Source organism: Erpetoichthys calabaricus, chromosome 4 (genome assembly GCF_900747795.2).
Source record: "Erpetoichthys calabaricus chromosome 4, fErpCal1.3, whole genome shotgun sequence".
NCBI classification, from domain to species: domain Eukaryota; kingdom Metazoa; phylum Chordata; class Cladistia; order Polypteriformes; family Polypteridae; genus Erpetoichthys; species Erpetoichthys calabaricus.
Window position 1 is genome coordinate 35,729,152 of NC_041397.2, and position 53,970 is coordinate 35,783,121.

A 53,970-nucleotide genomic window follows, 5' to 3' on the forward strand; every position below is an offset into this window, starting at 1 on the left:
CATCTGAAGTGGTGAGTGAAGTGACACTGCTCTAGATTCAAGTCAAGAACTTTGCAAGTGGAGGAAGGCGCATGCTAACTTTCCAATATGGCCATCTGTTTGAGCCATGTCCTTTGTAACCTCATGAGGGTAAGCTTGATTTCTCCTGCTCACTCTAGTACAATAAGCTCTTTTCTAAAGAGTTTAGATGCTGATGTTAGATCTTTCTTAAAAGTATTGCATCTTTTTTGCCTAGTTTGTATTCAGTCCATGGCACAGTGCTTGGCTTAGAAAAGCTAGTTAGGTAAACTCCAGTTACTTTAAAGTGATAGTGTGCTGTCAGGACGACTGAAAGGTACAAGGTGATTTCAACGCCCAAAAAAAGGACTAAATTCCATTCAAAGAGTTAGCTGACAGTCCTCCCGAAAGAGAGTGAAGACTTGCTATATCTGGAGTCCCACACATGAGTAGAAGGCATTCTTAGAGGCAGTGCACCGATTGTAATTCCACTCCAGGATGTGAGAGGGCGCATTTCTTTTGCAGAAAGAAGGCTCTAAGACTTGATGATCTGTGAAGGCCCATGCAAGAAACCACTCTCCTTCCAGTTGGGAATCTTAATAATGGCAATGACTACATCTGAATAAAATTCTTGTTATGGACTTGTGTCTGGAAAGATGTCATTCATTTAATTTGATTACGCAATTCATTGTGCAATAACTCCACAATACACACGGAGCACCATCTGGTGCCCCAACTCTTCATCTGTGTGTCGCCTTATCTTTTACACTTGTTTATAAGGTAAAGTGCTGCTTCTACAGAGATGGCGGCCCATGTTTGTCTGGCTATCAGATAAATCTTAGAAAGCAAGCTAACAAAACGTTAGCTGAAGGTAGAGCTGCAGAAGAGCTCAGCCACTCAAACAAGGAAGGGATGTTGGATTTCTGCACTTTTGTCAAGTTGGTTCTTTCAGAAGAGAAAGCTTTGTGTGCCGTTGACAGCTCAGTAAAAATTTGTAAAAGCTTCTGGGTGGTATGCCAGTTCTTCAAAGGGCACACTTATTTATACTGGGCCATTTTAGAGATAAAAATAGAATATCAAAACAAAGCCAACACAGATGCAAGAAGAATGTGTCAACTCTTCACAGGACCTTGGCAGGCTAGGAGTTAAATCAGTGCCTCTTAATCTTTGAGAGAGCAGCAGTTACATCTGTGGAACTGTGTCTAAAATACATGGCTGGGTGTATTTCAAAGATAGTTTTCTATATGGAACCTCATCCTGTAACATATGATAAACTAAGTTGTTATATGAAACGCCTTAGAGTTTTCTTTTTTGTCTTAAGTCAGAGGTGTCCAAACATTTTTCATTGGGGGCCACATACAGAGAAATATACTAAGGACTGGGCCACCCACTAGAGGTGAGGCAAATTGCCTCATCTCCTACATATTAAGCTAGCAAAATCAATCAAATATAGGTAAATTATGCTTCATAATTGAATATGCTTAAAGAAAAAACAGCATCACAGCTCTCCATTAATAGGTTCTCATTTATTCTATTACAAAGTGTTCTCATCACATGCAATCGAGTAACAATCAAAAGCACAAGCTTTATCTGACACTTGATGTTTTAATTCGCTGCACAACTGCATTTCTGGACAAGCGAAAGTTGTTGAATTCCTGCATTTTCTCCGGGCACATTATTCCTGCGACTTTAGTGAGGCGCTGTTTTATGAAGCCACCATCTGAGAAAGGTTTTCCGTGACAGGCAGTGAGTTACGCTACTTCATAACTGGCATTTTCTTGTGTTTTGTTAGCATGGAAAAAATACTGTTGTTGAGCTAGCAGACTAGGTGCCATTTGCTTAACTTTCTGTTCTCGCTCGGCACCAGTGTAGGATGTGTAGGTCGGATGTTTGGTTTTGTAGTGTCGACGCACATTGTACTCTTTCATCACTGCAATAGTTTCATTGCAAATCAAATAGACACACTTGCCCTTGACTTCTATGAAGAAATATTCATTTACGCACCATGCCTGAAATTTTCTGCACTCACTTGCTATTGTGCGTTTCTTTCTTAGAAATCACCTTAGTCAGTGGATGGGCCTCTCTGGCAGTGTCTTAAATTGGTTTAAGTTCTACCTGGCAGGTAGAAAATTCTTTGTTAGTTGTGGTAATTATACTTCTATGACACATGATATTCTATATGGTGTTCCACAAGGCTCTATCCTGGGTCCGCTGCTCTTTTTGATTTACATGCTTCCATTAGGTCAGATTATCTCAAGGCACAAGGTGAGCTACCACAGCTATGCTGATGACATGCAACTGTACTTATTAATAGCACCTGATGACCCCGACTCTCTTGATTCACTGACACAATGTCTTACCTGTGTTTCTGAATGGATGAGTAGTAATTTTCTCAAACTAAATAAAGAGAAAACTGAAATTTTAGTGATTGGCAATAATGGATATAATGAGGTTATTAGAAATAAACTTGATGCATTAGGATTAAAAATCAAGACGGAGGTAAAGAATTTAGAGGAAACTGTTGACTGTGACCTGAATTTTAAATTACATATTAATCAGATTACTAGGACAGCATTTTTTCACTTAAGAAATATAGCAAAAGTTAGACCTCTTATATCATTGAAAGATGCTGAGAAATTAGTTCACGCTTTTGTTTTCAGTCGACTAGATTACTGTAATGCACTCCTCTCAGGACTACCCAAAAAAGGCCATCAAACGATTGCAACGAGTGCACAATGCAACTGCTAGAATCTTAACTAGGAAAAGAAAATCTGAGCACATTTCTCCAGTTTTGATGCCTTGATCAAGACAGCAGATCCACCTTGTGTTAAACCAAGAAATACAATACAGTTAAGAACAAGTTTCGTGTGTGGGCCATATTTCATTATATTTTTAGAATTTGCTGTGGGCCAATTAAAAATGGACCACAGGCCGCTGTTGGCCCGTGGGCTGTAGTTTGGACACCCCTGTCTTAAGTGAAAAAAATAATTTCTGGTTGTTAGGATTTAACAGGACTGAACAGAATTTGTCCTGGGAATCTACGCTCTTCATGGACAAGACACTTTAAAGAGTGAGCAAACATAGCCAGTATGATGATTGTGGGCAATGTGTCAGTTAATTAAATGAGGGAGTTCTTTACCAGCAACTGTACCTAATTTTTACCAATATTCACATTTTTAGGTGTATTCGCATAAAAAGCAGTAATTGTCTGTTTGTAATTCTGTCTGTTCACATGGAACAATTCGGCTCAATCGCTGCAATCAAGTTCCAGCCTCACTGGGTCACATGTTTTGGGCCTGCACCAAATTAACATCATTCTGGACCAAAATCTTTAAATGCCTTTCAGACAGTTTGGGTGTCCCAATCCCTCCTAACCCATTAACAGCTGTGCTTGGTGTTCTTCCAGATGGGCTTAAAGTGGAGAAGGACAAACAAACTGTGATTGCCTTTACTTCACTATTGGCACATAGACTTATTTTGCTCAAATGGAAGAATCCTTACTCTCCTCTTTTAAGTCAGTGGGTAACTGATGTTATATACTATTTGAAATTAGAAAAAATCAAATTCTCACTTAGAGGATCTGTGCAGAAATTTTTCAAAACCTGGCAGGATCTAATCAATAACATTTTAGAACAAGCTTTTTAAGCACTGAGAAAGCAGATTCTCTCCCCATTTCTTTTTCTTCTCCATTTATCTTTATTCATTTATTAATTCATCTCTTTACTTATTTTTACTAGCTTTAAATTTTATTCTGCTGCTCATGCTCTCTTTCTCAGGAGTGGGGGTTGATTTGTTTTCAATCCTAATTTTGTAAAATTGATCTATTTGTATGGAATGATGTGTGATATCAATAAAATCAATACAATTAAAAAAAAGAAACAATTCAGCTCACAGTAACTGATTATTTTTTTAAGTTTGGTACCTTTATTTTTCAAAGAAACTTGTTGGGAAACTTCAAATTTTTATTAATACACCCCAAGCAGAGCATGTACAAAGTTATAAAGTATCAAAAACACTCATTTAAAAAGCATTGGTGAGGTTTTAAAATTAAATTTACTCTTTTGAAATTTACCCTTGAGACACGTTATTTCGGCATATATGTTTTCCCCGTTTACATATTCAATTGTCGCTCCTGACATCAAAACTAATCCCCAATACAATACTGAAACGCTAGCTGAGTCACTCGCTTAGAATGCAAGGCTGGATAAATGAATAGGATGTCGCGCCGGGGCTGACTATTGGGCCCAGTCTTGAAGCTAAAAGGTGCAATTGTATTAATTTCTTACTATCTTAACTATTACAGATGCACGTTACATTACCTGCAGGGATGGGCTCTTGCTATGTGGACTAACAGAACAAACCTTAATGTTCTGAGCTGTCGTGCCCCAGACAGTTTGACAGAGCGAAGGCAGAAGCGAGAACGAGAGAGGTGACGTAACGTGACGTAGACGCGAGGCATCCTCACCTGTCCAATCACATCATCGCACTGATTCTCCTGGCACCTGGCATCGATGCAAACAAGTGAAATGGGCGTGACGAGATAAGAGAGGGAGGTAATTTTTTTTAGTATTAAATTACTGAATTAACTATTTATTCTCAAGGGAGTGCAGCAGGGTTAGCGTGTAGAAGTGCCGAGTACAATGATATTTTGATTTGTGCGTCACCTCTGACCAGTTGGCGAAAATACAATACAAAAAATTAGTAGCATATATGTAGCCTAGTTATTTATTAAGCAGTAACTATAGTTGTAAAGGATAAATTGAAAGGGACATCCGGTGTTCAGAAGACAATGTCATAGTCGTAATATTTCTCTTAAATCTTATGTACCTACACTGTTTTATGCTTTGTTTTACCAGGACGCAACTTTCAAACACTTGGACAAGCTGGCAAGTCGTGAACAGGCGTTAAGTTCGTACTAAAACCTCACCTTATCCAAGTCAGACCGTCATTTTTGAGGGATCATAACCCGAATGAGGCACATTACTTGAATTGTGATCGAGTGTCAATTACGGCAACACGGCCATGTGGTGCGATTACCCGAGCATGACCCTGGCTGCAGCAGGCCAAGGGGACTCACATGTAACACCTGCCTGCGGCAGAGAGAGGGTCATTTCTGGAGGGTGAGACTTTAGTGGACAGCGTGTCTGCCTTGAGGGGTTGACACCGGGATCACGAGCTGTTTCGTTGTGTGGTGGGTGCGGCAACGCTAATTACCAGTGCATGCTCCCCAACCTGACCTGACCAGACCAGAGGGTTCAGCCATTTGCAGAATCTGGGGCTGGAGAGAGGAAGAAAAACAAAGCAGCTTCAGGAGTATCAGAAAGGCAGGAGGACAGGGTGACATCTGCAGTGAGTCCTTCTTTAATAAGTGGATCCCAAGTTCAGCCCTTCACTCTTAAAGCTAAAGGTGCCAAAGTGGGTCTTAATAGCAATGCCATAGAGGAACCATTTTTTGTTCTCTAAATAACCATCAATGTGAAGGTTCCAGAAGGATCCTTTATATATTTGGATCAGTAATAGGGTCCATAAATAACCGTGAATAGATAATAGCAGATTTATAAAATACCAGTAGGCGCCTGAGTTTTAAAGGACTCTTGTTGCATACAATCACACAGGCTAAGTTCAGGTTTCTTAGATCTGTTGTATTCTGCTTGGTAGCCTATGATACATTAAAGATTTCTTATTTTTTTCACATATTTGGAACCTTTTGTCCTGCCCCAGATGTTGTTAGCTGATGTTGTTATTTGTTTGACTGTGCACCTCATTGTCTCATTATTCATTAACACACAGTGATGTTTTGAGTACCCATGAAGGTTTTAGGCATATAGGTCACATAGTTAGAATTTAAATACTCTGCACCCCTTGAGTATCATGTAGGCACCCCCTTTATCTCTTGTTTTGGTCACATCTCATACATATCTTGAAAGTATATGAACTCCAGGGTCTGGTCAGTTGTGGTGCACAGCAATCTGGATCTCTGTCAACGCAAAGTTTTCCTCATGATCCTGCCCTGGAAACCACTCACCTTGTAAGTGTGATGACTTTATGTCTTTGATACAGCTTTGATGCTTAAAGTATACTGTCTGCTTTTCCTGCTTTGTAAATCACTGTTTCTTATTTATTGGTTTGGTTGTTCACCTGTAAATACCTGCATGTTTCTTTTGTATATATTTCAGTTTACAATGCCCAGTAAAATCCTTCAAAAGGTCACCCATGTCATTTTATGTAGATGTGCCAAGTTGTTTAAACCCTCTTCAGCTGCGCTGTATACCAGGGGAGAGCCCAGGCATGGCGCAGAGTGGGCAGAATACCTTTATAGAGCCCAAAGAATGAATTTCACATGCTAAGAACCCTTCCCAGAATGAATTTGGTTCATTGTTAGGCAATGGTTCTACCAGGAACCACACAACCCAATACAGAACCAGGGCTTCCTCAAACCCGGCTTTTTAGATGAACTCCTATGCCAAGTTTTTATCTTTTCAGGCTGTGACAACCCCGAATGGGAGCAGCCAAAATAAGAAGTTCAAGTTCAAAGTTTATTGTCATGTGCACAGTAAGGAAACACGTTTCCCTTTACAATGAAATTCTTTCTTTGCTGTTCACACCAAATGACAAAACCAACATATAAAGATAAGCATAGTTAATAAGTAGCAGATTGATAATAAATAACAGAGGCAGCATAAAGTATAAAAACAATAGAAATATAAAGTGTAATGTGCAGGTAGGTGTGTGATGGACAAGTCAAATACAGTTACAGTTTTGTGAGGTAGATAGAATGAGGTGAACCACAGTTATAAACTCCAGTCAGTTGTTTAGGAGTCTAATGGCCTTGGGAAAGAAAGAGTTCTTTAGCCTGGAAGTCCTGCATTTCATACTTCTATAACTCCTGCCTGAGGGTAGAAGTGTGAACAGTTTGTGTTGGGGGTGGGTGGGGTCCCTGAGGTGGGTGAGATCCCTGAGGATCGAGGCAGTTCTCCTGCGGACCCTGCAGTTGTAGATGCTCTGCAAAGAGGGCAGTGGGGTCCTGGTGATCTCTTCAGCAGTCTTTCCCACTCTCCACAGGCGTTTGCGGTCCATAGCAGTAGTGTTTCCGTACCACACGGTGATGCAGCTGGTCAAGATGCTTTCAACAATGCAGCTGTAAAAGTTGCTGAGGATCTTAGTCGACATACCAAAGTTCCTCAGCGTACTCAGAAAGTATAGCCGCTGTTGAGCCCTCTTGATCAGCTGTGTGGTGTGAAGTGTCCAAGTGAGGTCCTCGCTGATGGAGACACCCAGGTATTTAATGCTGCTTACCCTCTCCACTTCAAGCCCTCGGATGAACACTGGCCAATGAGGTCTCATCTCCTTCCTCATGTCCACTATCATCTCCTTCGTCTTGTCTGTGTTGAGGGTGAGGTTGTTGTCCTCACACCATGATGCTAGACTGTCCACCTCTCCTGTAGGCCGCCTCATCCCCACCAGTGATGCGTCCTATCACTGCGGTGTCGTCTGCGAACTTTAGGATGATGTTATCTTTGTGGGAGGCAACACAGTCCTGGGTGAACAGGGTGTAGAGGATGGGGCTGAGGACGCATCCCTGTGGGGTGCCTGTGTTTGTGATAATGGTGGCTGAAATCCAATTACCAATCCTGACAGACTGGGGCCTGCCAGTCAGAAAGTCTAGGAGCCAGTCACAGAAGGTGGGGTGCAGGCCAAGTGCAGACAGTTTACTGGTGAGTTTATGGGGGATAACCATTTTAAAGGCAGAATTGTAGTCAACAAAGAGCATCTTGATGTAGGAGTCCACATGGGAGAGGGAATGATGTAATATGGCCGCGATGGCATCTGAGGTGGACCTGTTGGGCCAGTAGACATACTGCAGGGGGTCCAGAAGGTATAAATCCAGAAATAAGAAACTGATTATGCTAGATTTTTACTGAATTAAGCAAGGGTTTTTGTTTTAGATGCATTAAACTTGTTTTTTTTTTGGCTTTATAATTTTTTTTAAGTGTTCAGATTATCTAAGATAGTATTTACTAATAAGGGTGCAATTGGATGACGCTGAAATAGCTGCTGTCCTTTGCCATTCATTGTTGTTGGCCTTGGAGTCTCCTGTGCTTATCATCAGCTCTCGGATACCATTGAGAGAGCAAACCCACAGAGTTAAAAAGAAAATGACAAAGTAAAGTTAAACATTTAAAGATATGGCAAAACACAGACGTTCCTTAATTGCTCAAACTGTGGAAAATATTGAATTGGAAATATATAAATATTAAAGAAAGAAATATTGTCCTCAATTGGAACCTTTTTGAGTCAGGAACCAAGCAGGAGGAAGCTCATTCATTGCGTCTTTATTTTCTCTTCTTGAAGAGTGAGCACTATGTACAACAATCTACTAAAGAGACAGTGCCCTTAGCATTGTTTGGATTGTTAGCATGTTGTCAAAGAATAAACACGGACAGTTGTTCATATAGATAACTACATTTGCATATCAATGCTGAAATACAGCATTGCCTACTCTGACTGGCTCAGTAGTTTGAACTCATTCTGATTAGTTCATTTGTCTTACACCATCTGAATATTTACTCTGATTGGTTAAAATACATGAAGTGTTTCCAGCAAACCGCGTAACCGCCACAACCCCTCCACCCCAAATAATTTTCTACCACATTCTTGGTCCTTACAATACTTTTCAATACTTCTTGAGCTCCTGTGTGCATGACATCTGTCAAGTCTTGCCTTGTACATGATAGTCATCCAACTTCTTGAACCATCACCCAGGACCTTCTTGTTCTTTGTTGACCTTATCTGGTTTCCTGATATTCTTGAACAAGTTTCTGACATGTATTAACCCTTTTATAATACTTCTGAGATAGATTCTATATTTTAAATGAAGAAAGCATACCAAAACACTTCATTCACAATAACTATATTACCCCTAAATGACTATGTGGCCCCATGATCATTTCTTTTTATTTTCTCACCACACAAGTACTGTGATTATTACATTACTGCATTTTTATTAATGAATGATAAGAGAAGGAATAAAGGACATATAATTAAACTATGAGATCAATAAAATGTAAAAATGGTTTGTTGATTGTAAAACACATTGAAACAAAAACCTACAGGACTAAACTTGAGGACCAGTGCACTGTACTACTTCTCTCTATTATATAAAAAAATCCTGGGACGAGATGAGACTTTTTCAAAGAGATAATTTCACATCCCGCGAGACAAGACTTTGTGCCAAGAGATTTAACCACACCTGGGGCCAGAAATAAAAGACAAAGAGTAGATGGCAAAGTAGAATGTCATAAAGAATTCAAAAAGGTTGGCGCAATACACATGCAGAGCAGGTTAGAGATAATGAAAGTACTAAAATTCGAAAGTCTCAAAAAAATGATAGTAAAGATCACATTAGCGCAAACAAACGGAAATTATTACTGGTGAAATAATGGAACAGCGAAAAGAGATTGAATATATGAACATAGGTGAAATGACAGAAGTATGTAGATATTGTTTGGATTTAAACTTTAAGTCGGAAACTTGTAGATCGTCTAATTCGTGTTGCTATCAGGGAAAAGTAGTGTTTCTTCCCAATGAAGAGGCGTATCCACGAGAATTAAAAGATTTGTTGTTTGGTCAAAGTGAAATCCACATACATGAGTGGCAGAGACGTGAAGTGACTGGCGTGTAGTGCAGGCTGGGGGTTTGGCGAGTGAAGCGAGCAGGGGCAAAGCCCCCTAGTTGCTTAAATGGGGAATAACATGTGCGTGTATATTTCAGGGTGCGAGAGAAGCTGGTGTCTGGACAAAAGTACAGGGTCAATTTTTGTTACCAGTCCATCCCTGATGACCTCTCATTAATACTGATGAGAAGCTCTCTTTGTCAAAGTGGGCTGTGGCATAAAATAAACCGGACTATAGTGCAACAGGAGTGATTCAGCAGTCTAACACTGATGCTCCTTGAAAGTGAAACCCTTCAATAACTGGATCTCAAAGGAATCATAAAGGACATTGCTGCAGACAACACCAGAATAAAAGGCTAAGGTAGGACCATTTATTATGCTGTTGTGTGTTGTTCATTCAGCTTTCAAAAGGTTTTGTAAATGTTATGTGTTGACTGGCCAGACAGCAGTATACTACTGTATGCACTAGCAGAAGTGAGTTTGTTGCTCATACTGTGTGGTTTGCTTGTAATTCGCATTTCCTGTTTCTTCAGTTGCTTTAGTTGCTATTATATGGTTGGTCTAAAGCCAGATTGGTCTTTCATGGCGCACATTTCTATGGCCCACAATTGATACATTGGAATATTAATAGAAATGTTGTATGCATCAAGCGCCACTCAGTGAGTTGCATTTTATGCATGCTGTGTGTCATTACCAGAAGGCAGGGTGCAGAGAGGTGGAGCGTTTGGATTAAATGGAAGGTTATGGTGTGCCCAAGGCTGGCTTCAGCCTAGTTTTCACCAAGTTAGTTAATCCAACCCTGATTGCCTGGAACTCGCCATCACAACAACTACTGTTGCCCTCATGGGCAGACTTCAACAATGATTTTAACTTGTCATTGGGTTCGCCTTCAAAAATGTTACTCTTAACAACAATTAGCCATAGAAGAACTAGGAATAGCACATCAATCAGTGCAATTTTTACACCACTTGAGATGAAATTTGATTTTTGTGAAAGCTTTTTAGCCACCATGTACCTGCAGTATTTAGGTTTAGTTTTTGTACTATTAAAAAAATATGTAATCTACTACAATTATTTACATTCTTTTGTCACTGTTATTTTTGAATATGTCTCATTGTTACATAAATATTGAATAAACAAGAATAACATCTTTGTCATCTTTGTCGTTGATAAAGCAGCCACACTAAAAGCACTGCAAAACGGGCCATCTGCCTGAAGCTAAGCATGTTCGGGCCCAGGACCATCTAGGCTTGGGTTGCTTCTGGAAGAAGTGTTGGAGAGACCAATGAGGGGCGCTTGCCCTGTGGTCTGTGTGTGAATCTCAATGCTCCAGTGCAGTGATGGGGACACAGTGCTGTAAAATGGCACCGTCCTTCGAATGAAATGAAAAACTGAGGTCCTGACTCTTTGTGGTCATAAAAGACACTTGGGTGTCCTTCATAAAGAGTAGGGTGTATCCTAACGTCCTGGCTAAATTGCTGTCCGTGGCCTAGTCATTCTGCCCTCTAATCATCCCCTGTCTCTAATTGGCTATCTGTCACTACTTAACCACCTAATAGCTAATGTGTGGTGTGGTGAATGTACTGGTGCACTAATGGTTGCTGTTGCATCATCCAGGTGGTTGCTGCATTTTGGTGGTGGTTGAAGTAGTGCCCCACTCACTATGTAAAGCACTTTGAGTAGTGAGAAAAGTGCTTTATAAATGTAAAGAATTATTATTAATTAAAAAAGCAAAAATATAAAAAGCTCCATCATTGAAAGCATTTTACTAAATGTCATTATGACATATATACAGTATTTCATAGTCACTCCATCCAGTCATCCTTTCATTTTCCTAACCTGCAACAGAGTTGACACACAGGGCAACTGGAGCCTGTCCCTGCAACCCTTGGGCACAAGGCAAGAATATCACCTGGAGAGGGCACTAGTCCATCACAAGGTGAACACACACACACACACGCACACACACACACACACACACTCACTAGGGCCTTTTCACCTAACCTGCATGTCTTTGGACTGTGGGAGAAAACTGGAACACCCGGAGGAATCCCACATATTCATGGAAAGAACATGCAAGCTACATGCAGGGACCATCTGGGACATGAACCTTGGCATCCTTACTGTGAGGCAGCAGTGCTACTGTATAGTCATGTCCTTGTCTTTTAAAAATCACAAAGGCACTGGTTTGGGTATTTGGAAAGCCAAGGAAGTCAATGGCTACATTTAAATTGTATTTAGTAATGTTTTTAGCAGTGTTTAAAAGAAAATACATTTTTCCACTGCATCATGTTGTTGACATTATTATGGGCGCTGCAATTTTCTGCATTTTGTTTGGTCTGGTTATCAAGCTGTTGCTAGGTATGGTTAACAGGAATTGTGCACCCCATGACATCATCAAGTCAAAGGTGTAACACATTGTACCCTTTCTGGTTGTCCAAGTTTGTGGAAAGTTCAAAGAAAAAAGTTTTTTTTCCCTCTATTCTGGCTGCAAATTCCCTTCCATTTTCGATTAGTAGTGTTTCTTTCATTTTCGCATATGTTACTCACTGGTTTCTAACATTTCTTTTGTTCATTTGCGTACCTTGATATCGGTTTACCATCATGGCTCCTTTCTGACTTTTGACCCCATGTGCTCATTTGAATATTTCATTTTACTGTTGTCGCCGTGTGCAGTCAGTATGCTAAGTTCTCAAACGCACTGGAGTACATTTTCTAATGTTACAATTCTGGTCAGTTTGTTCAATATTTCACCGTCTTCACTTTGAATCCACTAATGCAATCAAAAAAACTGGCCAGCACAAATGTATTCATTATCTGACTAGTTTACCTCTTTAACAAAGTTTTTATATACTTATTCACTTTACTGGGCCAGTGTTTTATATTAACAATGTAGAAATACTTTGTTGCTGTACTTGTGTATATTTTGAGAATATTTCTATAATGAGATAGGCTACACAACTGACTGAGTAAAGAATTAAATGCATTTATCAGAAACACAGGTAGGAACAACAGAGTGCCACTGATGTTAATAGCCAGTCATCAAGAACACCTCATCACAGCCTCAAGAAAAAAAACAAAAGGCCATTCCATTGAACATGAAACTAGAAGAGATCAAATCTAGGGAGTTATTTTTAAAAAATATTTGAAGAAGTTCCATGTAGTTTTTACTATATAACAAAAAAGGGGGCAATTTGTATGATCAGGGAAAGTTCTCCAAATAAATGTAATTGTAATTAGACAATGAAGATTGACTTTATGAAGGTGTCTCCAGGAATGGATAAGTTCCTTCCTAAAGTAATTGAAGCCAGTATGCCTTTCTTATTAGGATACGATCATTAAGATGTCCGCTCACACTGAATGGCCCTGTTCAAGTTGAAGTTGCTTGGCTCATACTAAAGTGATTGTCATGCAAAAAGGACATGGCCTCAATTGTTTTAGATAGATAGATAGATCTATCTATCTAAAACAATTGAGGCCATGTCCTTTTTGCATGACAATCACCTTTTTTTGATTATGCATTTTAAAACAATATTTACATTCTACTTCTAATACTCAAGTACACATTACATTTTCTTATTCGGCTAGGTGTGGCGTAGTGGTTAAGGCTTTGAACTTCAGTCTCTGAGGTTATGGGTTCAAATCCTGCTGCCTACATTGTGTGGCCTTGAGCAAGTCACTTGACCTGCCTGTGCTCCAAATGGAAAACCAAATGAAATATAACCATTCAAATAAAAATATTGAAAGTCGCCTTGGATAATGGTGTCAGGCAAAAATGTACTGTAAGTACACTTCATATCAGATACTCTCAATCTTCTACTTGAGTTTTTCTCACGGGCAGATTTTATTTTTTACTTGTAAGTTTCCACAAAGGTAATTCTGCTTGTACTCAATTATCTAACCTCCATCAGCATTGTTTCATAGTTTTGCTGTAACAGCCTTGCCTCCCTTGCTGCTTTGTAGTTTATATTTCTGACATCTTTGCTATATTTCCTTCTCTTCATATTATATTGTACCAGCCTTCCTAATATATTTTTTGGCTTCTTATAAATGGATTTCTGTTTACCTTTCACAATTGTTATTTTAAACCATTGTATTCCATTTTGTTCTTTTCATTGCCCACCACGTGTTGTCTCTACTTTCTAGTTTTCCTTTACAGATCTCTGCTCACCTCACATCGACTTTAGACTCTTTGTTTCTAATGCTTCTTCTAAGACACTTAAGATTTTGTATCAGTCTTCTTTAATAGTGTGTTGGTAAGTGTTTTTGTACACTTGGATATTATAGCTCTTTACATTTAATTTTGAACATTTTCCAGCACACTGACGTCAAAGTTATTGGTGTTGTATAAATATACCTTAATAACTCCTTCTACTTCTCCTTGTTTCATCTGCCTTTTTCAGTTACACTGACTTCATACATTTTAGTACTTTCTTATACTGCTCATCTAATGTAAATGCTATCAGTTTATCTAGAGGTGCTTTATAAACCATTTACTACACCAATCCAATTCCAGATCACAATGTACCTGAAGCCAGTCAGGAAGAATTGGGCACAAGGCAGGAACTGACCTACGACAGGGCACTTTCACACACCTAGCCATTTTAGAGTTTGCACTTCTCTAAATAAAAATGCTTTTGAGATGTCGGATGAAATGTGAAATACCTACACAGACACAGGAAGAATGTACAAGCTCCATAAATAATGATCACATATGAAGTCGCACCCAGGATCCAGGCCCTGTTAGGTAGTGTTGATGACCACTGAGCCCCCTTTTATATAATTTGCAGCTTCAGTTCTCTTCCCAAATTAAATGTTTTGCTGAAACCTTTAACCGATGACATTCATCCAAGTGAAGTAAACTCTTACACCTTCTCCTTGACTCTTAAAGCAACATCTTTGCCTTTTTGTCACATTTAGACCTGCAAAAGAAAAAAGATGAGGCTCTGTGTAAATGTGTTGTTGCTTTTATACCGAATACCGTAGCTATATTCTAAATTTTTCTTTACCTTTGCCATTTTCCTATAGTACACAGATGCTTAGTTTTAAAGGCCTCTATGAATATCTGCATATTTTATAATCTCTTGTATTTCTTCCTTGTTTTAACACAAAACTGGGTACTTGTGTACTAAACGGATGGCAGTGAAACCTCCCCACGGAGCCCAACACTAGAATGGGTAGGATGAAACCTTATGCAACCTCCCCTCTTCAATTTGGTGCTACGACGTAATAATAACTTCCAATTGAACATATGAATTTCTATAATATTCCAATATTCCAATTTCCATATATTTGTTTATCCCAATAAATAGGTTATGAATTCGTCAAAACACTTTTGTTTTCCTTTGTCATGCCGTCCGTTTAAACTGTGATGATGTCCCATTGTCCTTGACAATGTTGACCACAATTATTGTACTGTTTTTCAATGCTCTCATTTTTATCAGTCAGTTTTCTTTGTTTATTCTCCTCCTGATGTTTTTTACAGCATTTTATTTCAAGTCAGTTTTTTTTTTATGTCTGCCATACTCAAATACAGTCCTAACACAAGAACCTCCAATCTCCTGCTCCACTTTTTTACACCTTTTTCCAATAACCTACATGTGCCATTTAACATAAATCTTTTCATTATTTCTTGGAACTTTTTGCAACTCTATTTAAATTTAGCTGTTTGTTCATTACTACAATAGAAAAGTTAAAATCACATATTCAATTTCTTTCTTCTTCTTTTTTCAGCTGCTCCTGTTAGGGGTTGCCACAGCAGATCATCTTCTTCCATATCTTTTTGTCCTCTACATCTTGCTCTCCTACACCCACCACCTGCATGTCCTCTCTCACCACATCCATAAACCTTCGCTTAGGCCTTCCTCTTTTCCTCTTCCCTGGCAGCTCTATCCTTAGCATCCTTCTCCCAATATACCCAGCATCTCTCCTTTGCACAATTTAAAACATTCTTACCGTTGTTTTTTGGGGCATACTGTACATGACTAATCGCCATTTTGTATTTTAAACATTGATCCACTACACCTCTTTTACTTATCCATTTAATTTTAACTTTTCTGTTTGTAAAACAGGCAATAAATTAAAGATTCCAGTTTTCATGTGCTCCACCAAATGAGGACTGTTACTTTTTCAAACTATCCATGCATTTCTTGCCCAAAGTGAATAAATAAATATTATGCTTGTGTTCTTGAAGGCAAACAATAACTACCTTCATGTTTGGCAACAAAGAATAAATAATATTCTGTGTAGTCATTAACAATAGTACTTGCTTTAGCATCCGCCACATTCATTTACATTAGACTTTGCATGTTTAATTCACAACAGACTTTTTCTGTTCTTTCTTTTCAATTAATATTCTAAAGAAATGAAAGGGGAAATAACTTTAATTCATCAAAAACAAACAGCTAATCCCATCATATTTAGAATTTGTTCTCTTTTTTAATGCATTTTTGCAGTTTTCCCTCTTCTACTTTTTCCGTGGTTTCCTATGTATCTTTCATCTGCCTACAGAATAATACAAAAGATGTCCACCTCTCTTTCTTCTTATTAGGTACTTATTTTCTATAACCCTTTCAGCTCCTACTTTACATTTTCTTTATTCTGATTATCATGAGATCCTCTTTGTTTCCTGCATCACCTGATTCAGATGCGTAAAACATGAAGGTACTTTCTAAGATTCCCCTTATATCTTCTGATTGTATCGTTATATTTTACTTCACTGACTTCCCCTGAGACAGGTGAATTGTATTGTTTTATTTTAGCATTCAGTGCCAATGGAACATTACTGTATTGTTTTTCCTTATTGCCTTCTATTACACTTTCAATCAGTCAGTACTAACTACATAAAATTATGTCCTTGTCTCAGTTACTGGATTTTACTAATTTTGTACATAGAAATCTGTTTCTACTGTTTCATCATCTGATTCAGTTCCTGTTCTAGATACTACTGTCTCCTCTATATCGTTTGCTCTAGCTATATTTTTTAGACATCAACCACCATACATTTGTAGATATCAAAAGTTTACCTACCTTTAAATTTCAGTAAGATCTTGTAGTTAAGAGTATTTAAGTAAAATGTCTAAAGATAAAACCATTATGAGTAAATAAATGTTCCACATACCCTTTATGATGAGGTGGTAATTACTGTATGTAGCCTATCAATTTTCAAAATTTGTGCAATTGTGATTTAATTTCCCATGACATCAATTTAAGTACAGAATACTGTAAAATCAGGTTCTGGAAATTTATTGTCGAAAGATGCACATCAGAAGAGGGGAAGAACAAAGTAAGGAGGGTGTTTCACATATCAAGGAACATTAGGAATGAGGTTCATCAGCAAGAAGTGCTTAAGTATGGCACCATCAGGAATTGCAGAGACAATGACATCCCTCCAAAACTGATAGATAGATAAATACTTTATTAATCCCCAAGGGGAAATTCACATACTGTACTCCAGCAGCAGCATACTGATAAAAACAATATTAATTAAAGAGTGATAAAAACACAGTGCAAGTTAAAAAGTGCAAGGTGGAGAGTATGAGGCAGGTATAACAGTCCATAACATTGTATAATGTTACCGTTTACTGTTGTTACCATTGATGTCTGGGTAAGGGAAAACACTTTATCAGGGAAGATACCAAGAGGCCAGTGCAATCCTAAATTAGCTGTAGCTGTAGAAATTAGTGGCAGTAATTGAATATTACAGCCTTTTTGAATATTCACCCCAAGTCTAAGCAATGCAGCAGGGTAGAAAGACAGAAACTGTGTCTCAAAAAAATGAACATGCAAACATTTTTGAACAATGCACATTCAGTCTGCCACAGCCATGTGGGAAAATTGTCTCATGTTCGGCTATTTTTCAAACATCTAAATAACCTTAACAGGTTCATATTAATAAATACAGAAAGACTTGAGAAGATACTTGAAAAATCAGTTTTATTTATATAGTTTTAAAAACATGTTGAAAGGCATTTAAATTCTTTAGCATTTTAGAGCATTAGTTCCAGAAATAATTTTAAGGAAGCAGTCTAAAGAAAGATTGCTTTGCACAGATTTGTACAATTAAGCACCCTCCCTTATAAATAAGGAATGGCAAGTTTGTACCATTTATGAGGTTAATTATTAATTATGTTTTACATTTTTGCTTTATGGAATGAGCAGCAGTGCAGAAAATGCCTTTGTCAGAGTCTGCACATATGCCCTAAAATCACTTCCCACATAGTCAATGAAAACATTGTTGAGGATGCCAATCACAGACATGAAGAACAAGAAGGAAATGATGCGCTTTCCAAATATGTAACCAGGGGTGCTGCAAAAACAATAACAACAAAAAAACACAAAATCAGAACAAATAGCATAAAAATGTAATAGCACGAAAATCATTATTATGCTTGAATTACAATTTCAATAAAAATAACAGCTTATAATCATTTAAAACTTTTGTGTTAGTAACTAGTAGCTGATAATTCCTTAATAGTAAGTAGTAATAATTTCTATTGTGACACAAAATGGAGTCTCCCTGGCTTCATATGTTGCGACAGTTCTTTTAAAATATCCTTCTCCCATTTTCTGAACTTGTTTATCCAATTCAGTGTCATAGAAAGCCCACTTCCTAGTCATACATTGGACACAAGCCTTGGGTACATTTTACAGAGTTTAAACTTGGAAAAGTGTATACAGTGTGCAATTTTAATTTTTCTTAGTCCCAGTCTAATCGTTTGAAGAGTGAGTTACTATTCATTTTCTGAGGTTTTAAAATGAAAATATCCTCTAATATCCTCTCTATTGGTGAGGTAATGGTGAGTGGTTCAGTGGCAAATGAGGAAAGAAAAAGGACGACAGGATATCTAGTACCACTTATTGAAGTAGAAACATTTTAGTTTGTAATAATGGAATAAATTTGGATATGAAGCTTAAAAAAACAATAAGGAAGACGTATATATTAGGCAGAATGCACTTTAGACGTTAGGTGGTCTTTTGGCCACCTACAGGTTTAATTTTTCTCTCTAGGACCTTGCCCCTGCAGCTTATCGTCATTTTCTGTCCTCTTCGGCCATCTGACCATTGCACAGACATGGATGAGCTTCATATTTCATTAAATAAACTTCTAAGAATAAAAACAAGAATGGTTGTCCTTCATATGGCTTTCAGTTTATAGGCTATTTATTCTCTTATTTTTAAGAATAGTAAAAATCCCATCAGCAGTGGAGAATGTTGTAAACTGTGATGTTAATGAAATGCTTATAGGTGCTTGGAAAATAAACTTGGTCTGCATCATTTGATTGCAAATTATTAATCAAATATCTGAATTGGAAGATTCCTAAACAACAATCTATTTGTAACTTCACAGAAAAGTGTGCTTATATTGCAGTGTATAGACCATTTGTTTCCCCGTAAAATGTATATATGCAGTTAAAACAGCATCTTCAATGCAAACAGTGGTCAGCGGGCCAATGGAAAAAGTTATCTCATCATATTAGTCATGCCTAATCATACTCTCAATAAACAAAGAATTACATAATCGCCACATACACTCACACTGCTTTATAGGTTCAAATATTTATTTGCCACTGCTTCATCTATTGGTTCTTTTATGGTGTGTGTGTGTAGGTGCACACTTCTAGAATAGTTTTGGTCAGATGATTACCTTCGAGAGAAAGATAAATGTCAACAAATAAAAAGTAATATTGAGTGACCGCTTTCATTTCATGGTGTAGCACTTCTGTCCTGGTGATAATGGAATCTTCCAGCATGACAATGCCAAAATTCACATCCGCAAGGTATTAGCAGTCAACTGAGTACCATGACAATGATCTAAACCCTAAACTATTTCAAACATTAGATCTAATCTAAAAACTAGCACTTACTGTATATATAGTATAGCGATTGGAGCGACACATGATACAAAGTATGCACCAATGTTTTGAAACCTCAAAGAAAGTTATCATGTTCCTCCAAAGCAGTTCTGAAACTTGTAGTACATGGGTGCATAACATTTGATCTGGTACGTTTTGGTGGCCATATACATTGATGTTCCTAATACTTTGTCAGGAAAATACAGCTTTGTTGCTGTGTCAATAAACCCTTCCATCTCTACACAGATATGCAAATATAAATGTTATGCACATGGCTAAAAGTCTTAGAATGCTATAACTTGCAAAGTCTTCCTGTAGTTACAAAGCAATTTTATTTTGTTTTGTGTCTTTCACAATGAAAACCACACAAAAGAGTTTAACACATAGTCCAACTCTTTATAAATTTCCTCTCATAATAGCTGTGTGGTGTAGCGGGTCCACAGCTCACGTCAAAAAGGCCACTTTTAAAAAAAATATTTGCTGCACTCGCGACTTAGCGAGGGGCCGTGGTGGTGTGTGGCCGAGTGGTTTCTGGGGAATTCGTGATGCGGGCGGTTCTCACTTAAGTACACAGGTGAGGAGTCATCCGCATCCGTAATTGTTCCCGGGAGCTGCTGATTGCCACAGCTGATCCACGTCCCTGTGATATATAGAAGCGTGAGGCGGCTAGTAAAAGAGATAAAGAAAGAAAAGAAGGTTAAGAAGGAGAAGACAGCAGGAAGCAGGACGGAGAAAGCAGGCGCAGGAGAGAAGGAGAATGAGCGAGTGCAGGCTTGCGTTGTTAACAAGCAGCTGGGAGAAGCGAGCCCGAGTGGGGTGTTTGGCCGGCACCCGAGGGCCGACGATAGTGGTCGCTCCTTCTGAGTGCTTGTTTAGAGCAGGAGTGACCGGGAAAAGGTTGGCTCGCCGCAGCTAAGGCAGCGGGAATCGGGGACATGGAATAGAAGCCCCAGTGTGAGCGTCCTGGTCGCTGGAGAGCCCAAGTCTCGGTCTAGGTGAGCAGAATCTGCATCGTCACAAGCTGTATCTTAGATTAAACATTAATTCCAAGTAAAAACAGAAATTTCAGAGGAAGTGACTCAAAATCAATTTCGAATTATCTTAAAATGCACTGGAGATCTTTCCTCAAAATATCTGTAGTACTAGGGTGTTGTACCATGTTAGCCATTGTGAATGTAGTGAGAAGTCAAGCAAAATGGCAAGAATCTGCCTGAAGAAGGGGCCTGAGTTGCCTCGAAAGCTTGCATATTAAAATATTTTTAGTTAGCCAATAAAAGGTGTCATTTTGCTTGACTTCTCACTCCAAATATATGAAATTTAGCTTGTCTTCAACTGCTAGATAAGAAAAAAAAAAACAGTCAAGTGTTGTACATCTACAAAAGCAAGTGAATTAAAATTATGTCAAGAAAAGTATGGTACTTTAGCAGTAGTAACTGGCAACTAAATAAGAAAGTGACTACCACCTATTGAACTATGAAAAAATGGACAGGGGTATGGCTGGGAAAATAAGGGCATGGGAAAGCAGTTAGTCTGTTGCCAACTAGTAGTAAGGTATCTTGGCTCATTTCAAGTATATTGAGGCCTGTCTCTTTTTAGCCTTTTTTATAATTACACTGTACATTTGATATGCAGCCTTCTGTCTTATTGTTTTCACAGAACTGCACAACAAAGATCATGTAACCACTGAGATAGGAAGATAGTAATTTCCAACAGAGGTCTGTACACTGTGCCAACATTCTTCTGAGAGGGCTGCATCATTAAACATGTTGTGGAGCCTAGAAAGCTTACCAGGTTGTTAAGATGAATATGTATAGACTGTCTACTGATGATTACTGATGATTAGTAAGAATAGTGTAATAAAGGTACATTTAAAATGTCGCTCAGACAAAACTCTTCAGAGCATTAAAGATATAACAATTGTGATGAGCATTCAGCCCAACAAGCTTATCCATCCTATTCATCTAGATCGTCCAAAATTAAAACAAACTTGAAGGTCACTAAAGTCCTACACTTCACCAAACTACTTGTAGAGAAAAGCCAAGCAAAATGACAACTTTTATTGGCTAACTAAAAAGATTACAATATGCAAGCTTTCGAGGCAACTCAGGCCCCTTCTTCAGGCAAGATGTAATCAAACTAACCAAACTACTTGTTAATTTATTCTGTGTTTCTATAGTTCTTTGAGTGGGGGAAAAAATCTAACATTTGTACAAAATGTGTCCTTAACAAGTTTGTAGCCGTGTCTGTGCGTTCTTGTTGAAGAATTAATGTAACAACAGGGACCCACTGTACTAATTCCATTGATAATCTGAAACCCTGCCATCATGTCACCTCTTAATCTCCTTTTACTTAAACTAAAAATGTTCACCCCTTTCAATCTCTTTTCATGGCTCAAAACTTTCAGTCCCTGAATCATCCTATTTGCTCTCCTCAGGAATTCCTCTAACACTGGTAAGTCTTTTTTGTTATATGGAGACCTGTAAAACTGCACATAGTACCCCAGGTGAAGCCTGCCATCCCACTAGTGTGTTATATAACTTGAGCGTAACCTCCCTTGACTCACACTCAACACACCAGGCTATATAACCTGACTTTCTATTAGCCTTCTTGATTGCTTCTGTACATTGCCTTGATGTTGATAGTGAGTCCATTGTGTCTCCTTCGTATAAGGTATATTTTCAGAATTCAAATTTCTCATGATATTCAGCTATAATATTTCTACTTAATACATGTAATACCTTACATTTATTTACTTTATTTTTCGAGAATGATATAGAAAATTGAATATCACTATTCAAAGTGACCTTAGCATCTAGAGTATAAGGAAATATGTCTTTCCTCAACAAGCTTGCATTTTTACCACTTCCAACATTACAACAGGAGGTGCACAGTTCATTTGCTGATATAAAAAGAGGCCTACATGCTTTCATTGTTCTAGAAATGTGCCAGCTTGGGGAAAAGGACAGTACATTCAAAATTTGTTATGGGTCATTTATATGCGTTTTCAAAGATGCAACTATTTTACTGTATACATTATTACAGAAACCTGCGGTGGGTTGGCACTCTGCCCGGGATTGGTTCCTGCCTTGTGCCCTGTGTTGGCTGGGATTGGCTCCAGCAGACCCCCGTGACCCTGTGTTCGGATTCAGCGGGTTGGAAAATGGATGGATTATTACAGAAACAATTCTGCAGAGAAAACAGGAAGACCAAGACAGGATGCTTTCACCATAGCAAGAAAACCCAAAACTGAGGAGAATTGAGACTCTGAGTTGTGTCCACACCAGGTACTGCCTACAAAGACTGTGCAATCCCTATCATCATTGTCTTGTGACCTGATGAAGAATAGGTTACTCTAAATACTGACTCAACCTAACTTACTTTTATTAGACAGAGCTTTTCCCATGAGAGACCCCAACTATCTTTCTGTTTTTTTGGGTTGTCTATTATAACTAGTATACACACAAGGGCACTTAGGGTAATAATAATGTTTATACTCAGATGTAATAATAAAACAGTTTTCTTCTATATCTGTTTCTGAGAAAAGCTGACTAGAGACTGACTCTAAGATGTCTGAGTAAGCATGAGAGTGCATATGAGTCAAGACTACTAGAAAAGCTGAGCTCATAGTATCTGAAATGTTCCATATCAGAAGAGATAGTGTAATTATGAAACTCCTAGTACAGCAGAAATCACTGTCTAAAAGTCCACATTTAATTTTTAGTTCTTAAGCAGTGTCCAAAAAAATAAAACATCTAAGGCCTGTTATCTGCTATTTTCCTTAAAGATGACAGATCTTTGTTTAGAAACAATGACTTGAGAATTTTATTTTTTACATGTGAAACTACTGAAAATGATATGAAGATATTTCAGTGTGCTACTAAAAAATATTATACTTCCAAATAGAGCTTTTTTTTTCAAGAGTGATAAAGCAGAAAAAATCATAATGCTACATGTCAGCAAAAACAGAAGCTGCAAACAGAATTCAGATTGTGTCTGATAATACTGTACCTCTGTGGAGTTTCCCCCAAGTAACCAATGAAGTATTTCTGTCGTACAAATAGATAAATCAAACCTGCAAAAGCAGCAGGAGCTAGAAAATAAGTAAAACAGAAAAATGTTATTGCCAAAGTATCTTCCAAACATTCAAATATTGTTAAATACCAGTGCAATAAAAGTAAGTAGCATATGTAGTGATACAATAATAACAGGAATTTTCAGTACAATTATTTTTGGCTATGACTTAAATTTATTCAACAATCCTACCCTTTTCAGTTGTTTAGCCAACATCCCATGCCAATGATCGGTGTCAAATATGGTTGTTAGGAATTTAATCAAAGTTAATGTGAAGAAATAATGGCTGATTTTACTGTTTATTAGAAATATTTAAATATAATGCACTAAAAGTGGAAGTGACATCAAAAATGAAAAATTAATAAACCCAGTTTTCTTTTCTTATTTGGGAATTCAAAAATGAATGACTCAATACATCTAAAGTACTCATGTCATTCAACTAGGGAATGGATGAAGCCATATAGATTAAATGCTAGTTTAAATTTTAAAAATGAAAACACAAAGTATTTTACTTGTCATTGAGCAACCAGTTTTTCATCTATGTTCTTAAATTCATGGGTGATTATCAAATAAACAAGAGGAAGAAAAGAAAGACTGAGACAATGCTATAAATTCTTCATTTAACAACTCTTGGCTGTCTTACCAATTCATTATGTTCTATCAAAATATTTATATATATATGTGTGTGTGTGTGTAGTCTTTTACGTTTAAACTACTTATGGTGATGTATTCTATGAATGATAACTACTAGAGAAAAATATAGACAGACTCTGCAACTAACCAACATCAAATTCATGAAAATGCTTGGTTTATTTCTTAAGATGCCATTTCTATTTTTCTACACATTTTAAATAAACATTTTGGTTCAGAACTTATTCTTACTTTTGCAATGCATCTTTTTACATGCCAATATTTCAGAATTACCAGAACTATGCTACAATCCATTGTGTTTTTTTAAGGAGTTCTTTGTACTGGATTTATGAGTTGAAAAATATTATAAACAAAACTGCACACTTTGAAAGGATGCTCACATGTCTTTCTAAAAAAATATTGCCTTTTTAGAGTATCAAATTGTACTAGTATTACCATAATATCACTTTGTCTTTTTAGGTGTTATCACTCATTCTCACATTACTTGGAAATAAAGTTACTTTGGCTTTATAGTATACTTGCCTTCCATAAATTAAATTATTTATTAAAAAAACCTTAGTTTTCTCCAGTTAGCTTAGCAGTTATGCTCTGTAGTTTATTATGTAATAGAGGATATATTAAAAATATGCATTATAAACTTGAATAAAAATTTGCTTTTACCTTGACTACAGAATACCCCAGCACTCCATAAGACTGCAATGAATGTTGGGTAGGCATCCATACAATTTTGACTGAAAAACATACAATGTTAAAATTGCTTGGGATTGTGGATTTGGTGAAATCAGTGAATTCAGAAAAATAAATGAAAATTCATTAGAAAAGGGGAAAAGCATATCCATACACAGCATCCTTAGCAATAAAGGTGTCTCCTGGTACCTGAATGTTAGATCAAATTTGCCACTTTGCCAATGATTATTAGTCACTTTCTGGGCGCCACAGGCTAAGCAGCAGAAAGGAAAACATCCTTCTATGAAAAGACTTCCTCTTTTAAGGGACAACAACTGCACTATGATGTATACTAGATAATGTTTTAGAGAGAAAAAAATATGTTTTACATGTTGTTTTGCTTTTTAAATAAATATTAGTGAGTATGTATGTAATACATTTTAATTACTTTTTAAAATAATACAATTTAAAGAATAATGTAATTTGTTCACTGCACTGAATGGGACCCTGTCCAGGTTTTTTCTTGCTTTGTGTCTGTTGCTGCTTTTATTAGCTCTGACAGCCTATGACCCTGAACTTAAATTAAATGGGTTCATAAAATGGATGAGTGGATGTAACAGACATAAAATTGAAAGTGAAGTCTCCAAGATTAATTTACTTTTTTTAGTATTATTCTGCCATTAGGGTGTGCTGAAATCACCAACTACTTAGATTGGCTTTACCATTGCATAATAGTACATAAAATGATTTTTACTGATGTTAAACTCTGAGTTTTATTTGTTTAATAATAACTGTAATAAAATGAGCAACATTCTGAAACTAAGGAATGAAAATCAGCAGCCATGCATAACAATCTCAGCAGAAATCTTGATGAAAAACATTTTCAACTATTCCTTCTGGAGGTGGCAAAGTGAAGCAGATTCAGTGCCCTGGGTTTGAGACCTGCACCCCTGTTGTCTGTGTGAAGTATGCACACACTCTCAGAGTCTCGGTGAGTGTTCCTCTGGGTACTCCAAACTGATCCTATGCTAGTGCGGATGTGTGCTCAGTGAGCCCTGTGACCTACAATTGGAATAAGCAGATTTAAGAATGCTATGTTTTGCTTTTCGATTCACATAATGTCACCTTTTTCTAAACTGTGTTCTTAGTAGTTTCTTTATTTATATATCTATGCTTTTAAGAACAAACTGCCCTTTGAGATTTTCCTAAAAAGTAGAATTGCCTGGTTTATATTTTTAGATGCAGATTATTGATAGACTTGCCAGCTTCTATTTCTGGCAACAGGCCTAACTGCTTTTTCCAAGTTAGTAGTATATAGTACATTAATAGTAAAAAATATATATATACATATAATATATTCCTGCACTATTCTGCAAATATATTATAGTAATAGCAAGTATTCATGGTTGTCAGTTTCTGAATTTTTTATTGATTAAGCTGCATAAGAGATAAATTAGAATTAGAAAGTAAAAGGAGATGTGTAGGGGAAATTTTGAAGATTGTGACTCAGTATATTATTGTTATGACCGGAAAAATTATAATTGGAGGAGTTATATAGTCAGATGGTATATGTGTACTGCATTATAATAATAATAAACATTTATATATAAATCTCCACATAGGGAGGACCCAGGAAGTGAACCCATAGTCTCCTTACTGCAAAGCAGCAGCACTACCACTACGCCACCTGTGAAGTTATTATGAAAATAAGAAGAAAATGAATGATTGAGAATACTTCTGAGAAATAATGGAAGGTACAGTTTTTTATCAGGGAGCAGTGATCATAATGCAGGGGTTGGTTGTGACTGAAAAATGAATGGATGAAGTAACTGAAGACAACATTGTTCTTATGCTAAATAAATACAGTGCAGTTTTAAAGGTGACTGCTAATAAAGTATTGATGAACACACTCTTAGCACCTAATTTACAATGCTGATCGAAGTAATAAAATGACAACAAAGAAGGTTTAGGCATGATGTTGCTTGAGACCTCTGTGATACCTTATTGGAAGGTGAGTGCACTAGTGGGAGGTTGGGGGCTTAGGGAGTTCATGGGAGCTTTAGCTTTAGTATAAGGAATATTATGAATGATATGATTCTTGAATTTAGAGATGCAATGGGAATGCCTCTGGCAACATCTTTCTTTAGTACGGAAGGAAATAAACTGGATGTGTCAATCCAATTATTTGCAGGCATGATAAGTTACTTATTAGTGAGTAGAAGTGACTGAGGAATGGTGAAAAATATGAAGGTGCTCCCTGGAGAACGGAATTTAACGCAGCATTAGTTGGTAGTAGGTAATATTTTAGAGAGAAGAATAAGTAAAAGAAAAATGAAATGTATGAAGTTAAAGGTTTGGCATTTGAATGGAGAATTGTGTGAAATTTACTAAGATAACCACAAAGCAAAATATTACTGTAGAAAATGAGTCAAAAAGGTAAAACCAAATAATAAGGGAAGATAGGTTCATCTAGCAAAAGTTGCAAACGAGATGGAAAAAGAATGTTGTAGTTTTGGTGAATTGTTTGACAAATAATGTACGTAACATTGAGTTGGACCAGTTATTCGAAGGTCTTGGAGTTGAAATACCTTGGAAAATCATTTTTTTATGAAAAGAAGTCTAGCAGTTTGAATAAGAAGTGTTCATAATTAATATACAACAGAAGGAGTGAATCTGTAGAGTATGTGTCTTATCAAGCAAACACAACTTTGCAGAAGGCAGTGAAGTATACAGTGGTGTGAAAAACTATTTGCCCCCTTCCTGATTTCTTATTCTTTTGCATGTTTGTCACACAAAATGTTTCTGATCATCAAACACATTTAACCATTAGTCAAATATAACACAAGTAAACACAAAATGCAGTTTGTAAATGGTGGTTTTTATTATTTAGGGAGAAAAAAAAATCCAAACCTACATGGCCCTGTGTGAAAAAGTAATTGCCCCCTGAACCTAATAACTGGTTGGGCCACCCTTAGCAGCAATAACTGCAATCAAGCGTTTGCGATAACTTGCAATGAGTCTTTTACAGCGCTCTGGAGGAATTTTGGCCCACTCATCTTTGCAAAATTGTTGTAATTCAGCTTTATTTGAGGGTTTTCTAGCATGAACCGCCTTTTTAAGGTCATGCCATAGCATCTCAATTGGATTCAGGTCAGGACTTTGACTAGGCCACTCCAAAGTCTTCATTTTGTTTTTCTTCAGCCATTCAGAGGTGGATTTGCTGGTGTGTTTTGGGTCATTGTCCTGTTGCAGCACCCAAGATCGCTTCAGCTTGAGTTGACGAACAGATGGCCGGACATTCTCCTTCAGGATTTTTTGGTAGACAGTAGAATTCATGGTTCCATCTATCACAGCAAGCCTTCCAGGTCCTGAAGCAGCAAAACAACCCCAGACCATCACACTACCACCACCATATTTTACTGTTGGTATGATGTTCTTTTTCTGAAATGCTGTGTTCCTTTTACGCCAGATGTAACGGGACATTTGCCTTCCAAAAAGTTCAACTTTTGTCTCATCAGTCCACAAGGTATTTTCCCAAAAGTCTTGGCAATCATTGAGATGTTTCTTAGCAAAATTGAGACGAGCCCTAATGTTCTTTTTGCTTAACAGTGGTTTGCGTCTTGGAAATCTGCCATGCAGGCCGTTTTTGCCCAGTCTCTTTCTTATGGTGGAGTCGTGAACACTGACCTTAATTGAGGCAAGTGAGGCCTGCAGTTCTTTAGACGTTGTCCTGGGGTCTTTTGTGACCTCTCGGATGAGTCGTCTCTGCGCTCTTGGGGTAATTTTGGTCGGCCGGCCACTCCTGGGAAGGTTCACCACTGTTCCATGTTTTTGCCATTTGTGGATAATGGCTCTCACTGTGGTTCGCTGGAGTCCCAAAGCTTTAGAAATGGCTTTATAACCTTTACCAGACTGATAGATCTCAATTACTTCTGTTCTCATTTGTTCCTGAATTTCTTTGGATCTTGGCATGATGTCTAGCTTTTGAGGTGCTTTTGGTCTACTTCTCTGTGTCAGGCAGCTCCTATTTAAGTGATTTCTTGATTGAAACAGGTGTGGCAGTAATCAGGCCTGGGGGTGGCTACGGAAATTGAACTCCGGTGTGATACACCACAGTTAGGTTATTTTTTAACAAGGGGGCAATTACTTTTTCACACAGGGCCATGTAGGTTTGGATTTTTTTTCTCCCTAAATAATAAACACCATCATTTAAAAACTGCATTTTGTGTTTACTTGTGTTATATTTGACTAATGGTTAAATGTGTTTGATGATCAGACACATTTTGTGTGACAAACATGCAAAAGAATAAGAAATCAGGAAGGGGGCAAATAGTTTTTCACACCACTGTATATGAGAAAATTAAAATATTAGGTGAAGCTGAATTAGAATTCATTTTCATGCCTCCAATTGGAGAAAAAAAGGACACAATTTATATGGTAGAAATGAAACTGAAAGAGGAGCTACTGAGACGGAAATGTTGGACTGAAGCTAAATTCCTCAACATCAATGCAAGCAAGAACAAAATTAAGGTTACAGGAAAAAAGGCACAGGTGATGGCCCTTCCGCTTGTGCAGTAACAGTGTTTGGAGAACTCTCTTCATTTTACAGGTTGATGCAAGTGTGCACATGAATTATGTTGTAAAAATAGTGGTAGTTTGTATGTGGTGAGCATGACCATTGCCTGTTGTACATGAGGGAAGTGTTGGAGTAAGTATAAATGTACACAGCAGCATTGGAATTTTATGAGGAAGAAGAAAAGTGACTAGCATGAGGATAGTGGGGCACATGGAAAGGTAAAAGTGTCTGGGGATCATTAATGATGTTCATTCGGTCTTTTGTCAATCAAAACGCCGTATTCCCAGCTTTTCTCTGACACTTCGTTGTCTTCACAGCCTGCCACATTAGCTGCTGCATTGCAGACTTTAGCCAGGAGGGTTGGGTGGATCGCCTTGTTTGTTGCTCAATCTATATATATAATTCACTAAGCTGACAGAACAGGCAAGACAACCATCGGATACGCACGATATAGCCACGCCCACCAACTCACAGAGACCCGCCCACCAACAATTCACTAAGCGGCCGACCAAGGCACACGCACAACAGAGCCACGCCCAACAACAATTCGAGCGAGAGCGAAAGCATTTGCCAAGAATGTTTTCATTAATCAAGAATCAAAGTCGGAGGTTCAAAGACAGTCACATACCGTCGTCGTTCTGACCATAACCGATGCCGACTGGCGATCCGGTGGCGTCATTCCCATGACCCGCCGGGCAGCCAACCGGGTAACCAAAGCCTTTGGGTTCCGTGGGGAGTACGGGTGCAAAGCTGAAACTTAAAGGAATTGACGGAAGGGCACCACCAAGTGTGGAGCCTTTTGCATAATTTGACTCAACACGGTAAACCTCACCCAGCCCGGACACGAAGAGGATTGAAAGATTGATAGCTCTTTCTTGATTCTGTGGGTGGTGGTGCATGGCCGTTCTTAGTTGGTGGAGCGATTTGTCTGGTTAATTCCGAAAACGAATGAGACTCGCACCTGCTAAATAGTTACGCGACCCAACAGCAGTCGCCGTCCAACTTCTTAGAGGGACAACTGGCTTTCAGCCACGTGAGATTGAGCATTAACAGGTCTGTGATGCCCTTGGATGTCTGGTACTGCACGCGCGCTACAGTGAATGGATCAACGTGTGTCTACCCGGCGCATAGAGGCATGGCTAAGCCATTGAACCCCATTCGTGATGGAGACCGGGGCTTGCAATTGTTCCCCACGAACGAGGAATTCCCAGTAAGTGTGGGTCATACGCTCGCACTGATTACGTCCCTGCCCTTTGTACACCCCCCCCCCCGCTACTACCATGGTCAGGTGACTTGGTGGATTATATATAGAAAAGCAGCCGGAACCGCAAAGAACAATGAAAAGCCAACGTGACTCACAGGTGCATGTGGACTGTACACAGACGATAGCGCCTCAGGTGAGGGGTTGGGGGCGGGCACATGAGCAGGCAGTGCGTACTGGATGACTAAGAGATGACTAAGAAATCAGCAAATTCTTGGTGGTTTATTAAATTACGGAATTTTCAAATGTTCATTTTTTTCCCTGTGCTTAAAAATCATTAAATAAGCGGCGTGATTATGTGGCGTATGCTACGCCGCGGGTTGGCTAGTAGCAAATATTACCTTAGTTTCACAGGTCAGGTATTTCAGCTATTAAATAGAATGGAAGATTAGCTTTCAAATGCATTTATATATATATATATATATATATATATATATATATATATATATATATATATATATATATATTATTGTAAGCTGCAGTAACTATGTTGATAAGAGTATTTTTATTGTGAAAGTGAGTCAATCTGTTTTCGTTTATTCTTTTTTCATAAAAAAGTGACACACTTGTTGTTATTCAGTTAGATATATGAAATCCCAAACATACCATACCAGAATATACATAAAGCACAATTTTACAAGGTTACTGTTCATGTTGTCTTAACAAATTCACAATTCTTGTGTTTTTGGTTGTACCCCAAATGTTTAAAGTGCATGGACTGTACAAAATTGGGGGCAGATTTTTAGAAAGAACCCCTTGGGATGCTGCCTTTTGTGGCAGATTTTGTTGCTGTCCATTACCAAGATTTTAAGTAGTAGTCTCCAACTATCACACATCTGGCCCAGTGAGAACACTAAAGTTCAAAGAGACGAGCAGTGAGAAAACATTGTAAATTATTGAATTGTTCAAAACTATTTTGTAGTTTCACAGAACTGCACTGTTATATTCATCTATAAGTGGAATTCTTTTTATATCTTTAAGCCTGATGTGTATTTTTCATTTTCCTTAGACGTATATTTCATGGTAAGAAGCATTGTAAATCATTCTGATGATATGATAACACGCTCTCATGCAAAGTGTGTGTATTTTATTAAGTATATAAACAAGTCCATGTGAATAGACACAATCATGTTTTTCAGTACTCTACTAAATGAATATAATTGCAGCACCATTTATTTGTTCCTACCTTGCAACAACTGAGATTAACTTAAATAAATATCCATGGTTTATTTTCCTTTTTAAAATTTTACTTCTTAATTCCTTAGCTTTTGTGCTTACAAACGTCAAAAAAGAAAGTGGTATAAACTTCTTGGTTGTGCTGTAACTGAAGTGTTGCCAAATACTATGTTGGCAACAGACAAAATGTTTATTTTGTAATGCTGATTTTACAGCAGTCAGCACTAACCCCACTTTCCAAATCAATCAAGAATACAACACAAAGCAACACACTAAAAAGCTAGATTTATAGAATGCAAACTCAAGGTAAGTCTTAAAAAAAAATGGAAATAGAGTGCAGCCTGGAAACAGCTTAACATAACAGCATTCTCAGACTTGCAGATATAGTAATGTCAAATACTAGAAACAAAATACAGAAATAAAACACAGAATGATAACATACACTTCCTACATTTGGTAATTAGTAGCATTCAAAACTGAAGCATCAGCTTATCAGATTAGGATGTGGTCAGATGAAATCATTTTCTTATCCTGTACTATATGTAACCCTGGCTACTTTTCAGAGCAAAAATTCTTGTCAACAAGTGTATGCATGTGGGCAACACTTCTTATGAAGCTAAACTTTTTTCACAGTGGGTATATTACATATAATGCTGAGCAGTCTGTAATAGAGAAAATTGGCAAATACTACAAATTTGTCATTAACAAACCATTTTCATTCCTCCAACATCCTCAAAGATGTACAGGTTAGGTTAAATGGTGATTTTAAACTCTCTCTAGTAGACGTGTTTATCCAGTGCTGGAAGGGTATCCTGTTCAAAATTGCTTCTTGATTGCTTGCTTTACCCTGAAATGTATTAAGTTGGCTTGTAAAAAGTACATACATTCATATGAAAAGGTTTGAGAACCCCGCTCAGCCTGCAAAATAATTTACTCTACTTTCAACAAAAAAGATAACAGTGGTATGTCTTTCATTTCCTAGGAACATCTGAGTACTGGGGTGTTTTCTGAACAAAGATTTTTAGTGAAGCAGTATTTAGTTGTATGAAATTAAATCAAATGTGAAAAATTGGCTGTGCAAAAATGTGGGTCCCCTTGTAATTTTGCTGATTTGAATTCATGTAACTGCTCAATACTGATTACTTACAACACCAAATTGGTTGGATTAGCTCGTTAAGCCTTGAACTTCATAGACAGGTGTGTCCAATCATGAGATATAAAGGTATTTAAGGTGGTCAATTGCAAGTTGTGCTTCCCTTTGACTCTCCTCTGAAGAGTGACAGCATGGGATCCTCAAAGCAACTCTCAAAAGATCTGAAAACAAAGATTGTTCAGTCTCATGGTTTAGGGGAAGGCTACAAAAAGCTATCTCAGAGGCTTAAACTGTCAGTTTCAACTGTAAAGAATGGAATCAGGAAATGGAAGGCCACAGGCACAGTTGCTGTTAAACCCAGCAGGTCTGGCAGACCAAGAAAAATACAGGAGTGGCATATGTGCAGGATTGTGAGAATGGTTACAGACAACCCACAAATCACCTCCAAAGACCTGCAAGACCATCTTGCTGCAGATGGTGTATCTGTACATCGTTCTACAATTTAGCGCAATTTTCACAAAGAACATCTGTATGGCAGGGTGATGAGAAAGAAGCCCTCTCTACACTCACGCCACAAACAGAGTCGCTTGTTGTATGCAAATGCTCATTTAGACAAGCCAGATTCATTTTGGAACAAAGTGCTTTGGACTGATGAGACAAAAATTGAGTTATTTGGTCATAAGAAAAAGCGCTTTGCATGGCGGAAGAAGAACACAGCATTCCAAGAAAAGCACCTGCTACCTCCTGTCAAATTTGGTGAAGGTTCCATCATGCTGTGGGACTGTGTGGCTAGTTCAGGGACTGGGGCCCTTGTTAAAGTCAAGGGTCGGATGAATTCAACCCAATATCAACAAATTCTTCAGATTAATGTTCAAGTATCAGTCACAAAGTTGAAGTTACGCAAGGGTTGGATATTCCAACAAGACAATGACCCAAAACACAGTTTGAAATCTACAAAGGCATTCATGCAGAGGGAGAGGTACAATGTTCTAGAATGGCTGTCACAGTCCCCTGACTTGAATATCATCGAAAATCTATGGGATGATTTGAAGAAGGCTGTCCATGCTCGGCAGCCATCAAATTTAACTGAACTGGAGAGATTTTGTATGGAAGAATGGTCAAAAATACCTCCATCCAGAATCCAGACACTCATCAAACGATATAGGAGGCTTCTAGAGGCTGTTATATTTGCAAAAGAAGGCTCAACTAGGTATTGATGTAATATCTGTGTTGGGGTGCCCAAATTTATGCACCTGTCTAATTTTGTTATGATGCATTTTGCATATTTTCTGTTAATCCAATAAACTTAATGTCACTGCTGAAATACTACTGTTTCCATAAAGCATGTCATATATTAAAAGGAAGTTGTTACTTTGAAAGCTCAGCCAATGATAAATAAAAATCCAAAGACTTAAGAGGGGTTCCCAAACATTTTCATATGACTGTATGTATGTGTACTAGTAAAATAACCACTAAAGAAGAATGGGCCAAACCAAAATTTAAAAAAATGTGACTTGTGTTTTTTATTTCAATATCTTGAACAGTATAGACATAGATGGTTTTGTCATTTCTACCTCTTGAGAGAACCATCTTTACCAAGTGGCTAGGTGGGCCCATGCTGTGGCACTTCTTTGGGAAATACTTGTAATGCACAGCCATACAGTGCCTATATAAATGCTCACCCATGGGAGTTTGCACATTTTGTTGTTGTACAATATTGAATCGCAGTGGATTTAATTTGGCTTTCTGACACCAGTCAACAGAATATTTATGATGAATGAAAACTTTGGACGCCGTTTTCCCTTGCCCGGACGCGGGTCACCGGGGCCCCACTCTGGAGCCAGGCCTGGAGGTGGGGCTCGATGGCGAGCGCCTGGTGGCCGGGCCTGCACCCATGGGGCTCGGCCGGGCACAGCCCGAAGAGGCAACGTGGGTCCCCCTTCCCATGGGCTCACCACCTATGGGAGGGGCCAAGGAGGTCGGGTGCAGTGTGAGTTGGGTGGTGGCCGAAGGCGGGGACCTTGGCGGTCCGATCCTCGGCTACAGAAGCTGGCTCTTGGGACGTGGAATGTCACCTCTCTGAAGGGGAAGGAGCCTGAGCTAGTGCGCGAAGTTGAGAGGTTCCGGCTAGATATAGTCGGACTCACCTCGACGCACAGCTTGGACTCTGGAACCAATCTCCTTGAGAGGGGCTGGACTCTGTACCACTCTGGAGTTGCCCCCGGTGAGAGGCGCCGAGCGGGTGTGGGTATACTTATTGCCCCCCGACTTGGAGCCTGTACATTGGGGTTTACCCCGGTGGATGAGAGGGTAGCCTCCCTTCGCCTTCGGGTGGGGGGACGGGTCCTAACTGTTGTTTGTGCGTATGCACTGAACAGCAGTTCGGAGTACCCACCCTTTTTGGAGTCCCTGGAGGGGGTGCTAGAGGGCATACCTTCTGGGGACTCCCTCGTTCTGCTGGGAGACTTCAATGCTCACGTGGGCAATGACAGTGAGACCTGGAAGGGCGTGATTGGGAGGAATGGCCCCCCCGATCTGAACCCGAGCGGTGTTTTGCTATTGGACTTCTGTGCTCGTCACGGATTGTCCATAACGAACACCATGTTCAAGCATAGGGGTGTTCATATGTGCACTTGGCACCAGGACACCCTAGGCCTCAGTTCAATGATCGACTTTGTGGTCGTGTCGTCGGACTTGCGGCCACATGTCTTGGACACTCGGGTGAAGAGAGGGGCGGAGCTGTCAACTGATCACCACCTGGTGGTGAGTTGGCTTCGATGGTGGGGGAGGATGCTGGTCAGGCGTGGTAGGCCCAAACGTGTTGTGAGGGTCTGCTGGGAACGTCTGGCAGAGCCCCCTGTCAGAAGTAGCTTCAACTCCCACCTCCGGCAGAACTTCGACCATGTCCCGAGGGAGGTGGGGGACATTGAGTCCGAATGGTCCATGTTCCGTGCCTCTATTGTTGAGGCGGCTGACCGGAGCTGTGGCCGTAAGGTGGTCGGTGCCTGTCGTGGCGGCAATCCCCGAACCCGTTGGTGGACACCGGTGGTGAAGGATGCCGTCAAGCTGAAGAAGGAGTCCTACAGGACCCTTTTGTCCTGTGGGACCCTGGAGGCAGCTGATAGGTACCGGCAGGCCAAGCGGAATGCGGCTTTGGTGGTTGCTGAGGCAAAAACTCGGGCGTGGGAGGAGTTTGGTGAGGCCATGGAGAACGACTTTCGGACGGCTTCGAGGAGATTCTGGTCCACCATCCGGCGTCTCAGGAAGGGGAAGCAGTGCAGTGTCAACACTGTATATGGTGGGGATGGTGCGCTGCTGACCTCGACTCGGGACGTTGTGGGTCGGTGGGGGGAGTACTTCGAAGACCTCCTCAATCCCATTAACATGCCTTCCAATGAGGAAGCAGAGCCTGGGGACTCAGAGGTGGGCTCCCCCATCTCTGGGACTGAGGTCACCGAGGTGGTCAAAAAACTCCTTTGTGGCAGGGCCCCGGGGGTGGATGAGATACGCCCGGAGTTCCTCAAGGCTCTGGATGTTGTAGGACTGTCTTGGTTGACACGCCTCTGCAACATCGCATGGACATCAGGGACAGTGCCTCTGGATTGGCAGACCGGGGTGGTGATCCCCCTCTTTAAGAAGGGGGATCGGAGGGTGTGTTCCAACTACAGAGGGATCACACTCCTCAGCCTCCCTGGAAAAGTCTATTCAGGGGTCCTGGAGAGGAGGGTCCGTCGGATAGTCGAGCCTCGGATTCAGGAGGAACAGTGTGGTTTTCGTCCTGGTCGCGGAACAGTGGACCAGCTCTATACCCTTAGCAGGGTCCTGGAGGGTGCATGGGAGTTTGCCCAACCAGTCTACATGTGTTTTGTGGACTTGGAAAAGGCATTCGACCGTGTCCCTCGGGGAATCCTGTGGGGGTACTCCGAGAGTATGGGGTACCGGCCCCCCTGATAAGGGCTGTTCGGTCCCTGTACGATCGGTGCCAGAGCTTGGTCCGCATTGCCGGCAGTAAGTCGAACCCGTTTCCAGTGAGAGTTGGACTCCGCCAGGGCTGCCCTTTGTCACCGATTCTGTTCATAACTTTTATGGACAGAATTTCTAGGCGCAGCCAGAGCGTTGAGGGGGTCCGGTTTGGTGGGCTCAGGATTGGGTCACTGCTTTTTGCAGATGATGTTGTCCTGTTTGCTTCATCAGGCCGTGATCTTCAGCTCTCTCTGGATCGGTTCGCAGCTGAGTGTGAAGCAGCTGGGATGAGAATCAGCACCTCCACATCCGAGACCATGGTCCTCAGCCGGAAAAGGGTGGAGTGCCCTCTCAGGGTTGGTAGCGAGATCCTGCCTCAAGTGGAGGAGTTCAAGTATCTCGGGATCTTGTTCACGAGTGAGGGAAGAATGGAGCGTGAGATCGATAGGCGGATCGGTGCGGCATCCGCAGTAATGCGGGCGCTGCATCGGTCTGTCGTGGTGAAAAAGGAGCTGAGCCGCAAGGCGAAGCTCTCAATTTACCAGTCGATCTATGTTCCTACCCTCACCTATGGTCATGAACTATGGGTAGTGACCGAAAGAACGAGATCGCGAATACAAGCGGCTGAAATGAGTTTCCTCCGCAGGGTGTCTGGGCTTTCCCTTAAAGATAGGGTGAGAAGCTCAGTCATCCGGGAGGGGCTCAGAGTAGAGCCGCTGCTCCTCCGCATCGAGAGGAGTCAGATGAGGTGGCTTGGGCATCTGATCAGGATGCCTCCTGGACGCCTCCCTGGTGAGGTGTTCCGGGCACGTCCAACCGGGAGGAGGCCCCAGGGAAGACCCAGGACACGTTGGAGGGACTATGTCTCTCGACTGGCCTGGGAACGCCTTGGGATTCTCCCGGAAGAGCTAGAAGAAGTGGCCGGGGAGAGGGAAGTCTGGGCATCTCTGCTCAAGCTGCTGCCCCCGCGACCCGACCTCGGATAAGCGGGAGACAGTGGATGGAGTGGTGGTGGATGAATTAATATAAAATATATGATAAAATATATACTGTGGGTATATTTGTTACAAAAAATGTAAGGTTTTGAATTATGTCTGCCTAAATTAGCATAACCTAACTGGATATGTACTTTGTTGTAAAATTAATTATTTCACCAATTGTTTCCTAACAAGTGACTGTAAGAAAAATGTAGAGATATTCCAAATCATTTTGTGTAAATGTACTCTATTAGATTCCAAAATGGAGACCAATGTGAAAAAGAGACCGAGTAACAAGGCTTTAAGCGTTAGGGCATTGTGATTTTCCAAACTTCTTTCTTTTTTCTTAAAAACAAAAAGTTTTCAGTATGAACTGTTTATAACTTCAGACAATGCAAGCAAAATGTTAAATCACATGTAAACGATAAGCAGAAAGCCTGTAGCATGAAATGCAAATTATTTTCAATTTTCAAGGGGCAGCAATTAATTTCTTGCATGTACATGTATTCTGCATACCTTATTGTAAGGTTTGTTTCTGTTTAAAGTAAAATGCATTTGAATTTAAGAATTACTAGCAATGGAATTTGACGTGTTCAGGAAGGAAATAATAAATATCTTTAAAAACATCTTTCATACAAACATTTGCATCTTCCTGCAGAAGAACAGCCTCCCATGAATTATTTAGTATGGCATATGAAAATTTCATAGTGATCTTCAGGAAAGAAACAATATTTCTTCAGAGATCTGAAATTTTCAAATTCTCATATTGTACCAAATTGACTCACGATCTGCTACGTTTTATAAAAGGTCTAAATATTGAACAATGAAGTCTTACAGTGAAAATTAACAATAACAGTGGTATTATACACAGGTTTTAAAGTCAAACTTAGGATAAAATAGGCATGGGTTACGGACTTCTGGTGAGCCTTGTTTAATCCATGAGGCCACATTTTATAGAGTGTGTGGCAAGTTAATCAGAGTAAGCCGTGTGTCTTTGTGATGTTAGAGGATTTCAAAACGTGAAGAAAGTCAAGGCAGACAAGGGGAACCTCCACAGAGACAGGGTGACCACAAAGAATGTCAACCAAGGACTCTGTAAGGCAACCACACTATCCACAGAGTCATGATGTAGCTATTTAATTACATTCTTAGAAACTCTAAACATTAATCTTCAGAAATGCTTATTTGAAAATCTTATAAAACAACAACAAAAATTAACAGTTTAAGTTATATTATCACTCTTTTTCACATATCTAAGTCAGCTAAAACAAATGATGATTTAAACTTACTTTGCACAGTAAACACGTTCAAATGATGGGCTCCCTGTCCTCAGGAAACTTCTTGAGGTCTGAGTTTTGCATTCTAGTTCCACCTTATGAGCAAAAAATACTAAGAAAAGTACATTTAATGAGAAATATGTTACATACTTTTGCAAATGTCACAATAAACTGCCACTTGACTCAGGAGGTCTAAAGGTCTTACCTTAATAATTGTCACTAACATTTCACCAGAGAAGGCAAGGCATTTGTTTGTTAATAGCGAAATCATAATTCTAGGGTGCCTCAAGACTACTAGGTGACAGACCCTAATTCAGTGAGACATTTACTAGTTTGCATATTAGGCAATATTAAGAGCAGCTTTCCCGATACAGATTTCAATGTTAAAATTGCAAAAAAAAAGTATGGAACTTTCAAGTGGTAGAATCAGAAGTAGGTTATAGCAGAGAGAAAGATGGCATCAGCAAGTAAAGATATGTCCCTGTGATAAAAACATTCACTAATGCCGTAGAAATAAACTTGTTTATTACAGTGGCAGTATATTTATTATGCTTAGATAGAAGCAGGAAATTGTATAATGAGAAAAATATTTCTATGTAAATCAATAAAGAAAACAAAGATTAGTTAAAAAAAAGATAACTGTACAAAAGAAAACTAGGCAAAAATATATAGGAATGTATACGACAGAAAAAAAAACTAAGTTGAAAAAAAACAACTAGAAAATTAACTATTGAAACAACAGTTTCAACTATTTAAAGAAAAGCTATATTAATTTAAAGATTGGCTAAAGGCAAATGTTAACCTTTTATTTATATATCTTTTTTATATTTATTTGATTACAACTACTACTTTTTATTTATATCTAAATTTTTTTATTTAAAATATACTGTAGAATTATTTTTGAGTTTTACTATTACATTTTTTACAAATTTTTGCTTTATTGTTGATGTTGTGGCGGGCGGCTGGGGGTGGTACCCAGCCGGGACGCCTGGAAGGACCGGGAAATGGACTACGCCTCCTCCGGACCACAAGAGGGCAGCTGCCCTGGTTGGTATGGGGACCACGGGAACACAGCATGGAAGCTCAACCCTATAGGGGCCCATGGTCACCGCCAGGGGGCACCCAGATGCCTATGAAGCCCTGGACGTCAGCACTTCCGCCACACCCGGTGGAGCTGGAGGAAGGAAAACCAGGGACACCCGGAGTGCTTCTGGTTGCTCAGCTGGCACTTCCGCCACACCAGGAAGTGCGGGCGGAAGTTCACTAAGGGGCACCTGGAGCATATCCAGGGCAACATAAAAGGAGTCAGCTGGAGTCGGGTGGAAGAGGACGAAGCTTGGAGGAGAGGAGTGGAGGCGGTGAAGAAAGGAAAGAGAGAAAGAGGCCTGGACTGAGGGTGTGTGGTGCAGGGGCACTGGGTTGTGTGCTTTGGGACATTGTAAATAGTTGAAATCTACAATAAATGTGTGTGGTGTTTTGAACCATCGGTGTCTGCCTGTCCGTGTCCGGGCAGGTCTTCACAATGTACTTATTTTTTTTCTGTTGCCTACTTAGATCGTTATGCTGATACATTGGTAACACTGCAGCCTTGCAACAAGGAGAATGGAGTTTGTATCCTGGGTGTTCCTGGTTAAGAAAATAAATGGATGGTTGGATGTTTCCTGCTTATGGCCCACAGATCATCAGCTTTGTCCAGTAAAGGTCTAAGCCAAACAAAATGTGCCCCCAAATGTAAGACAATCTCAATCTGTTCCAGTTTGATGCATAACAAACAATCAAATATCTCTTATATATATTTCTCTTCTGGTTCGTCCTGCTTCCACTTCAAAACCGGTCCCGCCCACACGCAGCTGACACAGCATTTCTCGATTCCTATTTGTCCTCTTCCAAACCCTTCCCCACGCTGCCTGTGGCTCTTCTTCAAAACCGGTCTCGCCCACACGCAGCCGACGCGGCATTTCTCGATTCCTATTCGTCCTCTTCCAAACCCTTCCCATGCTGCCTGTGCCTCCTCTTCAAAACTGGCCCCACCCACACGCAAACGACACGGCATTTCTCGATTCCTATTCGTCCTCCTCCAAACCCTTCCCCACATTCTTCCAGTGTGATTCCTGCAACAAAACTTTTCAAACGCGAACCTCACTTGCTAAACACAAGAAAGGGCATTCTTCCCAACAACTATATGGGTGCCAGAAATGCAATAAGAAGTTCACTACACAGGATTGTCTGACTAAACATAACAAAACTCATTCACAACTCTTGCAATGCAACATCTGCAAAGCAACGTTTCCAAACCAGCGCAGAAGTTAAAAATTATCGAGAACACATTCGAGAATATAACTCTTCTCTAGCATTTGCTTCCATGGGTGCACAGATAACTCAACCTCTTGGCCACGGACCATACGGTTTTAAAATACACAGGCAAATTTATCACCAAATTTCTCCACTATACACTAACACTTCTACCTCTCCAGGATATGGACAGTTGTATGTTTTTGACACGGCGCAAACTACTGAAATACGCTTACAAAATAAAGCAAACTCTGCATGCAGCGAAAATTTACTTCTCCAGCTAGATTCCATGCTCAAACCATCAACCCCTTCGGTAATCATACAAACACATACATGAAATCGCTCAGTCCAATCCAACAGCATCTGTACAAATGGTTTTCAAGGAAAACCTTAGGCAAGATTTACGACGATACAATGCCCCGACATGTCACACTGATGTTGCAGCGATTTTTGTCTGAGAAGATGGCTAACCGCCTGTTGAAAGGGACATTTGCATCTATCCCATAGGCAACTCCTGTAAACAGATTTCCACGCTCAATATGAATTGCAATCCTATGGTTTACCCACTTTTACCCACTTCCCTTATGGAGACATTGGCTGGCACAAAGATTTACAACATGTTCCCGATAAAAGAACCGCCAAGCGAATAAGGCTTACTCAATGCCACTTTTACGCGTACAGATTAGCAATGAGTTATACATTTAGTATTTTGCACTCCCGTGGCAAACTATTCCGACAGTACATCATAGATGTGTATGTTAAAACAGAGGGCGCGCGTCTCAACTATCTCAGATTACATCAACAAGATCTGCACGTGGAACAGTACAAAGGACTATCAGATGCCCTGCAAGCAAACGCTGAAAATGTGTAGGCAAAATGATCATATTACTGTCCACATTTCCAGGAAGTCCAAGATACATGCAACAAAACTGTCAAGATGCCATGGCCATAGTACGTAAATTCGGAAAGCCTGATTTATTTATCACTTTCAAATGTAATCCTGCTTGGCCGGAAATTCTATATGCACTGTCAGATACCCAAAGACCAGAGCACAGACCTGATATTGTAGTACGAGTAGATCTTTCGACTCATTATCTGTCGTCTCCACCAAAACACCTATTCACAACTTAGTCTTTCAAGTAGTATTTATTTCTTCTTGATTTCTGAATTTCCTTTCTCACTGTTTTCCATTCCTATTCTTACACTGCCATAGGCTTTGGCTAGTAATTAATAAATATAATAAAATAACTGTAATTAATTCAAATACACAAATTATTAGTGATGTTAATTACCTAGAAACCATATTTATTGATGAACTGAAAAACTGATTAATGTAAGAAATTTAATTATTTAAATAATAATACATGTTTTAAATAGCTGGGTCTGTTTCCCAAAGATATAATACATACTGTGTTTGCAAATAATTATTTATTTTTGCTCAATCATACACTCCGCTTCAGAGACAGGCAATTCTTAGAAAAAATACAGAATTAATGTACACCTGCATTGTCTACTATATTTTCTCTGTCACATGTCATTATGAGTCACTACTGTAGAAATTATTTTCAAAAATTAACTGCATGATAAAATTGTTGTTTAATCCAAGGGAACACGTGTTCAGACTTTCCTCTGTCAAAAAGACTTCTAACGACCAAGTAGCAACAAAAAGACCAAGTGAAAACAGCTTGGCTTTTATACTTAAGAATTTTGATCCATGTTCTGATTATTTTTAGTCTTAATTATAGAAGAGAGATTGAGGGAGTTGCTGCCTCAGAACTAAACTCTGCTAGATTCAGTCCGGCCAGTAACTGTCTGTGTATAATCTGCATTGTCCCTAATTTGTTTTCTTCATTTGCTGTGGTTGAATTCTAATATTCTAATGGTAGGGTATGTGTACCGATCGCATGGATAGTCCAAGGGACGGCTGTACCACCAGTAGGTTAAAGCCTTACACCAATAAGATCTGACTGGTAGAGACTTTGTAAATATATAACTGTATATTTGCACTGTAGACATTAAATAACAAGCTGTACCTTAAATAGTCAAGTTTTGTAAGGAATGCAAAATGTTCCCTTGGTGTCATGTTATTTTAAAATGGTAAATTAAATGTTTAATGTAAAAACAACAAAAGTAGTATAAAGCACAGATAACAAAAGGCTATTTTCAGAAGAACAAAAACCTAGCAGAGAAAACCTATACTTTTAAATTGTCTTTTGTACTGCCAGTGAGTTATTTAATCTTACCTTCAAATGTTTGCTTGATCTCGGTTAGGGTATAATTTTCATAAAGCCGCTTAATCCAGTTAAAGATTGCAGGGTACCAGAGGGTATACCAGTAGCACTAGTTTTAAGGCTGGAACCAGACATGAACAAAGTGCCAGCCTATCACAGAACCACTCAAGTACATACCGCATATTAGTTTGTATCGACATATTGCCTTATCTACATATCTTTTGGGGCTGTGGGAGGAAAACCTACACAAACAATGGGTAAGAATGTGCAGACTCCATACAGATGATGGCCAGACACATGAAAAAAAAAACAAGATGCTAAAGCCATGGGGCAGTAGAGGTAACCACAGCACCATCATGCTTCCATCTCACACTTACAGAACTCAAAAATCATTTGTTTTCTATTAATCAAACTGTTAACATGATTAATGTAGGTAGAACGAAAGTGCACCAACAAATACGTGCTGAGACAAATGCACACTGCTAGTAAATCCTTTTTGGCAATAATTTCTCCATTATACAGTACAAATATAAATATAACTTCGTTTATGATATGTACAGTATACAGTATTAATTTTGTAAATTGTGATTTTACCACTGAAAGGATTGTTTTATTTACTGGAAAGAAGTTACACTTTATAACAAAAAACTCAAAACAAAACATACAACTTGAGGATAAACAATATATGCAAATTGAGAGAAAGCACAAAACCATGCAAATAAAAGGCTATCACAAACAAAACTAGCAAAACAGAACATATAACACGAGGAGAAACACAATACACAAATGGAGAGTAAACGTAAAACCATGCAAATCAGAGAGTAATTGTACTGTGTAATTTATAGTGCCACTTTTAGTGCAATCCTTTGCATTTTAAGGAGGGAAAATATTCACAAGCTCTTCAGACACAGTAGGCAAGTTATCAAAAGACAAAACTTAAAGCTAATAACATTTTAAAGTGAAGGGAAACATTTTTGTCTTTTTTTAATGTCCACCTAACTAAATCCCTGCAGTTTTCTCCACAGCAACTGAACAAGATGGAATGAGTTACCCAATCTGTGCATTATTTCTGCTCACACTCACACTCATAACCATATGCTTTTGCTGACACACATTTTTTGCATGTTTTTTTTTTTCCTCTGTAATTTTCTCAGTCCCCTTGAGCAAAACATAATGATTCTACAGCATTAAAAACCAGAATGAAGCCACAGAATGATTACCTTGTACAAAGGTTGCATTGTTTGTTCCAAGGTTCTTTTGTTTAACATTATTTGTAAATATACAAATCTCACAACACGCTGAATCCAACACTGGCCTGAAAAGGTTTCTTAAACTACAATCATTTTGAGGAAGTATTCTTTCAATATTAGTTTTGGCACCGGAGGCAATGATTTTATGAAATCTTATCAGTGTGCCAAAGTCCATGATTTTAAAATGCATGCATTCTGTTTTGAACAATCCTCAGAAGCTCAATAAATGTGAGAGGTCTATAGGGTGGTCCAGATCTAATTATGCAATTTTCATTGCTCTTAAACTTATTAAGTTTATTGCATAGAGAATTCACAGCACCTGCCCTGCGCATAGAGATTTCACTTAAAATTCTTTTTGTTGCCGATAGATGGCAGCACCTGCCCTGCATTCCAAAATTGCAGGGAGACGTTGTCAGTCGAAAAGTTGCATAATTAGATCTGGACCACCCTGTATACACCAGCAGCAGAATATAGCATATACACTCAGTGGTCACTATATTAAGTACACCTCCTTGTTAATGTAAATAGCCTGCTCCTCCAAACATTCAATCATGAGGCTTCAACTCATCCTGGCTAAAAGAATGTCAAAAAACATTAAAACAATTGATCTTTACAACAGTGGTGAGTTGATGGGAAGATGTACCGTAGCCTAAAAAGATCACATTGTGCTTCCACTCCTATTAGTTTTTGGGCACATAATCAACAAAGCTGGACAACTGTAGATTGGAAAAATGTTGTATACTCTGTATATGTAGTGGGTAGTGGACTGGTGTGGGAAATGTTTTCTTGGCATCTTAATACCAACAGAGGATCAATTAAATACCACAGTAAGCCTAAGCAATGTGTATTCCTTTATGACCATAGTCTGCCCTTTTCCAAAATGAATACTACCAGCAGTAAATTTTGCCATGTCTCATTGCATGCATTTAATGAAGCTGAAATATCACAGTGACCCACAAATATCCAAGTAGTCCTCACTGCATGATACGGGATGGGATGGAGACAGAGATCACAGGGGCGTGCACATACATGGGCCAAGTTAGGATAAATTTCAATCCATTGTAGCACCTTTCTGAAGAGGGGGAATGAGAGGTTCATAGCATGAATATGCGGCTAAAAAAGACTGTAGGACTGCTACTAAACCAGCTTGAACCAAAGCAACTCCAAAAGGAGTGTTTCCAGAATCTTGTTGAATCCATGCCCTGAAGAATTTAGGCTCCTACACAGTACTAGTATCTAATAAAGTAACCACTGGCCTCAAATTAGGCAACACCACTTCCTCCCCACTTTTTATGATACAAGAAAATAAAACGACTAAGTCACCATTAAAGGCAGGGTTCTTATTCTTCATTTTAAGTAGGAATGATCAACAAAAAAGTTGAACAAATGCTTATATATGCAAGAATTATGCTTTTTCTGGTGAGGTTGATGGTACAGCTATATATCTAAACCCTCCTTTTAGACCAATGTGTCATTGGTAACCATAACTGAAACACGTATCTCCACACAACATATGTCTAAGTATCACTCTATGGTATACCTATTATAGTTCATGACTAAGTACTTTTTAAACATCTTGCTTATTGCAAAATAAAGGCACACACATGAAACTAACAACTCTTGGTGAAGAACCACACAAGGATTGTCCCTCACACCGCAGTGTGATTAGTTTAAAGAGCCTGTGTTTTCAGTACTAACAACAGCAAATCACCAGTGAGCTATATAAAAGAAAACTGCATGTCTCTAGACCATTGTGTTAAATTATCAACAAGCAAAACAGTTTTGGTAACTTTCATACTACAAGCTAATGCTGAATTAACAGTGTGGACAAATAGGAAAGCAAATAAACAAGAGCTCAAAATAAGAAGGATTTAATTTATAGACAGATATAGTCATCTCACTAATATACTCAAGTGTAACAGGGACCCAGAGCCTGTACTGGCAGCACTAGGCACAAGGCAGAAAACTGTGTAGAGGGTATCAGAGCCATTTTAAATGTATTCCTTTGTGATTCACATGTCTTTTTTTCTGCTTTTATTGACAATTTTCTTGATCATGACTCACTTTCTTGTCTGTTTTTGGAAGAGCTTGTGCAGTAATGACATCTGTTGTCATAGGTACTCCAGAGCCCTTTAGAGCTGCATTGTGAGCCACTCTGAGCTTGTTGCAGGATAAGCCTGTGCAAATTGGTTTCATGACAGGGGTCGGGCAAAGGGCAATCTAAATTTAACTCATACTGTCATTCCCCTTATAAAACTAAACAAGGCTTATCTGGAACAGCAATACTTTGAGCAAGACATTGAGTGATATTTATGCCACTATTTGGGTTTAACATTTAAATAGCAAAGGAAGAGGATAAGGTGTAATGCCATTCACGGGACAGGCATGTGTGGGATGTATCTGCATACACGAGACCTTTTCTGGGGATACTGGTTTGTAAGTCATGTAATGAAACTTCTTAGAAATGACGTGTAAATTTGGAATTGGGATAGGAGGGCTTCAGAGAAGTCAAACAGAATAACTTTTGGTAATCTGAAAATGTTCTACCAAACCTATCAAGATCGCAGAAAAGTTAGGAAGGACATTGTCCAGGCATTTTTTAGTCTGTGTTTGAAAACAATAACCTCACATTGTAGGAAGGCACAAGGGAACTTCCAAAACCAACTGACTTACTTGACTTCTTGAGGAGTCAGTTCTAGAAACATTGGGGAAATTTGGTTTATTTCTTAAGCTGATGTGCGTGACTGAGAAGCTACACAATGGCAAGGCGGTGAGTCATGAAAAAAAATCTATCTGAAATCTCTTAAGGCTTTGGAATCTGTTTAGTTACTGTGGTTTACAATTACTTTAATGTTACGTAGAAGGTAAGGTACAAACAGTGTCTTTAGGGTAGTGGTTCCTAAATCTTTGAAAAAACATGGAGCAGATGGCATGTCTTGTGTTTTTGTATTGAGGAGAAGCAACATGAATTTCTAACTTGCTGGGATACAAAGGATGAAGTCTTCATCCTTGTATTTTGAAAACTGTGGGGATTAGCCAACCCTGTCCATATGCATGTCCTTGTGGTAACGTGTGGCTGATACTGTTTCTGTTATACAGGTATATCATTCGTTCCCAGTATTTGTATTACTAGGGTGTTGTACCATGTTAGCCATTACGGATGTAATGAGAAGTAAGGCAAAATGACACCTTTTATTGGCTAACAAAAAAGATTACAATATGCAAGCTTTCGAGGCAACTCAGGCCCCTTCTTCAAGCAAGATGTAACCAATATTTGTAGAAATAGAATTCTGACCAAAATTTATTATCTTTATGTTATATGGGTTGGAGACGGTGGAACTGACCAGAAAGCAGGAGACAGAGCTGGAGGTGGCAGAGTTAAAGATGCTAAGGTGTGACAAGGATGGACAGGATGTCAGCTAAAGTTGGACGGTTGAGAGACAAAGTCAGAGAGGCGAGATTGCGTTGGTTTGGACATGTGCAGAGGAGAGATGCTGAGCATACTGGAAGAAGGATGTTGAGGATAGAGCTGCCAGGAAAGAGAAAAAGAGGAAGGCCTAAGAGAAGGTTTATGGATGTGGTGAGAGAGGACATGCAGGTGATGGGTGCAACAGAACAAGAGCAGAGGACAGAAAGATATGGAAGAAGATGATCCACTGTGGCAACCCCTAACGGGAGTAGACGAAAGAAGAAGAAGACTTTCTGCAGTTAAGAGTAGAAGCTTACCCTAGAGTAAATTTTTAGGTAAATTGGGTCTTGTTAAGGACTACACTTCAACATCCATACCAATGTTATGAACTGTGCGAAAATTAATAATATTGTGCTCATAAATGGTGGAAATGAGGCTGTATAACATGTCGTGCTTGCTAGTCATGATGAGAGCCTCTGAGTAGGACTGTTGCCTCATGAGATGAAGAGGAGTCATTTCACTTGCTTTGGAAATCTAGCCAGTGGATGTAACAATATACTAAGAGGACATCCAGGAGTTATCACCTGGGGGAGCTGTTGCTGATGCTGTTGTTGTGGATGGATCTGTCCTGTTCAGACTATTACTGTTGTGTTTCTTCCATGGTAGGAGATAATACCTGGTGGCTGCTGAAAAAGCAAAACCAAGGGTCGGAGACATTATCTTCAAGGAGACCCTTCTTTTAAACGCTGCTTGTTGCAGCTCTTTCATCCTGCTGCTTGAAATGGATGATGGTGTCAGGAAAAAAAGAGGAAGGAAGGGAGGGAAGGGGGTCTGAGCGAGAGGGTGTGAGAAATTTGGTGTGGGTGGGATTATTGAACCGATGTACAGAATCACATTATGATATGGATTGTATAAACAGATTATTGTTGTGTGTGTTCCTATGGATGTAAGGGGCGTCTCCTGCAGCCACACAGTGGGAGCAAATAGGTATTGGGGGCTGGGCTGCAGAGTGAGCAAAAATAACAATTGCCAAGAGGAATCTCAAACTTACTGAAAGGTTTTTGTGTTGTCACCCTTTATATTTTAAAAAATAGATGTTTCTTAAACTTATAATTTTCAAAATAAATAGTACACCCACCACCATGGCAAAACAGAAAAAAAAAATATGAAGATAACTACAGAAATCTATAAAGCTGTGTGAAACACAGAAAAATGTATTACATTTGTTGGAAACAAACAAATTTTTAGATTTGACACTCTTAAGGTAGAACATGAAAAATAATGCTGATTATTCAGGTTCAGTTTTTAAAAGGTGGAACTGGCTTCAGATGAAAAAATTAGCTAAAAGAAAAACCTGCAGTATCTGGGCCACTCCATCATTCTTAAACACACTTATCTAGTTTAAAAATGGGAACAGAAGAAGAGTTTGCCTTATATGTGTTCTCATTTCACTCCCGGATACAGGCAAACAAAAATAAAACACAGTATAAAAATAAGATAAGGTCTGGATTATGAAATGCAAAGTAAACGGAAAATATGAAAATTTGCTTGGCCTCATCATTTTTAATAACTTGGAGAAACACTGTCATGAATATTGACGCACTGTTAAATTTGCAACTTGAATGATTAACACTAATGAAAACAAAAACATACATTGAACAAAGGGAGAAAGAAAGAAACCATAACTACTAATGACTTTGATTGTTCATTGATTTAGGTACCTTGATTTGCACCATGATGTTCCAACAATGATGGATGGATTAAAAGCCAGAAGTCTGTATGACCATCAGCATCAAGTGACTCTGTGAGAACCCTAACTACAAAGAGGACTATTTCATTTATGTTAGGTAGAATGCCCAGAGGGGACTGGGTGGTCTCATGGCCTGGAACCCCTGCAGATTTAATTTTTTTCTCCAGCTTTCTGGAGTTTTTTTTTTTTGTTTTTTCTGTCCTCCCTGGCCATCAGACCTTACTCTTATTCTATGTTAACTAATGTTGTCTTATTTTAATTTCTTATTTTGTCTTTTATTTTTCTTTTCTTCATTATGTAAAGCACTTTGAGCTACTTTTTGAATGAAAATGTGCTATTTAAATAAATGTTGTTGTTGTTGTAGGTAGGTAGATAAAACTTAACTTCCCAATGGGGAAATTAGACTTTTTACAGAAGTTCAATAAATAAGTAAATAAATATTATAATATGCAATATATAATATATAACACACAAGAATTACTAAAAAGGAACATTTTTGACTTGGCTAAATATAGAGCTGTCAGAGTCACGGTGAGGCTTTAAAAAGGTGTATTATCATTGGTAAAAAGAAACTCCAGTAGGGTTTTTTGACACACTTCTTTTGAGTAATCTATTGACTCAAAGTATTCAGTTCTAGTGTGTCAGAGAGAGGATGTGCAGCATTGTTCATACTGCACTCAGTTCTGTACTCATTCTCTCTCCCTCCTCTAACTACATCAGGCCTAATGTGTACCCCATAAATGAGCTTGTGTTTTTTTGAAGTGATCCAGAACACTGCAACATCAATAACACACTGGAAATTATAGAGTTGTAGAATATGTAAAGAATGTCAGTACCCACATGAAGGAATGCAGTCTCCAAAGTATAAAGAGTCTGTTCTGCCCTTACTTATATAGCTCCTTTGTGTAGCAAGATCAATCCAGCCGTCCGCTGACGTGGACCCCAAAGTACCTGTAGTAGCGCACAACCTCCACATCCACTTCCTGAATTCTGACTGGGCATTGAGGCCCTTTGGTGAAGTGAAAACCAATAACCATTTCCTTGGTTTGGCTGATTTAACATGCAGCCAATTTTGTTTGCACCAAGAAACAAAGTTCTCCACCTGACTCTAAATTCTGTCTCATTCCCCTTCTCAATGCACACTGTTAGAGCAGATTCTTGAGAATTTCTGTTTATCGTCATAGGCAGGGTTAAGAGAACATAAGAAACAGTGTTACTTTTGGTGCTCCAGTGTTGCTCAACTTCAATTCTGTATGACATCACTCTTACACTGCTCTCTGCACATATACTTAAAACGAACTAGGATTATATAAAATGTTCACTATTTACTGACCCTGCAGAGAGAAATTATTATCATTATTTAATTATATGACTGGAAATATGAAAGGCAAACTGTACAACAATTACTGAAAGAAACTTAAGAAAATATAGCTTTGATTTTGGTTCTGATGTAATAACGAAACGTGAAATCTTGAAATATCTATTTATACAAGTTTAACCTAACAGTGTCAAGCCAAATAGAAAATACATGCAAAGTGACTATGTTATGTATAGAAAGGACCCCTGCTGTTTTAAAACAAATTCTTAAACAAGAACACGTAGTACATAGTTGGAAACAATAAAGAACCATGGCTCGTGTAATAAATGATCATGTACAGGGTGGAGAGTTGGTCTTTAGGGACATTGAACTTTCACTTTGGTAAATACGCTCGTTGGTCTCAATGGCCTTTTTCTCGTCGCAGTTGTTCTAATGTTCTACAACATGAGCCGAACACTCGGCGATATCCATCCATTCCTACATTTTTCGACCACACAAATTCCAATACGGGTCGTGTGGGGCAATTAAGACAGCATCGGGAGCAAGACAATCGGAGGACAAACTCAAGCACGCTCCTACCTACCTTGTCATTTTAAAGTCGCCGATAGCCTGTCCTCCAAATCTTTAGGATGACGGTATAAAAACACCAACTAAGTGAAAACCAACATCGACACGAGGAGAATTCGGCACTGGGGGTGCGTGCGGGTTTAATCTTATATTTCTTGAGCGTAACTACACCATTACTATAATAATAAAACAAAATCGTCATCCTAACAATGTCTGCCTTCTAAGCCTCAATCTGGGTGCTGCAGTAAACTGTTTTTCAATCGTCTTGTTTACATTATACGTTTTGGCACAGACGGTTACAGGGTAATATGGTTAGCGCCAATGCGATGCTCATGGATCCATCGGCTTTGTCTGCACGCTCTCCCCTTGTTTACGTGGGATTTTCTTCGAGTGCAGCGCCTTTTTTCCCTCACAGCCCAAAGAATAACATGTCAGGTGAACTGGCATGAGCGGGTCGTGCTACAGACATATGCCCAGTCCAGGGGTCGAACCTGGTTTGCCAGGGTAGTTTCCATACTCCCCCGAACTCCATTTGGGTTAAGTTGATTTTAAACTAGTATTATACTGATTTAGCTGATTTGATCAAACACAATCCTACAGTAACAACATTACTAGTATTACTACTGCTACTACTACTACAGAATTAAATCAATTAGGTCTGAACACAAAAGAAGGAGGCATTACCACAATTCAGAAATGAAAAGGGGACAGATAAAGTCTTACCATTCTGCAAGGCGCTTAGAAGCGTCACAATCGTGAGCAGTATAATGTCGTCAAGAAAATCATCGTCCATAATTGCAATAGTAAGGTTCACTTCGTTGTGGAGGAAATCTAACAACTTGTAGTCTCTTTTACGAGGAGCTTCTGTTGATGTGAATCGTGTGTTAAAAAGAGGAAGTTAGCTTATCGGACACTATGGTGAAATATTTCCTATAGATGCAGCAACGCTGACTTCACTTTTCCTTTTTTATTTTTTACAAAAGATGCAATAATGTCAGTTGAATGCTTGTCACGACCCATCCTTTACAACGGAAATGAAATGTTTCGAGACCTGACCAAACTCAAATGAACTTGTAATAAACACTTGTTTTTCCTGTAATACAGTATATGTGTGTATGTGGGGGAGTTAGATGTCTTTTTCGCCTCATAAACAATCGAGTAAGGCTTATAAGTGGCCGCATAAATAAATAATTGCATATAAGCAATTTTGTGAAAAAATAATAAAGAAAAAAGTTCAAAGCTTGCTATCCCGCCTCCTGTTGTTCTTTCCTCGACTCGCAATTATCATTTGCTCTTTTTAATCAAACGGCGTTGCCGAATTGCGGCGAGCGCGGCGCGCTACTGCCACCTGCTGCGCGTATCCGTCGCAAACTCAAAGCGTCGAGTCGCGCGAGGATTTTGCGTGTCGTCCTGTACTTGCGTGCGGCTCTGCAAGTGCAAACATCTTCAAATACTTGCAGTGATCACCTGGCAAGGTAGGAATGTGAATAATTGTTTACTGCACAGTACTGTATTATGCTAGTCTCGAACACTATCGATCAACTTATTAGCAATTTTAGGAAATCCAGTGTAAAGTCAAAGGGCCGCAGGAATTAACCCTGGATGGGGCAAAAGTTCACTGAGGGGACCAGTCCCACATAGAGCAACATACAGGGTCGATCATTTATCGAAACTAGGCGGGGAAGCTTCGTCAGATGCAACGCAGGGACGGGTCCTCAATGGGGTGCCAGTTTTTCTAAATTTATTCAGTTTTTTTTTAACGCACTCGATAAGTGTTCTCGTAAAATATACAACCTTTTAAATGTATGATGGGTGGATGCTTTTATTCAATAGTCTTATTTGCGGATGAAGGGCTTTAGTGTGAAAGTGCACCAGGATGTCCAGAATTACACAGGTACCCTTAGTTGCGGGATGGGGC

General features: G+C 39.1%; 1 protein-coding gene across 1 annotated transcript; it reads right to left on the reverse strand.

The window, feature by feature from the left end:
- Positions 1-17,588: 17,588 nt before the first annotated feature.
- On the reverse strand, positions 17,589-53,068 carry alox5ap (arachidonate 5-lipoxygenase-activating protein). The gene is made up of 5 exons (XM_028799335.2): positions 52,776-53,068; positions 39,248-39,347; positions 24,907-24,977; positions 23,533-23,614; positions 17,589-17,978 (listed from the first exon to the last, which is right to left on the reverse strand). Exons 1-5 carry the CDS (start codon positions 52,843-52,845, stop codon positions 17,816-17,818), a joined length of 486 nt encoding a protein of 161 aa, XP_028655168.1. The 5' UTR covers positions 52,846-53,068; the 3' UTR covers positions 17,589-17,815.
- Positions 53,069-53,970: the final 902 nt, after the last annotated feature.

What these genes read in the sequence shown, in the direction of transcription:
- alox5ap (XM_028799335.2), bottom strand. Translation starts at nt 52,845, where the DNA reads ATGGACGATGATTTTCTTGACGACATTATACTGCTCACGATTGTGACG. An exon ending in GAACGTGTTTACTGTGCAAA is followed by an intron (nt 24,978 to 39,247) that starts GTAAGTTTAAAT and finishes TATGTTTTTCAG; the next exon opens with TCAAAATTGTATGGATGCCT. An exon ending in TTGGGGGAAACTCCACAGAG is followed by an intron (nt 17,979 to 23,532) that starts GTACAGTATTAT and finishes TTGTTTTTGCAG; the next exon opens with CACCCCTGGTTACATATTTG.